This window comes from Nicotiana sylvestris, chromosome 4, assembly GCF_000393655.2.
Source record: "Nicotiana sylvestris chromosome 4, ASM39365v2, whole genome shotgun sequence".
NCBI lineage: Eukaryota > Viridiplantae > Streptophyta > Magnoliopsida > Solanales > Solanaceae > Nicotiana > Nicotiana sylvestris.
This window is the reverse complement of record NC_091060.1, coordinates 109,574,530-109,646,618: the sequence shown is the minus strand read 5'-3', so window position 1 is coordinate 109,646,618 and position 72,089 is coordinate 109,574,530. Positions and strand designations below refer to the sequence as shown.

Below are 72,089 nucleotides of genomic sequence, written 5' to 3'. Positions count from 1 at the left end.
TTTCTGTTGCGTCAAAACTAGCGAACTACGCGGGTCTGATTCTCACCGGATGTGAGATACGTAGGCAAACCTCATCGGTTCCCGCCCCAATTTTCAAAAACTCCAAAAATATTTTCCTTTACTTCTTTAGAAAATTCTTTCTTTGAGACCCCAATTTAAAAAGAAATTTAAAAATATTTTCTTTTGATTTCTTCTAAAATCCAAAAATACTTTCATTCTACTTCAAAAGTTTTTCTTTCGAAAATTGAAAAGAAAATTCAAAAATATTTTCTTTTTTCTTTAGAATTATTTCTTTCATAAATTCAAATATAAGTCAAAGAATCCAAAAAATATTTTATTTCTTCTTTAGAAGTTTTTCATTCAAAAATAAAATTTGAAATTCAAAAAAAAATCTCTTCCTTCTTTAGAGGTATTTCTTTCAAAATTCCCCAAAAAAAAATCGAAATCATACAAATATTTCCTTTCTTCTTTATAAGTCTTTCTTCCAGAAATTAAAAAAATAAAAGAAATTAGTTTATTCACTTTATTCCCGATCTTCCTGAACTATGCAAGATCTGATTCATGTTCCCACATGATACGTAGGCAACAAACATCAGGTTCGATCAACCATTGAAAAGAAAAATGAAAAAAGAAAAGAAAAGAAAAACAAAAGTGAAAAAATATTGATAATAATAAGGACCGACTGAGTCCATTCTAACGTGTGTTTTGTTTTGAATTTTGAAGAAAGTTTGAGGTGGTTGGTTTGTGGTAAGCGGCCAACACAAGATCCAGGGAAAAATGAAAACTGACGTTGAAGCTGTTACAAGTGCTCAAGAGACTCAGAGGATTCAACAAGAGTCTACTGTGGTTGAGGAAAATAGAATACTGAAACATCAAATGACCAAAATGTACCAAGCATGGGCCAATGGCCAAGGACATCCTTGTCATGAGTCACAATTTGCTACCCGGTAAGAGCAGTACCACTCTCCTGAGTACCACTCGTACCTATTTGATACTCCTGCAAACATTGAGAAGTTTGCCCGAAAGATGGCACATGAGGAAATGACCCAAAGAGTGAAAAGCTTAGAACAACGGTTGAAAAACATGCAAGGGTTGGCAGGTCAGAAGAGTACCGTCTTCAAGGATCTATGTATGTTCCCCGATGTCCACTTGTCGCCTGGTTTCAAGACTCCCAAATTTGAAAAGTATGATGGACATGGAAACCCCATATCCCACCTGAAAAGGTATTGCAATCAACTAAGAGGTGAGAGAAGAAATGAAGAATTGCTAATAGCTTATTTTGGTGAAAGCCTTACGGGTGTAGCCTCCGAATGGTTTATGGATCAAGACACATCTCGCTGGCATGTCTGGGATGACATGGCTCGGGCCTTTGTCAAACAGTTCCAATACAATATTGACATTGCCCCAGACCGCAATTCCCTTTCAAACCTGAAGAAGAAACCAATTGAAAGTTTCAGGGAATATGCCATTAAATGGAGAGAGCAAGCAGCTAGAGTTAAGCCACCCATGGATTACTACGTGCGAATCACTATCTTTCTTCAGGCTCAAGAGCTAGATTATTTTCAAAACATGATGTTTGCATTGGCAAATCCTTCTCTGAAGCAATCAAAATGGGAGAAATGGTAGATAATGGTCTTAAGACAGACAAAATTATAAGTCAAGCAGTTCTTAAAGACGCAACTCAGGCTGTCCAGGTTGAATATGATAATTTTAGTGACACAAATGAGAAAGATGGAGAAATCATGATGACAACAGGGTCGGGAATAGGTCCCAGGAGAACACCTCGAAGGTATGAGCAGCCTTATCAGGTTTCCTATGACTCCCCTGAGCATTACTATCCACCTCAGAACACACAATCCTCTGTTGCTCCACCTCAGTATGTTGGCCAGCCACCAAAACACCTCAGAAGGCGAGCACGAGCACCGCAAAATCTCCACTAGCCTCCACAAATTTTTTAAGTGCCCTATAACCCATATCCAAGCCAGGGGTATAGAAAGGAACAAAGGTTGAAAGATAATATTACACCAATAGGAGAGTTTATGCAAGCTTATTTGAGAAGTTAAAGCATTATGACATGATTGCAACCATTCCTCCAAATTATGTGGACCCACGTGCAAGAAGCTTTGACCCATCTAAAAGGTGTGAATATCATTCCAATGCCTAGGGGCACAATGTTGAAAATTGTCGGGATTTGAAAAGAGAAATAGAAAGGATGATCCAGGAAAAACTGATTGTGATCCAAGACAGTGACACCGAGAATATCACGTAGAATCCTTTACCTGCACATGATGATGCACACTTTGTGAGAATAATGCCTGGTGACATGGAGAATGAGAATCCTCTCGGAAACTTGCCGACTGAAATTGGAGAAGGCCGTAGTGATTTTGATGAGCAAATTTGTGGCTAAATGTCAAGCTTAGCAATTGAAGGGTCATTCTCTCCTCACTAGGAAGGAATCTTGGTAGCTTGTTTTGATGTTTTTTCTACTATCTGGATTATTTTAGGGTTGTCATCAAGATTTATTTGTTTTATTGAGTCAAACCCTTCTAGCCCTCCATTATGTTTGTGTGTGTCTTATCTGTCTGTTCTGTTGCTATTTTCATTATCCGGGTTATTTTAGGGTTGTAACTCGAATTTTAGGTTGTTTGTCTAGTTGTCAACCCTTTCATCATTTACTCAATAAAATACATTTTGTCCTTTTGTGTCATTCTGTTCCTAATTCTGTTCTCGCTAGTTCTAATGACATGACATGCATGCAGAAATTTTGCCCGAATCTTAAAAACTGATTTAATCTGGAATTGGATAACTGGGAAAAAACACTTTTGTGGATGAATAAAGAGTGAAATACTTTGGAATTAAGGTCGAGTAAAATTTCACCTTCAAATCATTGTAAAGATCGGGCTTGAGGATATTGATTCAATTGAAGCTTGGTTGAAAGTGTCACGACCCAAAATCCATTAAGGGTCGTGATGGCGCCAGACACCATTGTCAGGCAAGTCAACTACAATTTACTAGCAATTTCTCATTTTAATTATTTTGAAATCATTTTCTTTAAATAAATAAATAAATAATAAATAATAAACTCCACTGGATAAATGAGGATGTCTTTACAAAATTTAACCACTGAAAAATCCCGTGATCATTCCAGAACCCGGTGTCACAAAAACATGAGTAATTTCTAGGAAATAATGTAGTACAACAACCGTCCGGAATACATATTGGACAGAAAGTAAATATAGTAATTTGAAAAAGACTCTGTTGGCTGCGGGTCGTCTCGAGAAGTGCAGCTCACCTAAGTCTCTGTATCAACCATGCTGCTACGCCCACTAGGCCACTAGAGATGTGCGTGCCTGTGCGACAAAAATGCACAGCAAGTGTAGTATGAGTACGAAAACAACGTGTACCCAATGAGTATCTCGTCTAATCTCGAAGAAGTAGAGACGAGAGGTCGACTTCGACACTTACTAGTGGTCCAATGATAATATAATAAAAGTGTGAGAAATTCATGGATTTCATAAGCAAAATTAAAACCATAAAGCCGGAAAACAGGTAAATAACTTCTCAAATAATAAGGATTTCCAAAAATTTACTTTTCATTATCTTTATCAATTTATCTCTGGCCAGGAAAGGCAATTATCAACATTTAAAATTCTCAGGCAAGCGATACAAGCATGCGCATATCATGCCGAGGTCGTACGGCCTGATCCAATAGAAATGTAAAATGTGCACTACCAGAGGGTCGAATAGCGCGAACCATAGATGCATCTATTTAATCTACCGAGGCGTTCGACCCGTTCCACAATAGATAAACACATTCAAACAGTCAAATCAATAATTCATCAACGAGCAAATATTCAGGAAATGACAAGTTTCTCTTTTAAAAGTAAAGAAATGATATCTAGCCTTTTAGAAATTCATTCACATGTTCGATATGTTTTAACTATTTTTTAAAGTTCGTCAACAAGGTTGCAAGTATCACAAGTAAGCATGCTTTTGGGCCCTAAACTACCCGGACTTAAGCATAATAGTAGCTACGCACGGACTCTCGTCACCTCGTGCGTACGTAGCCCCCAGAAATAGGAGCACATAACCAATTAACTCACCTATGTGGACAATTCCCTCTTACAAGGTTAGAAAGGAGACTCACCTTGCTCCGAAGTTCCATAACTGGCATTCCATGCCCCTCCGAAGACTCAAATTGATGCACAACGTTCCAAAACTAACCAATAATTATGTAAACCCATTAATACATGCTCACTTACTCATAACAATCTAATTTATAGCAATCCCTAACCCCAATCGAAAATTTGACAAAAACGCCCTCGGGCCCATGTGCTCGGATTCCGAAAATTTTTGAAGATAAAAATTACCCACAACCTCACGAACTCAAATATATAATTGGCTCTCAATTTCATGTCCAAAATTGTGGTTAAAATCCAAGAATACAAATTTCCTAGATTTTCTTCTAAATCCCAAAATTTCTACTATTTACATGATTTTCCATGTTAAAATCTAGATATAATCCAAGTAATTAACTTGCAATAGGTGAGAATCACTTACCTTGACATGGATGATGAAAATGGAGCTCCAAAATCGCTCCTAGGTCGGCTCCCATGGAGAAAATGAGATGAAATGAGCCAAACCCATTTCTTTACACTAATACACTGCCCAGACGACTGTTCTTCGCATTCGCAAGACCCCCATCCCGTTCGCGAAGAAGAAAATTCCCCAAAACCATTTTCCAAATTCTTCTCAGACAGCCTCTAGTATAATGGCCATTACCTTTTGTACAAAACTCCAAATTCCAAATGGTTTAATGTTTTGAAAACTAGACACCAAGATCTATAAGTTTATGTTTTGGTCATTTCCCAATTCCTTATATATTTTTAGATATAAGCTTCCAAAGTCAGCCCTGTGCAACACAAATTTCTTTTCCTTCTTCCCGGACAGACTGTAGTGTACTAGCCGTAATGTTTTGTACACAAATCAAAATGCTACATGGTTTGCTTTTCTGAAAACTAGACACAAAGGGTTACGACTTTTATTTTTGGATCATCTCCAAATTCCTTATAGATTGCAAGATATGAGCCTCCGAAGTCAGACCTGTGCAACAGAGATTTCCTTATTCATGAACGCGATGATCTCTTCGCGAACGCGAAGTGTAGAGTCCCTGAAGCCAAATCCTTCTTCGCGAACGCAAGAGGAGCCTCGCGAACGCGAAGAACAATACCATACACCAGCATTAGCTATTGCAAAACAGCCCGAAATGATCCGAAACCACCCCGAAACACACCCGAGGCCCTCGGGGCCTCATCCAATCACACAAATCAGTCCCATAACATAACACGGACCTGCTTGAGGCCTCAAATCACATCAAACAACTTCGAAATCATGAATCGCACCCCATAGGTGGTCGTGCATAAATTAAGTCTAGATCCTAACATCTCTCCGGTAAGGTAGAAGAAACACCCTATTGCCGAGGTCAGAAATAAATTTGTCACTCGATTGCTTGATATCGATTCAATGCGGGAGGTAGAGTATCCTGACTGGATAGCTAATGTAGTAGTAGTTCCAAAAAAAAGAATAATAAATTTCGCATGTGCATAGATTATAAGGATCTGAATAAGGCATGCCTAAAAGACTCGTTCCCATTTCCAAACATTGCCCAAATGATTGATACGACGGCCGCACACGAGTTGATGAGTTTCCTTGATGCCTATTACGGGTACAACCAAATCAAAATGAACCCGGAGGATTAGGAAAAAACTTCGTTCATAACGAACTTTGGCATATATTGCTACAATGTGATGTCATGTGGGCTTAAGAACACTGGAGCCACTTATCAGAGACTCGTAAACAAAATGTTTGAAAAGAAAATAAGGAAAACAATGGAGGTTTATATAGATGATATGTGGTTTAAATCTTTGAACACATGTGATCATCTGAAGCACCTCCAAGAAACCTTTGACATCTTAAGGAAGCACAACATGAAGCTTAATCCCAAGAAATGTGCATTCGGCGTCAGCTTCGATAAGTTCTTAGGGTTCTTGGTGTCACAAAGAGGTATCAAAGTCAATCCCAACAAAATCAAAGCCATCTAAGACATTCACGACCAGTTGCCAAATGTGAAAGAGGTTTAGAGGTTAATAGGAAGACTGGATGCTTTAAGCAAGTTCATTTCCCGGTCTTTAGAAAAGTGCCATCACTTCTTCTCACTTCTGAAGAAGAAGAACAACTTCGAATGGACTCCGGAATGCTAGCAGGCTCTGAAATATTTGAAAAGGTATTTATCAAGCCCTCCATTATTATCAAATCCGGAGAAAGGCAAACAATTGCTGATCTACTTAGCAATCTCAGAGGTAGCAGTAAGCGCCGTTTTAGTCCGTGAAGATGAAGGTATGCAATCTCCTATTTATTATATTAGTAAAATTTTAACGGGAGTGAAAACTCGCTATCCATACCTCGAAAAATTGACCCTAGCTCTCGTAGTCACCGCTCGAAAGCTTAGGCTTTATTTCCAATGTCATCCGATAGACGTGGTGACAACCTTTCCCTTGCGGAATATCCTTCACAAACCTGAAATTCAGGTCGAATGACCAAGTGGGAAAGGGAAATAAGTGAATTTGACATAGAGTATAAACCTAGGACTGTGAGCAAGCCACAGGTTTTTGCCGACTTTCTAGCCGATATCAGTCCTGCACTGCTGCCTTTGGCCACCAAAGAAATGGTGATGGTGTCGGAATCAATCTGAACCTTGTTCATGAACAAAGCTTCCAACATGAAAGGGTCCGGGTTCGGTATAGCATTAATCACACCTTTGGGAGAAACCCTGAGGTAGGCCATAAGAACTATTCCCTTGACTAACAATGAAGCGGAGTATGAGGCCTTGCTTACAGGACTCGAGTTGGCCCGGGGACTAGATTCTGAGGTCATAGAAATCAATTATAATTCCTAACTGGTTATAATTAAGTCTACGGAATTTTCAATGCCAAAGAGGAACACATGCAACAATATGTAGTTAAGTCCAGACTCTTCTTGCACGGTTCAGGGAATAGTCAATAACCCATATTCCGATGGAGGAAAACGCAAAAGCAGATGTACTGGCCAATCTAGGCTCATCCACGGAAATGAAGGGGGTCGTGAAGCTTATGTATTCGGTATTGAACGTGGATGACTATTATGAAGTAAACGCGACCAATTTGGTCTGGGACTGGAGGAATAAGATCATTGACTATCTCGAGCACGGAAAACTACCCAAAGATCCCAACGCATCCTGGCCGCTACACACTAAAGCAGCTCGATACTACTTTAGGAGAGGTCAATTGTATTGAAAGTCTTTCCAAGGCCTGTTGTCCCGATGTTTGGGAGCCTCTGAAGCTAACTACGTCATGAGAGAAGTTCATGAAAGAATCTGTGGAAATCACTTGGGCGCATATGTCACGCCCCCTTTTTTCCCTCCGCGGAGAGAGGTCCAAGTTTCGACATTCACGGGGTGTAATAACTCATCTCCTTTTGGGAATTGGGTATTTGAAGAGTCGCCACCTAACGAGCTATGGTGCGTTAGGGCACCTAGAGTGATTAACTCTTGGATTGGTTTGCATTACTAGAGATTAGGGTAAGGGCTCAAAATGACCTCGAGGGGAAGGTGTTAGGCACCCCTCTTGATCCACAACTGTGGGTCTCAGTCGAACTTATATTTATGAATTAGTCCATTAACCAAATAAATAGTTTAATCAAATAGGTTGCAAGTAAAGCACATTGGATAACTCAAATAAAATAAAGACTTTGAACAAGTTGTATTATAAAATAAAGTTTAAACAAAAAGGAAATTTGAAAAGGAGAAGTCCTAGGTTGATTAGCCTATAGGATCACCCCACACAATGTCTAGTAAACACTCCTCAATGAGGGGCTACACGTGACATTAGCGTGTAGTCATCATATCCCATATCTACCCTTCTCATCCCCTTAGTGGTCATTCAAAGCGAGTGTTGGTCACCGATCTCTATTACGTGTTGTTACCCATCCCTTCTTAATGGTCCTGGATGGATTTAAGACCTCTACCTATAGGTGGTTCTAGACAGACCCTTAAGGTTTTAAAGGTGAAAATACTAAGGCGACAGGCAAGAAGAGTTAGGACTTCAGCAAAGAAGAACATGAAGGAGCAAATAAGAGGCTCAGTTTACCTCCACAAATAAGGCATGTAAACAACACGACTCTAACACAAATAAAAGCCTTTTTGTTAAACAGTATCCTATGGCATGATGTCTAAGTGAATATACAGAAAACAGGCAGTTTATTTTTTATAGACTTAGAAGTAATGACCGTGTCAGTTGCCTACTAATTTTTAAAAGCCTATTAAACTAGAACAGTATTAAGTCACAAAAAAATAGTTTCAGAGTTGCAAGATTGAAAAAATGTCCTATAGGTTTGTCTATACGCGGAATACTGATAACTACATTTTATAGTAAAATAGGGCAGATTTTAAAACAGACTTTTTAATCCCTATGTGCATGCTGTATAATGATAGATTAAGGAAATTTTAAAAGAACTCATTTCAAGGAAATATAAACCACTAATTAAAACGGTTTAGAAGTGAACTAAAACGTGGACTGGGTTGATTTATTTAAACTAGTTTAGATCGACAGGCAAAATTTCTGGTGGCGTTCCTTATAGGCATGATATCTAATTTTAACCCTGATTTTAGAAACTTGCAGGCATGATGACAAATGAAAAACATGTAAACACTTGTTATAACCGAAGCTGGATTGAATTATATCATATAAGCATGGCATCTACTTGTGAAACTGATTTAGGACCTATTAAACATGATTTCTATTATGGAATCAATTGAGACCTATAGGCATAATTTCTAACATAACAAGATACAAAAGTCATATAGGCATGGTTTCTATTTATAATGAGAGAGTATGTATATATAGTAGTTCGAAATTAGATGAAAAATAAGGTAAGAATCATAGTAGCATAGTAATTATGGAACTCAGAATCAATTAGATCAAAGTCAGGACAAGTACTCCTTTAAGTTAAGGGAATTAATTCAAACAGTAAGAATAAGTAACAGATAAGGAAAGAAATCAGTGTATGACTAATAAAGAAAGATTTAAAAAATTCAGTAAGCATAGGGTAAACAATTAGGGCTAAGTTCAAAAACTCTAATTAAGGAAATAGTTCAGTAAGAATAAAGTACCACAACAGACAAGGTAGGAGAATCAGTTAATTTGAACAGAAGAGGTAGAAATTGAGGGTTTAAAGGAAGGTCTTTCAATCAAACCCTAAAATAGGGAATTCAGAATCAATCAAAGAGGGAGTCATGATTCAGTATTCAGCATATAAATAGAGTAGATAAGAATAACCAGACATGGCAAACATGCATGTTAAACGGTATCGATAGAAAGAGGCAAGTCTGAACAATCAAGATGAACATAAGCACATAGAGGTGATATAAGTTAGGCTAAAAACTTACTAAGACCATAGTCGAAGCAAGATAGTCACAGAAACTCAAACAAGAAACGAGCAGTCATGCTAATACACAGAACCAAACGAAGAAGTCTAGAAAATTAGGGCTTTCAACATAGGTGAGTTGAAAAGGTAGTAAAATAATAGAAAAGGTCGAAATATGCAAGAGATGGAAGTTTAAACATAAGGAATCGGTTTAAACAAAGTTTTTTAAAAGGAGTTCCGAAAACCCTAATTTTAGAAGAAGGTGAAAACCCTTTGAAATCGATGATTCTTGTAAAAGAATCCCAAGAACAGTGTAAAATACTAAAGAAACAAACTCAAATCGTTTTAAAATTGTACATATCTAGAATATGTAGGCAGAAATTATGGTTTCAGAAGAAACCCAAATAGAGATGAAAGAACCTATCTAGAATCCTAAGGATCGTAACAAGCACACCATGATTTTGCTTGAAATCACGCTGAAGTAGCCAAGAACAAACAAATAGCAAATCCTAGATGCAAGTAGGCGTGGCCCAGGGCCTTTGAAGACCTTAGAGAAGGCAAACATAACATTAGAGGAGCTATTGGAGGCTTAGGAGTTGAGAGGAGATCACCGGAGAAGACCGGAGAAAGGGAGGTCAGTGGTTGAAGGAACTAGGGTTAGGTTGAGTGGTTGAGAGAGGAGAGGAGATGAGAGAATACAGAGGCAGCGGTCTCTAAATACTCGGCTAGGATTAGGGATCGTTTGGGATAAAAAAGGAATGAACGGACGAAGGCCGTTGATCTAAAAGATCAACGGCTAGGATTTGATGGGTCTTGGGTCGGGTAGGCGGGTTTAGGGTTTGGATCGGGTAATTTGGTTAGAAATTGGGTTGAGGTTGGGTTTAAATTGGGCTACAATTGAAATGCAAATCTAGCTATATTTTAAATAGCCAATTTTTCCTATATAATTTCTGGGAAATAATTTTGTGTACTAAAATGATTTAAAATAGATTTTCAAAATTTAAAAAATATAGAAGGTTGATTTTATGCAAATAAATATAATTATACATTAATGGGGCTAATATTACAATTATATGCAATTTAGCTTTAAAAATATAAAATGCATTATAAAAATGCATAAAAAATATTTTAACCATATTTTGGAATAAATATAGAAATTAAATGACTAAATTACCACAACACTAATTTGAGGGATAATTATTGGGGATTTTATTAATAAAAGGGAAGGAAATAAATCAATTTAAATCCTTAAAATTATGGGAAAAATTATAAAAATCTTGTGCATGCTTATATATGCATATATATATGCTATTTTGAAGGTATTTATGCATATAAAAAATATAGGGAAAAATTGGGTATCAACAACATATTCCTTGGTATTAAAGCTAATTAGGGCGGGATACTACTGGCCTCGGATGGAACAAGATGCTAAGGCTTTTGTTCAGAAATGCAATAAGTGTCAATGCCATGTATTGTTGGTGCATCAACCGGCAGAGCTATTGCATTCGGTTTTGTTGCCCTGGCCATTCATGAAATGGGAGATGGACATAGTCGGTCCGCTGCTGCTAGCTCCCGGTAAGGTAAGATTTCTTTTGATTTTAACTAACTACTATTCTAAGTGGGTTAAAGCAGATCCGTACCAAAAAATCGGTGAGCGCGGAGTAGTCGATTTTCTGTGGGAGAACATAATTTGTAGGTTTGGGATACCAAAAGAGATAACATGCGACAACAGGCCACAATTTATAGGCGCAAAGGTCACAAAATTCCTTAAGACCTAAAAATCAAAAGAATCACATCATCGACGTACCACCCAAGCACAAACAAACATGTAGAATCAACGAACAAAGTAATTATTCAAAATCTCAAAAAGAGATTAGAAGTAGCCAAAGGAAAATAGCCCGAAGAGCTACCAGAAGTGTTACGGGCATACCAAACAATAGTCAAATCAAGCACGGGGGAGACACCTTTCTCTCTCGTATACGGAGTAGAAGCTCTGATCCTAGTGGAAGTAGGAGAACCTACCATGAGACACATCCGGACGGACGAAGAAGCAAACAATGAAGCATTAATGGTCAGATTGGAGCTGCTCGATGAACGCAGGGACTTGGCGTATATAAGGATGGCGGCTCAAAAATAAAGAATGGAAAGATATTACAATCGAAGAGCCAATCTCCGTTTTTTTAAAGTGGGAGACTTGGTTTTAAGGAAAGTGACTCAAAATACCCGAGAGCTCAATGCAGGAAAGCTGGGTCCAACGTGGTAAGGACCTTATCGGGTTTCAGCTATCACTGAGAAAGGATTATATGAATTGGAAAATCAAGACGGAATAAAATTGCCAAGCAACTGGAATGTGGCTTACCTCAAAAGATACTATTGCTAATAAGCACTGCCTATACTGAAAGTATGTGCTGCACTCTTTTTTTGTTCGCCCAGTTTTTGTCCCAATTGGGTTTTTCTAGCAAGGTTTTTAACGAGGCAGTAACGGAAAGCATAGTACGGAGAAAGAAACGTCAACACAAATAAGACCTTTAAATGAAAAGGCATGGAAGCAATGAGATACTACGAGATTGTTAGATAGTCTTTTGCTCGATAGCAAAGTTCCTACCAGGAAATAAAGCTTTCTATTGGGCCAAAGGTTACCCGAACGTTCACGAGTGCAAGTCATTGGGGGGGGGGGGTTAGGTAATCTTTGGCTCTATAGCAAATTTTCTAATGGAAATGAAGCTTTCTTTCAGACTAAAGATTATCCAACCATTCACTAGTGGGATCGTCAAAGGATCAAGACTTTTAGTGTTCAAATTCGCATTCTTCGCATTCAAACACTAGGGGGAATGATATGAGAATATGGCAATATGACTGCCACATAAACCGGGACTACAAAATTCGGGAACAAAGTTGTATCATCGGGATTGGGGATTGTGCGGCCAGCCCTGTAAAAACAAGTTGTACAAATTAGCCACAAGTAATGGGAATTTCATTTTTAGCATAATGAATGCTTATATACATTTGAAAATGGAAGGAATAAATTAAATTCCTTTTATTTTTATCTTGTTTCTTGTCCGAACGATGAATGAATTTTGTCATTTGAAAGGTAATCAAGTACTTGAAATGCTAGTACCAGAATGAACAGACGTCCTCTTTAAGAGCACCGTAACAATAAGAGGGCCCTCTCTTATGAAACCCTCACGGTAAAGGGTTAGTTCCAGAAGAATTCATGCCTGGGATACAAAAACTACCGGGGAAAAAACACGCCTTAATCCTTTCATAACTCAACACAAAAAGAAAAATTTGCGCAATACTTGCACGAAAAGTACTTTTATATAACAAACGTGCCAAGCAGCACAAATAGAAAAGTATGAAGTGGAAAAAAAGGAAAGAAAGCAAAAAAGCTAAACTACTGCCAGCTCAAGATCTTGACCTTCATCACCATCCCCTTCAAGTTCCTCCTCAGTTCCCGAGAACTTGGAATGGAAACCAGAAGAGTTAGTCATATCAGGTTGGACCATGAGACCCCTTCGGGCAGTTGACTCCAGCTCACGGGCCTTGGCAATCTCAGCATCAAAGTCAATGACGCCCGCTTTGGCCTTTTCCAAGGTTTTTCTCCTCATGCTATAGATAGAATATGTTTTTTCAACAATGAGGGAAGCCACTCGACGATGAAGTTCTTCCTTAAGCTGGTCAACCTCGATCGAAAGGTTATTCCGCTCAGATCTAGCAGCCTAGAGACTGATGTCAAGGTCACAGATAGTGTTGTTATAAACTTTATTATTCTCCATGACCTTCCTATAACTCTCTTCCATCTGGGAATTCTTTTCCTCAATAGTAGTAGCCTCTTTAGCTTTAGAGTTCAAGGCTGCCTCCAAATTATTCAGTCCTTCAGTAGAGGCAGCCTCGCGATCGGCAACAACAAGAACAACATTTTGGACCTCAACCCACTTTGCCTTGGCCTCTTCAAATTGCACCTTTAACAGAGCGGCCTCTTGGCTGAGGGTCACCACTTCTTGCTCACTTTGCTGCAATCGAGCATCCAACTCAACGGCCTCGACATCTTGTGCTTCCAGTATAGGGAGGTGAGCAACAATTTGATCCCGCTCGGCCAACAGTTGATCCCGTTTGGATGTTAGGTTTTCTTTATCAAGGATCAACGTTTGAAGGCCCTCAGAAGCAAGGAAGTTAGCTTGTAAAGCAAAAGTTCAAATTAAAAATCCAATCATAGCAAAGTTAGAAGGAACATCAAAGGGAACAGATATCGTATTGCTACTGCATTGTGCATAGCGTTGTTTACCATACACTCCCCCAAGAGAGAATGTATTTTGTTCTTATCTTTCTCTGAAGCCAGAGGCTTTAGGTAATTGGCGAGTTCCACCGGCCGGGACAATAGATAGCACTCGGTAGATACCAAAAGGCAGATGCTCCTTTTCCTCTGAGGATCTGCGGATGGGGGAGAATAGTCATGGCCCAAATTCCCATGGACTAGGGATTGGGGAGGAGGAGCATCCTCCTCTCGGGTGTCTGTGGCCGGTGGAGATTATGTAGCAGTTGCTGGTTGAGAAGGCATGATTGGCGAAGAAGGAGATAAATTTGAGTGCACTGTGGGTCGAGGAACATCTGCGGCAAAAGCATTGCTAGTTATTGGTTGCTCGCCAACCAAAGATGAAAAAGACCCGGTACCCAGCCTCATGGTACCGGGAGCAGAGATTGGGGCGTGAAAGCCAGAGTTGGCATATTCTACTATATCACTCTCTCCCTAGAACGCTTGGACCTCATCCTCGGTTGGTGTAACAAGCTCAACAGATTGAGCAGTCTGTTGAACTGATGAAGGCCGTCGTCTTCTATGTAGAGAAGCCCCTTCATCATTGGCTCATCCATTATCATCACTCGCCAAAGTGTCTATGGCTGGCTCGGGTGCGACGCTCTTCACCTTTTTATTTTTACCCTCGGCCGTAGATGAGCATTGCCTTTTTTGTTGCTTATTCTCCGGCCAGGGACTCCGAGAGAAAGCACCCACACCGGAAGCAGGTCTGGCGACACCCGTTAGGGCGAAGGCCTCCTGCAACAACCTCACCACATCTGCGGGATCAGCCAAAACGTTCTCCTCGGGGATGATAACAGAGACCTGCAGAAGACCTGAATTCAATAAAAGGAAAAGTTAGCTAGTTTTTTTTATATGTAAGATAAGGAACAAGATAAGTTCGAGAATCAACTTGCCATGATTTTTGGCCTTCCACCCATATTTGAGGGCCAATTCTTTCCATCGATGGGTCTCAGGCATGGTGACATTCAAAATCTTTTGGACCCACTGGTCTAAGCCTTCAGCCCTTGGTGGTGTCCACCGAGTTGCTGAAATAATGAGAAAAGAAAGATCAGTAACAGCATGAAGCGATCTTTAATCAGAGAAAAGCCAGACGTTGAACTTACGTGTACAATTCCATGATTCGGGAAAGGAAGGAGTTATGGCCAGGATGATATCCATGGGGACAACTACAATGAACCGCTCCATTCATCCACGGTCATTGTCGTCATCCATGATGGTTAGCAAAGCATGGTGACCATGTTTGCTGAAGTTTATCATTCCCTCACAAAACATCTTGGGGGAATACAAGTTAATCAGTCGAGCCAGGGAGAGCTCTTCTCCCGTCTCCTAGCATAGCCGCCGAAGACAGGCTACCGTCCGTCACACAGAAGGGCTCACTTGTGCCAAGCAGACTTGATAACGAATCAAAACTCCAATATTAAGGATACAAGTCCCCCGCTCAACGAGAACGGACCCAAAGTGAAGGGGTACATATAAACGTACGTAAACCGTTCTTAAAGAAGGTTACCCGCTCCACTATATCGGGAGAGATGCTGTTTAAAACATGACAACCGTTGTCTTCCTTCTCAGCGGGGATGCTAGAAGGACGGATGGAAGAAGGGTACACACCAACAACCCATGTGAGGGAGTTAGCGGAAGGGAGCTTCCCTTCAAAGTCCTTGGTTGTACTAAGTTTTCTCAGGATAATGGTGCTCACTGTAGAAGGTGCGACATCATCAATGATTTTATTGTTCTTTGAAGAGCTGAAGTTCTTGGAAGAAGAGGCCATAGTTAGCAGAGGGTAACAAGAGTTTTTCTGAAAGAGAGGGTTAAAGAAAGTTGAAAGCAAAAGAGAGTTGAGTAAGAAGAGTTGCGAGAATTCGAAAAATTGTGAAGTGTAAAAGGAGAAGAATGAAGTGTATAAGTAAAGGAATATGCGGCTAAGATCGTGGCCATGATTAACTCGAGAACCAGCAAAAGTATTGCTGAATAGGATGACACCTCTTCGGGGCATTAAATGCGGAGAGACGTGCGTCTAATCAAGCGTCAGAAACGTTTCAGAGAGGGTCAGTAAATTTCCCGCCAAGAAAGGTATCTTTACCAACTTCCCGATTAGCATGGGGACTATTTGTATAGGGTAAAATTGGTTCATATTAAATGCTCGTATAATAGAGCGACACGTGAAATCAGAGACAGATGAAAAGCAAGACAGGTGGAAGTCAAGACCGGGGGCAGCAGTCTCGGTCGGCACCAGGAAATCCCCAAAGGGAATGTTGCTCATGAAGACAAATAGATGCATGTCATCCGATAGCATTCAATAAAAAATATTCTGCAGTTTTAAATACATAGTCCGTTATAGAGAATATGACATTCGTAGCCTGCCGTTACATATTCTTCAATGGTCCCATACTTGTCATTTAAGAGGGGCTTGATCCTAGGACCTTGTTCCCTAAGTGCCTCTATAAATAGGGATTTCAACAACCAATGTAAGGATACTAATTTTCTGGCAAGCTTATGCTATACATATTATACTAAGCTTAATAACACTTTATTTCTTGTTTATTGGTATTATTGTTGCCTTCGGAAGCTCTGCTCGCGGAACCAAGTTATATTCTATTTTATCTCGATTTCAATGCTAAGTCTTGCATTTTTATTTAATTTATTTGGGACCAAATCAATTCGTTTATCTATAAACCACATATAAATTCAGTTGTATTATTTTACGGGGTAAACAAAATTATATATGACTATGTGATTAAGTTAAATTTAATTAGGAAGGCTAAATAAGTTTTGTATATAGTATACGTAGGTAGAAATCCCTTAAAAATAGTTGCTCGTTGTAAATGACTCGAATAAAGTCGTAGCAAGATGGGTGGAGAGACTCAATTATTATTAATATAATATAGAAGGAAAGGAAGTAATAGAAGTTAGGTGAAATGTAATAACTTTGTGGTAGCACAACTCGTGGATGTGTCTCACATTTATTGTTCTCTCTCTTATTATTGAAGAGAAATTACATTTGTTGTTCTTGCCTACTTTTCAACAAAATGTCTAAGTATTTTCTTTTTTATAAATCTTATAATTTCGCCCAATCTTTTACTTCATATTCTGGCTAAATTTTAGGGCGATAATGAAAATTGTGTTCCTCTCGAAGAATGTCGACTTTCCTGTTAAATCTTGTAACTTCTTAAATTTGTTCTTTCTCCTTATGGACTTTCTTCTCTCTCTCTCTCTTTTTTTTTTTTTTTGATAACTTCATCCGCATTTTTTACTTTATTGAAATATATGGAGCAAATTATGTCTTATATTACAAGAAAACACAAACCCCTGGTTCTTTGCCTGTCCTTGACAGTTGACCCCTGTCTTACTGATATCTTCCTCCGGCCGTATAATCCCTAGACAACTCTTGGCTTTTATGCATGTTGACAGATTACGTGGCAGATTTTATGAATGTATCGCGTGCTCTGGTAATAGACAAAAGTCATTCACCTCAAACAATTAATCAGAATTTAGTGGTATTTTTACTTCTTCTAACTATTGAAAGTGGACTAAGTTTACCACTTAATACTTACGGGTGTAGCGTGATGGATAGTCTTTCTTTGTATTTGATCAAAGGTTCTTTAGAAATAACAAAAAAAATTGATGAGGAGCACTTTTTCTTTTAATAGATTATAAGCACGTAATGCGAATCTTGATTAGTAAAAATCCAAAATAAATATCGAACATCAAATAGGAAAACAAAACAGAAAAATAGAAGCCTAACCGTTAAAGCTCATTCTATAGTATTAGCTTTAATTCTTTTAACCAGCTTGGCACTCTCATGGTGAAATACATGTAGACTGGTTTGACTACATGTGATTTTACCATCTTTCCAAAGGTCTAGTAGTTTACATTTTCAGCAAAAGTTAAAGCATATTTAATACATGTCATAATGTTTAGGTACTTCGAGATCAATGCGTAGTATTACAAGTTGGAAAATTCTGTCTTAATATTTAAATTTTTTGTTAAACAATATTATTGATGTAAGTTTAATAATAGGCGTTGATTCTTTGACCAAACGTTAGAAAAACAAGTTAAAGCTTCCAGCTGAAATGCTCCCTTCAATCATGCAAAGGAAGAAATTAAAAAATAGATAGGTCGTTCAAAAATAGCCCAAATTCAAAAATAATCGAAATTTAGTCATTTTTTAGGTAAAGATAAATCTGAGCGAAAATACTATTCAAAACACGGAAAATACGTCAGTATATTATGCTGAAGTTCCCGCATAAGTATACTTGAACTCCAGCATATTATACTGGAGTTCCAGGATAAGTATGTTGGAACTCCAGCATAATATGATGGAGTTCCAGCATAAGTACACTAGAACTCCAGCATAATATACTGGAGTTCCAGCAAGTATACCGGTCCAGCATAATATGCTGGAGTTCATACCCAGGTGCATCGAACTCCAGTATATTATGCTGGACCGATCTCTATTGCAACAAAATAGTGACTATTTTTTATTGACTTAGTAAACGTTGATTATACCGTGCTATTTTTACTCATGCAAAAGGGACCATAAAGCATTTATTGTTTTCCAGCTTTCGCCAGCTCTGCCTTCTCAAGAAAAAGGCTTTTTTGTACCTAAGTGGTCGTTTGGTTACAACTAGGAGTGACAAACGGTTTTGTCGGTGGAATATGGTTCGGATCGAAATTGTAGGTCAGGTCGGATATGGTTCGGTTCGAAAACAAATAATGAAAAAATGGATAAATTATCCGACCCGATCCATATTTAATACAAATAAAACGGGTTAACCGACTGAGTAACCATATTATTCATGACTTCTTGCATATAATCACTTTTGAGAAAATTCCTAGTCTCCCTAACTTGAGGAACCCCCAATTTGAGGCTTTACAAATGTAAAAGTTAGACCTATTGGTTATCCATTTGCTAAATTGATAATATGGTTTTTATTCATATTTGACCCGTTTTTAAAAAATTTATTATCAAACCCAATTTTTAGTGGATAATATGGGTGGTTAACTGTTTTCTTTTAACCATTTTACCACTACTAATTACAGCCTTACAGGAAATGGGGTTATCCAAGTATAGAATTTGGGATTAACTTTATGGAGCGTTTAATTGTAGCCTTGTAGGTATAAATTTAAATTAGAATAAAACTTATAATTACATGGCATAATTTTGTCTACCCAAGATTGAACAAAACAACTCCGAAAAAGTTAAGTTTTGTCTAAGGAAAAGAAAAGAAGGCTGACATGTAGTCAAAGATACTTTTCACGGAAAATGTTCTTATGAGAACGTAAATGGAAGAGGTTAATTTGAATGAGTGATATATAATGGTCGATGAGACTAGGAACGTTCACATTGACAGTTTACGTGAAGAAGAACAAATAAAAAATGTAAATACTTTTTTTGTGCAACAATTCATAGTAAATGATCTTTTACTATGTTTTAGGAGTTGTGATTTATAACACGGGTGAAAATAGGTTTCTCCCTCCAACTTTCAACAATAGTCTTTTGTACGCATGTGGGTGGGTGAAGCATGTTATAGAGTTATAATATTACTCCCCCGTCTCATATTATTTGTCATAATTCTATTGTATATGTTCCTTAAGAAAAATTAATTAATGGGATTTGGACTACTTTACCCTTATTCATGTCTCAATATTTAACCTTTCTTCATTGTTATTTGAATAAAGTTGTCCATAATTGAGGTCTTTGTAGTCTTCAACAATAATTATTACTAAGGGTAAAAAAGAAAAAAATAATTAATTTTGTCTTGAATTTCTAAAATGACAAATAATTTGAGATAATTATTTTTAGTAACCACAACTGATACTATGAGACGGAGGGAGTATTAGCGAAGTATAGAGTGTTTGATGAAATTTATGAGTATTAAATATGTATTAGTTATGTCTAAATATTTGTTGTAAGAAGAATATCAAATAAAAGTTAAGATAGCTGTAAAGAAAATTACTTGAGCATAGAAATATGGGAAATTATTTTCCCTTTTTGATGAAAATATTTTATGGTAATCAAACATTATCGGCAATGACTAATGAAAAACACTTTCTAAAAATAATTTCCTTTCATACCGAACACACTTATATATCCATCCAAGATTTTCACAGATAAGGTCCTTCTGGCTAGACTCTCCAACTCCCTTAGGCAAGAATAACTCCGGCTAAGATTAAAGAATGAATACAGTGTCAACTTTTTTAATATTAAAAAAAAACTCCACAGGGAACACGTTAAGTTATTAGATTACAGTTGTGATTCTATTTTTGGGTTAATAATAACGGTTATTGGCGCATTTAGCTGAAACTCTTTTAGTTATTTTTTGTAATATTAAACGCAGCACTTCAAAGAGATCTCGAGCAAACAATATTCTGTTCTTTTGACATGATTTTGACTCTGAAGACTAAAACGAACGCAGGTTGTCCTTAAAATTTTGGCTTGAATCAAAGGTCCATGCATTTAGCCATTTTGCTTAAATAGAAAGGTTCTCCTTCCTCATGAATTCAAACAAATAGTCATTTATGCATTCGGGAAATTTCACTCATTTTTTTTTCTTTTCTGCATTTTGCCCCGATTTAACCAATCTGGCAGTCTTTGCGTACTCTCTGCTCTTTCTCCATTACCTATTTATCGGATCATTATTTGAACTAGTTGAATATATCATTCTGCTGCCTCAGAAACTATTTTGATGAACTCGTTTTACTTAATTTTACAGTATCTGAATCTCTACCATCACTGATAAAGTACTATCCTTCATTGTCAGAGCAACAAGTACAGCAATATAGATATATTACATACACAATAACACAGGCATACCATGACAGCTCCCGCAATGAAAATAGAAGCAAGATCTCAGGCACCTTTCTGTGGCAATGTTTCAAAGGCAGACACAGTATTCTCAAATTTTACCCGATGCAATGGTGCACCACTTTGTTTGATCGCACAAGCCTGTTTATCTTCCAATGGGCAGCGGGCTTTCAACATTGAAAATACGTGATTATTTAGCCTCCTAGCTTTCTTCATAGCTTCTAGCAAACCTTCAATTCCCTTTAGATTGAAAAGGAAGTTTGGTCAATGAAGGGCTGAAAGGATTAGATGGAAAATACATGATATTCTACATACCAAAATGAGTGTAAACAATAGTTATAAAGAGAATTGAAGAGGATACGAAATGAAAATCTATAGTACAACACTTGCAAATAAAATTAATTGTTCTCCCTTGGTTTAGCCCCCCCCCCCCCCCCCCCGGGGGTTCTCATGTCAGAAATTATAGACGGTGAATCGTAAATCAAGCCGATAGAACAAAGAACTTCTTGCTAGCTAAATCCTACGACTTCCAAATCCACACTTATCCTTTCCCTCAATTATTATTAATAGTTACTATATTGTTTTCCATAGTTTTTCATTTTCCTTTTGAAATCATCGCCACATTTTCTTCACTACTATGATTATGCATAGTGAAAGACTAACATACAAGAGTTTTTGGTGCTTTAGTTACCATTTTGTGTTAGTTTTGATCTTGTTTTTTCATTAATTTTGGCACCTTTGCTTGATTTCAACTAATACATCTTCAGTATATTCCATTATGCCATGATGCAACAACAACCACCCAGTTAAATCCCACTAATGGGGCCTGGAGAGGGTAGTAGGTATGCAGACTTTATCCCTACCCGAAGGGATAGAGAGGTTGTTTTAAAAAGACTCTCGGCTCAAGAAGACAAAAAGTCAAAAAGAGACAATATCAGTGTTATCACAGAAACCATAAGAAAATATAAGAAAAACAGGAACATAAAATCCAGAAGAAAGCTGCAAAACAAAAGCGACAACTAGTAAATAGGTCCGGCACTAAAAAAGAAATAGTAAGACACGACATTGCCACCCGTTACCTAGACAAAACCTACAAGACTACTCTAGCAACATAACGAACTAATGCAAGACACAACTATCTCCTAACCTACAACCCTTACTCGACCTCCACATCTTCTTATCAAGTGACATGTCCTCAGAAATCTGAAGCCTCGCCATGTCCTGCCTGATCACCTCTCCCCAATACTTCTTAGGCCGCCCTCTACCTCTCCTCATGCCCTCCACAACTAGCAGTTCACACCTCCTTACCGGAGCATCTGGGCTTCTCATCTGTATATGCCCGAACCATCTGAGCCTCGCTTCCCGCATCTTGTCATCAATGGGAGCCACGTACACCTTCTCCCGGATATCATCATTCCTAATCTTGTCCATCCTATTGTGCCCGCACATCCACCTCAACATCTTCATTTCAGCTACTTTCATCTTCTAGATATGCGAGTTCTTAACAGGTCAACACTCAGCCCCGTACAACATGGCCGGTCTAACTACCGCTTTATAAAACTTACCTTTGAGTATCGGTGGCACTCGCTTGTCACACAGGACTCCAGATGCTAACCTCTACTTCATTCATCCTACCCCAATATGGTGTGTGACATCCTCGTCGATCTCTCCTCCCCCCCCGGATAACCGACCCAAGGTACTTGATGCTGCATCTACTTGGGATGACCTGTGAGTCAAGCCTCACATCCACGCCCACTTTCCCCGGCTCAGCGCTGAACTTACACTCCATGTATTCTGTCTTCGTCCTGCTCAGCTTGAAACCCTTAGACTCAAGAGCATGTCTCCAAACCTCCAGCCTCTCGTTAATACGCGACTCATCAATCAGAACTATGTCATCGGCGAATAGCATGCACCATGGCACCTCCCCTTGAATATGGTGTGTTAGCGCGTCCATCACCAGGGCGAATAAGAACGGGCTGAGCGCAGAGCCTTGGTGTAACCCCATAACAATCGGAAAATGCTCAGAGTCGCCTCCTACTGTCCTTACCCGAGTCTTAGCCCTATCATACATCTCTTTAATCGCCATAATGTAGGGAACTGACACACCTTTTACCTCCAAGCATTTCCAAAGAACTTCCCTAGGAACCTTGTCATATGCTTTCTCTAAGTCAATAAACACCATGTGCAGGCCCTACTTCCTATCTTTGTACTGTTCCACCAACCGCCTAACAAGGTGTATAGCTTCTGTAGTAGAACGACCCGGCATGAACCCGAACTAGTTGTCGAATACAGATACTGACATCCTCACCCTCGCTTCAACCACCCTCTCCCACACTTTCATGGTGTGACTAAGTAATTTGATACCCCTCTATTTGTTACAACTCTGGATAACACCTTTGTTCTTATACAGTGGAACCATCGCACTCCACCTCCACTCATTTAGGATCCTCTTTACCTTAAAAATAACATTGAACAACCCAGTCAACCATTCCAAACCTGCTCTCCCCACACACTTCCAAAATTCCACCGGTATCTTGTCAGGCCCGGTCGCTCTGCCCCTAGTCATCTTGCTTATAGCTCTCACCACCTCCTCAACCTCAATGCGCCTGCAGTACCCAAAATCACAATGACTCTCGGAATGCTCCAATTCACCTAGCACAATATCCTGATCTCCTTCTTCATTTAGAAGTTTATAAAAGTAAGTTTGTCGTCTCCTCTTAATTTGGGAATCTTCCATCAATACTATACCATCGTCGTCCTTGATGCATCTTACTTGGTCTAAATCACGAGCCTTCCTCTCTCTCAACTTGGCCAGCCGGAACAACTTTTTCTCCCAGCCTTTCTCCCCTAGTTCCTCATATATATGACCATAAGCCGCAGTCTTAGCTTCCGTGACCGCCAGCTTAGCTTCCTTTCTAGCTACCTTATACCTCTCCATGCTAACTCGCCTCTCCTCCTCACCTTTGCTCCCAACTAACTTTAGGTACGCCTTCTTCTCTTCCACCTTACCTTGGACCACTTCATTCCACCACCAGTCTCCTTTGTGGCCGCCAGAGGCACCTATCGAGACCCCTAATACCTCTCTCGCAGCCTCCCTTATACAGTTTGTTGTCGTAGACCACATAGTGCTTGCATCACCACTACTCCTCCAAGCTCCCATTGCCGACAATCGCCCCTCCAACTCTTGGGCTTTATCCTTAGTTAAGGCTCCCCACCTAATTCTCAGTCTTCCTCGAGCATACCTTTTCCTCCTCTTTAACCTAATACCAATATCCATCACCAATAGTCTATGATGCATCGTGAGTATCTCACCTTGCAATCCTTGCATAACCCTCTGTCACACTTCCTGAGGAGGAGATAGTCAATTTGAGTCTTCACCACCGCATTTTGAAAAGTGACCAAATGCTCCTCCCTCTTCGGAAAGGTAGAGTTCGCAATCACCAACCCAAAAGCCTCAACGAAGTCCAATAACGAGGTACCTCCTCCGTTCATCTCCCCAAAATCGAAGCCTCCATGCACCTCCCCATAACCACCTGTGGACGACCCAATATGACCATTGAAATCCCCTCCTATTAATAGCTTCTCAGCAGGCGGAACCTGGCGCACAATCTCATCTAATCCCTCCCAGAAACGTCGTTTAGCCTCTTCATCTAAGCCCGAATACGGCGCACAGGCCCTAACAACATTTAGAGTGCACTCTCCAACCACCAACTTAATAATCATCAATCTATCATTCACTCGTCTAACCTCAACCACAGACTCTCTAAGCTCCCCATCCACCAAGATACCCACTCCATTCTTACCCCTCTCGACTCCTGAGTATCAAAGTTTATACCCGTCCGCGTCCCTCGCCCTCAACTCTACCCACCTTGTCTCTTGTACACACGCTATATTGATCCTTCTCTTCTGGAGGATCTTCGCCAACTCTATAGACTTTCCCGTCAATGTACCTACGTTCCATGACCCAATTCTCAACCAATGGACACCCTTGTACTCTTTACCTCCCTTGCCTCCCGACCTGCCCTCTAACCCCTGCCCTATCTCCCGTCCTACCCCCTGCTCCCCCCGAGGACATGACCTCACTCGACCATCCCAGACCACAGCCACTATATCTACGTCAGACTAAGGGGAATCACTAACACACACAAGGCAATAGACCAAACTAGAAGAAGACAAGTTGCAACTAGACACTAATACGATGAGTAAAATAATATGGACTAAGACAAAGTATAAATTAAAGACTAAATTAAAGTATAAACTAAAGACTCAGGATCAGCAAGATATGTAAAACTAAATATCCTAGACCCTCCGAATAGGGCAGGGAGCAAATACACAGGTCTAAACAATACTATGCCATAATGTTAATGTCTGAATTAAATTGCCCTAAGCTTTTAGAATAATAGAATAATATTAAGGGGGACTATCTCTACCAATTTCCCGGTGACACAAAGTTATACCACCGGAAAACAGGGGGACTATCTGTATAGGATAAAATATGTTCACATTTAATGATAGCATGAGAAAGCGACACGTGGAGCCGAAACAGAAGACAGTCGGGTCCGAACGCAACGATCTCGTTTGTTACAAGAGGAATGATATTCATAAAGGCGGAATAAATACCTGCCACCCGGTAGCATTCAATGAAGCATATTCTATAGCATTAAGTGCACGGTCTGTTATAGAGAATATGGTATTCACTGCCTACCGTCACACATTCTTCAATGGCCCTCATAATTGTCATTTAAGAGGGGCTTGATCCTAGGACCTTGTTCCCTAGGTGCAGCTATAAATAGTGAGCTCTACCATCATTGTAAAAAAAAAAGGAATTTTCGGACAAACAAACATTATACTTTGTTCAAAGCTCAATACGATTTTACTTTCTTGCTTATTTACATTGCTCTTACTACCTCCGGAAGATCTGCTCCCAGGACCGAGATGTCTGCTGTTTTACATTGATTTCAAGGCTAAGTCTTATATTTTTGTCTAATTTATTTATCATTTTAGGGTCAAATCGACTCACTTGTCTATAAACCACGTATAAATTCAATTGTACCGTTTTACGGGTAAACAGAGATGAGAAAGAGAAATCCTCATCTTTCTTCTTTTGTTTGAGAAAGGAGACAAAGTGAAAGTAAAAAAGAATTGAGGCCCTTATTTCATTATCTGATTTATGTTGTATGGTCAACTTCTAAGATTGGATTCCATGGTGCAAGCTATTTGCAAATGATATTGTATTAATTGATGAAACTAGTGAAGGAATCAACAAGCTTGAACTACGGAGAATCATTTTATGGAGCACGGAGATTAGAAAAAGTTTTAACACAAGACAGCATAAACATTACAAGTTTAATACCCACAAGAATAATCAAGTAAAGTGATAGTATCAAACAAGATTGGATGCTTAAATGCAGACATTTCAAATTTCTCAGAGTTTCAAGAGAAAAACATAATAGAAGAAAACAAAAATACAACATCAGAATAAGATGGCTGAACTAGATAAGTATTATAGGATTGCTATGTGATAACATACCTACCAAAGTGAATGAGAAATCTATAAAATAGTTGTGAGACCAACAGTGTTATGTTATATAAAGTGAATTTTGGCTTCTAAGACCTAACACATCACGAGATCAGAGTCGTCAAAATAGGCAATATGAATTAGTTGGGATTAGGTCATTGTTGACAGACTTACATTAGGTTGGCGATTGTCAGTAGCCTTTTTAGTTTGGTTAGAGATTTACATGTAGTGTAAAGTTAAAGAAGTTCTAATTGCAGAAAACCCCTAATTCATCTTAGAAGCCGCAACTAGGTTAGGATTGAGGCATAGTTGTCATTGTTATTGTTGTTTGATGGATCTTCCAGCTAAACAGCTTTCAGGAGCATAACTGCACCCCTTAACAAACACATGATAGCCTTCTTTAGATCTTTGATTCTGTTTAATCTCATTTGTTAGGTTTAACAGCCTTCTATAATGATTGCATAAAAAATTTCCAGATCACAACTAAGGTCCTGGGACTGTTGAGTTATATAGTGGTTTCACATGAGATGTGTAGGACTTCTAAAAGGATTTATAAAGATCTTGGCTCTAATACCAATTACCCTAAGGCTTTTGGTTGTATGGTCAGATTTTTTTCACATGATATCATAGCACATAGAGATTCTAGGTTCAAGTCTTACCACATCAATCAACATAATTATTTCTTTTGGATAATTATGTAAAGATAAGGTATTAGCAGCAAAGCATGAAGCAAAACCCTGTTTTTATAAGGCTTTCAGCATGTCACCTAAAAACACAACTCCCAGTTTGTATGTTTCACTTTCTCAGAACTATATGAAACGAGAAGTTGGTGTACCTATACTAAATCATTCAATAATCTCCTATATATATGTGTGTGTGGGGGGGGGGGGGGTGTAAGAGAGAGCAGTGGTTGGAATAATTATGCGTCAATTAAACTGTCACAACAAAATTTTAGTTGACACAGTTTCGAATAATTTTAGTTGAAAGAAACACAAGCCATCATGAAGTGGAGAACATAATTATAGTGTTAATTCTTACAGATGCAGTTCCACATGTTCAAAATAACAAAGAGCATTATTTGTTTGGTTAATTCGCAAATCATACCTGGAGGAAATTAGGATTCTTCTGGGTTGGCGATATTGCTACAGACTCCACCTCGGCAACATTGAGGACTTGATGGGAAAAATCAAACAGTTCAAAATGCAATTGTTGGCCAAGCAGGTAGATTATTGTACATCCACCCCAAGCAACTGAGTCGCCCAACATTTCGTAAGTGTTGGATTGTAGCTGAACAGATTCCTCCAAGTATTCCTACAGTTGGCAACAACGTCAAATCAACAGTTTACACCAAAGATATTTCCACTCTCTGACAATCAGAGTACTAAACAAGGTTATATCTTGGCCATGAATCACTAAGGTGCTAGGGAACAACCTTTTAGGCTTCCCATGAGGAATATTCATCTTGACGACACCCCCTCGACTCCAAAGGGATTGGACAGTTCTACTTACCTAGTGTAACTTTTAGTTCCGCTAGGATAATGAATTCCTCTTTTATTTTTTTGGAAAAGGTAATGATATTCTCTTATTGGTGTCTTCCTTTAACATATCTTGCTTTATTGTCAAATTTAAGAAAATAATAAAGAGTCCTGGCTTCTTGTATAATGACGGTATTACTTTATAGGTCCCTCTGTATTATATCTACTTTAATTGAGTTGTGCACAGTTGGAAAAATATGTCTGATGAATGTAGTTGGGTTATCCGTTATCCTGTCATATATTAAAACCAATGCTGAAACATGTTGGCCTTAGTTTTGCAGAAGAGATCATATCTTGGCTAAATAGACTAATTAACATGGACTACAAGTACTTGTAAAAAAAACTATCATGGACTACAAGTAGTAATTTTGACTAATTTAGAGAGGATAACCAATATTGGACTACCTGGAAAAGCATATTGTTTTTAGAGCTTCTGAAAAAATGCAGGGAGCGAATACATTACAAAGCAGAAGCCAGAAACTTTAGTGCACCGGCCCTTCCCCGGACCCCGCACATAGCGGGAGCTTTAGTACACCGGGCTGCCCTTTTTTCTTTTTATTTCTTTTAATCTTTGATAAGCAAGACAGATTTCATTAAACTGCACCAAGCAAGTGCGTAATTTGTACACAAAAAAGATTACAGTCTACCATAGTAACAGTAGGGAGTCAAAACTTTTGTGTTATTTAAATTGTATTAGAACTTTCCACCTAACGAAAGTGAACAACATATCCAGATAACCTGGAAAGGAGAGGGAAAAAAGTCACCATTACGTGAAAGAAGTAATTGCGGATAGATTAAGTGAAAAAAGAACATAAGGGAAGAGATAGATGAAGACTTGATGATTTGGTGAAGACAAGGCACACCTATATATAGGTGTTAACATACATGATAGTTTTTCTAAATTAGACAACATCAACTACAAGAACATAACTCCTAACACTTTAACTCTCAACATCCTCACACGTCCCCTCTAAGTCAAAGTGGGAAAACCAACTTGAATTTTTTTGTGTTGAAGACATTAAAAGTAGATATAGTCGGAATACATACTGGAAAATCGTGCCAAATCTGGCTGGAAAAGCTCTGGTCGTTGGAAAATATATTGCTGGAGCAGTATCCAGGAGATGAATCGAAAATGGTCACCAGAAAGAAGTGTGGCATTGTCAGAGAGGTACAGTGCATGGTGACGTTGGAACGGTCATAGGAAATAGAAGTAGTGATGCAGTCGGTGAAAAGAGGCACAGTAACGCTGGAACAGTCACAGGAAAGAGGCAAGGTGACACTAGAAGATTCGCTAGAAGAGGTGTGGTGCCATCGGAGAGGTAGCCAAAAGAAGGCGCTGGGGTGAGCGCGAAGAGAGTCGCTGGACGGTTGCTGAAAAGAGGAGCCGGGTGGTCAGTGAAAAGGTGTCAGGCAGTCGTCAAAAAGTGACAGCTATTTAAATAGCCGGACAGAGAGGAGTGGCGTGTGAAAAAGCTGCTTTGAATATAAGTTTTTCTGAAAAAAGGCAGAGTAGATTATTGCTGGGGGTAAGTCAGAGGAACGACCCAAAGAACCGGAGAGGGGAACTGGCTGGCAGAAGGATGAGCAGCATCGATTGCAACTGGGACAATGCAGAAAGAAATAAGGAAAACATTGGTGGGGCAGGTAGGTGTATGGCCACGTGATGGTAAGCATAAACGATTTGAATCTCAACTGCTGAAATCAATACTTCAATCAACACCACCATCATACCCAGTGTAATCCCACATAGTGGGGTCTGGACAGGGTAGTGTGTACGCAGACCTTATCCCTACCATGACTTTTTTTAACAATTAAAAAAAAAAAAGAGTCTCAACCAAGATTGTAAAGGCTGTGATGCCCTGTGAAAAGGAAAAAAAAAGGAAGAGACATATTAAAGACCTGATAATTTAATGAACACAAGGCACACCTACTTATAAGTGTTGAATAAAAACACATGATATTTTTACAGTGTGGGACAATAGCTAACATAAGAACATAACTCTTCTAACACTCTACTCCAACACTAAACACTTAACATTCTAATAGACTAAAATAGGGAATAGGTCAAACAAAAAGGAATAGAGGTAGTTCTTTTAATCAGAAAAAGGTACAGAGGTAATAAATTGCAGGGATTCTGCATAAACTATGATTCCATGACAGTCCAGCTGATAGTTGTTGATGTATTAATCAGGTAAATTTGTAACCAGAGACAAACATAATGTGTGCACAAGCACAACAAATTTGCAACATTGAAGACATCATTAGTGTTCAAAACCATTGAAATATGCAGTTAAAACTTAAAAATGCAATGAAATTTTATAAAACAAATGAAGCGAATGATGTTTTGTATCTTACAATTTGGAGTCCACTGAAAATCCGGTAGAAGTCCTTGGAAGTGGTAATATCAATAAATCCCGTCTTTGGGGCTGCACTCCATTTACTGCAGTATTTATCTAATGCGGCACTTGTAAAAGCAAGGGCATATTCCAGCACACTTCCAGTGTTAATATTGGCCTTATACAACAAATCTGAAACAAAAATGGAAAGGGGAAATGCTTATGTTACATGATACAAGAATAAAGCAAACAAGATTATCAACTTAGAACAACTCAAACAAATAACAGGATTTACTGGTTGTCACGTAACAATCATAGTAGTTATGATCATTACCGTTCTTAAAAGAAGGAATAAAAGAAAATAGAAATTGCACAAAAGCATGAAAGAGAGACGAAATTGGAGGAATCTTTATGAGTGTTTAACAAGAGGGAATCAGAAGTAACTTCCCACCTTAGCTTCCCTAGTTCATAACTACCTTCTATACATGAGCAAGGACTCAGTTCAAATGATTCATGAAAATGAGCCTAAACTGCAATTTTAATAATTTATTTATCGCTGGCGGTGAAGGGGAGCTTTGGCATAATTGGTAAAGTTGTTGTCGTGTGACCAGGAGGTTATGGTTTCGAGCCGTGGAAACAGCCTCTTGCAGAAATGCAGGGTAAAGCTGTGTATAATAGACCCTTGTTGTCCGGCCCTTTCCCGGACCCCGCGCATAGCGGGAGCTTAGTGCACCTGGCTGCCCTTTATTTATTGCTCGCGGTGGGACCGTCCAAATTCACATAAAATTTCGCCACATATACAAGCCCACATCTTTGTTACCAATCACACTAAATGTGCTGAAAAAATAAATGACAAAATATATGATACAGGGAGAGGATATCTTGCTCCTATATAGTTTACTACTCAATGATATGTGTATTTTACCTAGAGACCCTTATTAGCCACAGGAACCAGTCCAGTTTTTTCCTATCATCTTAAAAGCAAATGGCTTCATAACTAGTGAAACATGGCAACGAAAATGATACTAAAATGCTAATAAAGACAAGATATAGCAAGTTGGCAATATCTATCCCCAAGTTGCTCGGACACGGCTGCGGGTGTCCGACACGGTTATGATCTAGAGGTCGGATCCTTCGAATGTAAATTTTAAGATTCGGGGATACGAATCCTAGTACGGATACGGGTGCGGGGATCGGGCTCAAAATAATTCAAAAAAATAAATATAAAAATATCTCTAAATTATGAGAAACTTTGAGGAATACTTACGTATAGTTTGTAAAGTGTGGATTTCTTTTTCATTCTCATGTTGTAGATAAGTAAAAGATTGATTTCCTAGATACGGTAAGTTATCTTCTTCCCTAATTTTGGTTCTGATTTCGGGAATCAAATTGTATCTCGTCTCAAATTTTTCCGTCCGTCGTGATCAGAGTACACAAAATTATTTGACCAGATCCGGTATGGATCCCACACACATACTAGTGTCGTATCGACACGGGTGCGGCACGTAAACTGCCGTGTCAGAGCAACTTAGATCTTTCCTAGTCCAAATATCTAATAAGCAAGTTTGCACTGTCTTTTGGATCCCAATTGTCTGATAAGCCTTTTAAAAAGTTGCAAATATTCTGGTACCTAATATAATTATGTAATAGGGCTTTCCTGCACATAAGACTAAATTCCTCTTCTTCAAGAGGAAAAAGAGGACACTGTAAGCATGATGGTACTAAAGCATCACAGTGACACAGTCCAATGGGGAATGTGCCAGAGAGACTTGAACCATGACTGCATTCTATGATATCAGACTTTAGATGCCATAATGAGTTGTTTAACATGTCTTAAATGATTATATCGACAAGCTCATTAAAAGGCTAGATACTGTAAAGGTACATACCAGCAGCTTCTGCTTGTCTTGATATAGTATGAAATGATGTTGGATTTGTACAGTTATGGTTGGACACGGTGGCAGTAGTTGCTGATTTAAACAGAGTGACCATAGGGCTATCTCCCCCATCTTGAGAGTGCAATATTTGCCCGTCAGCACCAGGAATCAAGCCCAACCAAGGGGCAGTTTGCATAAAATGGCGGGTATCCACTTCTCTCTGTCACATGTATAATACAGTAGATATTAAAGATTCCTCTTTGTGGAATATTATCACTACCACAACAGTAAATACCATCAGTTTTCATGCAAAAATAAGGTGATAACTAAAAAGTAAAAAGAACGTGAAGATTGTTGTAATTCAATGGTCCAAGATCAATTAACTTCATAGACAGATGTAAACAAATGAAAAAGGGCATCATGTCCAAAAAATAAAAAGGGTCAACAGCCTATTAGGCATTCATTTGCTCCATTCATTTCCTTTTACAGAAATCCTACTTTATGACACATAGGATGAGATCAAATATTGGAGAACCTTCTGCCTTAGGAGATTGTAAGCACAAGCTCCGACACAACTCCATACTTTATGCAAGTAATAAACTCTTATCCAGGTGAGCAGCAGGATCAGAAATGCTGTTCAACAGTCTGCCTTCCCCAAACATAACAAAGGACAATGTAGTAAACTCTAGTTACTGAGATATTCAAACTACTTTCAGATAACAAGGATTTAGGAAAATTGCCCAGGAGATCAAACCAATGTTATAAATAGCGCTCGCTACAGCGCTAAAAGCGTGTAGCGAGCGAGGCGAGTCAGTGTCGCCATTTCTGGGCTGTTGCGTTGCGAAGAAGAAAAGCGAGCGCCTCTGCCTTTGTAGCGAGAGGCGCTGCAATGCGAGAAGCGATTTGAGGCGTCGCTATTTGAAAATAATGCAAGAAAAGGCATCGGTTTATATTAAAACAACAAAATTAGGGCTTGGGTGAAATCACTTCTTACGAGCAGCGAACCCTTCTTCTCCAGTTCTTCTTCAGCGACAAAATAGGGGTTGGGTTCACATCTTCTTCTTCTTCCATCGTCAGCCATCAGCGACCCCTTCTTCACCAGGTATGTTTCTTTCTTTTCTTTTCTTCTTCTTCTACTTTCTTCTTCTTCTGGTCGACCACCATTGCTGTTCTTCTTTTTTCTTTTTCTTCTTCTTTCTTCTTTCTTCTTTATTTCTTTGCTCTGTTTTTGGGTTCTTTGCTCTGTTTCTTCCATCATCTCTTTCAGCTCTGTTTTTTCAATTTTGTTGCACTGTTTTTCAAAATAGAGCAGAGGCAGTAGGTTTATTTTTTTTGTTGCTTGTTTTAGAGTTTAGACTATCAGACTTTAATTTATGAATCTATGAGTCTATGACTATCTATTGCGTCTTTAATTTTTGAATGATATATTTATTAATATATTATTGTTATTGAGTTTTTAGTTATATGTATATAATATTTATGTTTTTGTATAAATTGTCGCTTCACATCAAAAAGACGAGCGCTGCACGCCTCTCGCCTCAGTGAAACGGGCCCTCTTCGCTATTTGTCGCCGCACGCTATCCAAAACACTGGATCAAACGAACAGTAGGTCTATTAACCATCTTGTGAATTATGTTGGTGCAACAATAACAATAACATACCGAATAGGCGAATATATTCCCACAAGTGGGGTCTGGGGAGGGTAGCGTATACACAGACCTTACCCCTACCTTGTAGAGGTTGTTTCCTCGGGTCTTAACTTATGTTGGTGGCGATAAATATATGTCACAGAAAGAGAAGCAAAGCAGTTTTGGAGAAGCGGAAAAAAGTAGCTTCTCCCCAAAAACACTTTTGAAAAGCACTTTTGAGAAAAATACACTTAGAAGCAGTTTTTAAAAACTTGGTCAAACACTGTGCTACTCATAAGTGTTTTTCAAATTAGTCCAACACAAACTGCTTCTCACCAAAATTACTTTTGAGAAAAGCGCTTTTCAAATAAGCTGATTTTTGCAGCTTGGCCAAACGGGATATTAAACTTGTTTATTTTGAAAACACAGAAACAATATAAGCAAAAGATCCCCTGAAAATCTAGATTGAAACGCTCTAATAGCTGAAATCTTGCTGGAAAAGTAGTTTGTCAGAAAGATGGACGGATAGAGGTATAGTGCTGCAAGAACGATCACTACAAGGAGGCATGGTGTGACCTGGAATGGTAACGGAAAAGAGATTCAATGCCATGAGGACAGTCATTGAAAAGAGAGATAATACTTAACAATCGTCGAAAAGAGGCATGGTGTCGTGGGAGGCTGGAGCGGTCCTCCAAAGGTGAAGTGCCGCTAAAATGTCGCTAGAAACAGGCATGAAACAGCGAAGCCGGAATAAGAAAATAGAAGAGAAAGAAGAAAAACATTAGCAGGACATGCTGAGTCAGTCCACCCACCATTAGGCGAAAACTACTTGACTCTCTACCAAGATCCTAGAGGCTTTTAAACTGAATCGTGTGACCACCTCATCTAAAGTTTAAACTATTAAAGATAGTATATTTTATTTAACTACTAAATCTTGATGAGAGGTCTTCTTAGAGTTGGACCTACCTAATAACATCTTCACATACCACCTGTGTGTGTGTGTGGGGGGGGGGGGGGGAATTTACTGGAAATGGCAGATCACCAATTCAACATTTATCCTGCATTGACCTAACCGTATCCCTTATTTGGCTAATCAACTACCTGTTATAGTATCTGAAAGGATAATTTACTTATTGGTCATACCAGAAGCTCAGGAAACTTACCAATACAATATCAAGAAGTCCCATCCAGTACAATATGCTACCAATCTCCTTGATTCCACAAAGGACTTCAGCTTTGAGTTCAGATTTTGAATGCCAGCAGCTAAGATGCTCCTTGACAAGCCTCATACAGCCTAAGCATCGGAAAAAACAGTAAAAACACCATTAGATATCGAACAACAATAACCACTTAACAACATCGGGAAGCAGAGAATACAAAATGATATTTTATTTTTGGGATAATGTTTAATTATTTATTGATGTGATTTGGAATTGTCGCACATATGATGCATACAAAAAAGTAGACAATTCCACACAAAAGAAGATTCTCGTCTAAACAGCATACAGTCGCCAGTAGTGTTACATTCCTATTAAATAAACATTAAGTTTTGTGCATCCCCCATTATTCAATTCATTCATCCAATTATGGCCAAGGTCAAATTCTTCTTTGGTAGATTCATCACTGTCAAGAGGTCTGGGACCCTCCACCAGTGTATTAGCCTTTAAAAGATGCCGCTTCTCCTTTGTCCCGAATGCAGTTCATCCCTTGCGCAATCTGACTGTTCTGTGAGGAATTATTGAGTGAAGAGCAATGCCAAAAACTCAGAATTCAGCAATAAGGTCAAATTTAGATTGGTCTGCTTAAGACTAGCTTTCTAACTCTTTGATTGACAAATAAAATTGACTAGACTTCGGTAAAAGAATTGACGTGACTTCGGAAATGCAGACTTTTGCAATTCGAAGCTTGAAAACCAGGGTTTTGCCGCTAACCAAGTTTTAAAGGGCTGAATATAAGTGGATCGTGGCAGTAAGGCCGCTCTACCACTTAGAATACTATTAATCCAGTTTAAAAGAAAACTAAATGAAATAGCTGCTTTTCTAAGCATGGAATATCATATATGCACTAAAAGATAAATACAAACTGATTCTAACTAAGATTACGGCAAGATTCTGCCTGTATGATATACATTACAAAAGCTGCTCTAGAAAAGATTATATCCATAAATCATAACTAATTGAACGAAACCTAAGAGACTATGCTGAGCGAGCAACATATTTTACTAAATTGTGCTCAGAAACTAATTAGAAATTTTCAATTTCAAACTTGCAGCAAGATTATTGACCAAATACATTGTCTCTGCATTCCATATTCCTGATGTTGAGAGCACATTAATGACCAAAGAAGATATATATCTAGAGCCAGTTGAAAGGGAAAAATCCAAGTTTGGTTCTTTAGCAATACTTCACGTTGAGGAGCAAAGGAGAGAAATATCTAGAGCCCTTATAGTTGAAAGGGGAAAAGGCATCTAAGTTTAGGTTATTTAGCAATACTTCAAACATTTTCTTCTTTCCTAATTCAATCACCACGGCATAAAAATCATTATGAGAGGTTATTAAACTCAAAATCCGAAGACAAACTCAGCGCTAACTCTCTAGAAGGCAAACTAGATGAGAAAAAGACTAATCACTTGGCTCGCACACAATACCTAAAGTACAAGAAGCTTCCTATTGTGGACCAAATAAGCTCAAGTATTTAGTCTAACATAAACCAGAGTTACCCGAAAAGAATTTTGAAGGAGGTTTTGCTTCTCCTTCTGAAAGAAGGCAGTAGGAATATTACACATAGTAAGGCAAAACAAGAAAGGGTGCAACATGGCTACCATTTCAAAAACTAACTTACACTAACAGGAGATGTAAGAGGCCAACAATGTCGAGTTTCAAAGGACAGTGATTATTGGTTAACCAACTACTCTGGGTTAGTACACGAACAGTCTCCCACAGGATGGCACCTTCACTGAAGTTGATTTCTGCTACCAGTATAGGTGAGGCAGAAGGATACGAGTCATTCAAAAAGCTGACATTTAGATTCCTTTGGAGGTCAACTTTGCTACATAATGCAACAAACTTACCTGATATACCACCATCAAATGGAAGCAACCCTATAGATTTTGGCAAAGCTTGTTGCAATCCAGTAATCATTGGTTCAACAGTAGTTATCTGGACGAGAATTCGCAATGCGTTAGCATTTAAACCAGAGCTTTGTAATGATAATATGCCACAAATTGCAGACAGATGAAGCTAAAAATACTTTCATTTATATGAACTTAAAGTCAGCAAGATGATTATCAAATAAGGAAAAACAAATCATGATAAATCAGTGGCTCTAGTACAGTGACATGAATACTGAAATAATAATGCAGGACATTATCGGGAGAGACACTAGCAATTGTCATAGATCTGTTTACCTTGTTCGATATATGATCCAAAAGGGCTCGCATAAGCCAAGGCAGTGACCTAGATCCCACGAGCTTGACTAGAGAAAACATGTGAGGAACGCCAAAAAAACCACAGTACAATCGAGCAAAGCTCTGGTAAGCAGAATTCAAATCCTACAGCAAGAACAAAGGGAATGATTAATTATACTATATAATAATTCAAATATCATGGAAAGCAATTGTATCCAGTCTATCCAAGATACATGAAATATAATTATCTTCAAATCAAATACAACTATGACAAAAAGTTGTTTGCATCTAAGTTGCTCGGACTCTTCACTTTAGGTGCCACACCTGTGTCGACACGACATGGGTATGAGTATGGGATCCTTACCGGATCTAGTCAACCGATTTTTGTTAAAATAGCACGGTCTAGCCAGTTTTCGGACGGGTCATTCAAAAATAGTCAGCGTTTGCCAAGTCATTGAAAAATAGCCACTATTTTGCTGCAACAGAGACCGGTCCAGCATAATATATTGGAGTTCGGTGCACCTGTGTATGAACTTCCAGCATATTATGCTGGACCGGTATACTTTGCTGGCTCCAGTATAATATACTGGAGACTGGAGCACCGGTGCTCCAAACTCCAGTATATTATGCTGGAGTATTTTTCCGGATTTTGAACAGTGTTTTCGTTCAGATTTATTTTAACATGAAAAGTGGCTAAATTTCGATTACTTTTGAAACTGTGGCTATTTTTGAATGACCATTTGTAAATCTGGCTATTTTTGAATTTCTCCCACCGATTTTGGATACTTTGACCAAAATCGACAGAGAAATTCGGGACAGATATAGTGATTTTTGAAATCAAAACAAAAGTTAAGGTGAAATTGAATACCTTGTATATAGAAATTTCTATGTCAGTCCTTTTTCTTTTATCTCCTTCTCGAAGGACTGAGGCTAAGGGGAATTAAGGGTACGGAGTAAGGGGATTTTTGGGTGTACCGTACCAGTACCACTACCGGTCCTAGGGGGAGAATACTTAAGGGGGGCGGTACTTAGAATATTTTTAAATTAAAATTTTAAAAATTTGTTGTATTAAATATACACAAACTTAGAGGTTAAAAACATAATTAAGGGGGTAGAGGGGGTTCTAAGGGTACTTTTTCCGGTACCCTCCCACTCCCTGTTCCCTTTGCCTAAATCCCCTACCCCTACCGCCCAACCGGACTGGGACAGAGCAGTACTGGTACTGATCGGACCAGTTCAGGGTAATCCCCTCCCCTTAGCTTTGGAAGTACTGATGAGGACAGGGTTTCAATCTCTCACATTCTATATGCTGATGATACTCTATTGTTTTGTGAGCCAGAGAAAGAACAGATGCTTTACCTCAAAGGAGTTCTTTTAACTTTAGAAGCAGTCACTGGTTTGAGGACTAATTTGGCAAAAAGTAGTATATTCAGTATAAATGCTGATGATATTATTGATGAATTGGCTGATATTTTGGATTGTAAAGTGGAGAAGTTTCCAACAAGTTACTTAGGGCTTCCTTTGGGGGCAAAGAAAAATGATCCTAATATATGGAAAGGGGTTTTGGACAGATGTGCAAGTAAGCGAATTCCTTGGAAAAAACAGTACCTATCCTTTGGGGGTAGGCTCACTCTAATTAATAGTGTGTTGGATGGTATGCCAACATATTTGATGTCTTTATTCTCAATGCCTGCTTTAGTAGAAAAAAAGATGAATTCTTTGAGAAACCAATTTCTATGGGAAGGGAATGCTACTAAAAGAGATCACATTTGATAAAATGGCAGATAGTATTGAATGATAAAAAAGGAGGTGGTCTGGGAGTAAGGAATTTGAAATTGCATAATAAGAGCCTACTTTTCAAATGGCTTTGGAAATACATTCTGGAAGACAATAAAGTTTGGAAGAATTTGATTAATGCCATTTATGGTAAAAGAAAGGCTGGAGACCTCCTGCTTTACACATGAAGGCAAGAGGTGGTTTATGGAAGTGCATTAGCGGACAATGGGAAGAATTTTTGGATTATACTAAATTGGTAGTTGGAAATGGACAAAGAATCAAATTTTGGACAGATGTATGGATAGGGGATGCATGTCTAAAATCTAGATTCCCTAATTTGTACAATTATTCTGTTAACAAGGATGGTACCATCTCTGATTTCTACTCAGATACAGGTTGGCAGATAGTTCTCAGAAGGAATTTGGATGACTGGGAAATTGAGGATTATTGCCAATTGCAGCAGTTAGTAGGACAAGTTGCTATTGATCACAACAAGGTGGATTCTTTGATTTGGACTGTCGGCAAGGATAGAACTTTCTCTGTGAAAAGCTGTTACGACAGGTTGATAGAACAGTCAAATCACAGACATAACAACTGGCCTTGGAAGATTATTTGGAAAACCAAAGCTCCAGTCAAGGTAGCTTGCTTTGGGTGGATAGCAGCCTGGGGAGCCTGTTTAACTCAGGACAATTTGCAGAGAAGAGGTTTAAGCCTGTGCAATAGGTGTTACCTATGTGAAGAAGAGCAAGAATCAGTGAGCCATCTACTTCTGCATTGCAGAGTATCTAGGCAATGCTGGGATCTATTTTTTAGCATATGTGGTATTTCATGGGTGATGCCTCAAACTGTGAGGGGCTTATTTGAAACTTGGCAATCCCAAAGAGTACCTAGAAGGCTGAAACAGATGTGGAGAACCATTCCATTGTGCATTCTATGGACCTTATGGCTGGAAAGAAACAAGGCTTGCTTTGAAGGACATAGAAATAACATCATTAGAATTAAGAATATATGTCTTCATAATCTGTATTTTTGGTGTAGATGTAGCCAGTTAGGAAATTTGAATCAATTTATGGAGTTTCTGGAGGTGTTGGGAGGGGGAGAATAGTTTGCGGATGTTGTAATTTGGGATGTTTTTCTGTAACTTTATTGTACCATCTTGGTACCTTATTAATAAAAGTTTTACCTTATCAAAAAAAGACAGCCCTACTTGTGTGTAAAATCTCAATAGATATTTGAATTATTTTTAGCCGAATCCCCGCACCTATATCCGTACCCCCAAATCTTAAAATTTAGATCATGAAAGATCCGACCTCTAGATACGCACCCGTATCGGACACCCGCACCCGAGTCCGAGCAACTTAGGTTTGCATAGCCATTTGGCAATAAATTTAAAGAGGAGAAAGTGGAGGTTGAGGTGGTTGAATGAAAGACAACACCACCAGATCTTTCAAAGAATCCCCAATATTCATAGAAGATAAAAGATATAATGTCATCGAAAAATAATATACAGATAGCCATGAACTTTAAGAAAAATTAATCAGAGGGAGTGACAGCAAATTACAAACTCTCAAAAACTTATGTACTTTAAATTTCACATTTATCTCTACACTGGCATACAAGTCTCATTGAATATTTACTGGCATACACGTCTCTAGTTATCAGAAACAGTCTCTCTACCCCTTCCAGGATAGGGGTAAGGCTACATACATCCTACCCTCCCCAGACCCCGCTTGTGAGATTACACTGGATTGTTGTTGTTGTATACACATCTCTAATTGGACTAAAAAGACTCCTTGTAAAAACAGAACCGAATGCAAGTGTAATTACAATAACTAAACCTTAGTCCAACTAGTTGGTAACTTTTATATAGATCATTTGCTGCAATTGTGTATTCTGTCTTTAGTAGTTCAATTGATTCTGAGAGATTTTAGGTCTTCTGAAACAACCTCATAAGATATACCTCATCTCCCTTAGCATTCAATCATCACAATGTCGCACCTATACAAGGGCATGTGGAGATCTACCTAGGAAGCGGGGAAACTATCACTTCGACCTTTTCGTTTCCTCTATGTGCTCTACTTGCACTGTTAATTGCTCATTTTATCAAATTGCATTAGTAAGATTCAGATATCATTTCTTCAGCTCAGAGAGTAACATTCATAATATACGACTGAAAATACACTGAACAACTGCTGAAAAAAGTTGCAACTGAAGAAACTTAATAGACATACAGAAGCCTCAATATGGTAACAGCAGAAAACATCATTTAAAGAGTAATAGAACATTCAGGAAATGTGCCAAGGAGGTAGTTTCTTACAGGAGTACCACAATAGAAGTTTGGCTTTGCATAAGGAACCGAAGGCTTTTGGACAGGAACAGGGGGTACTCGTGATGATCGGACAAAGCGCTGAGTTGTATTGCAAAGGATGAAATTTGGCAAGAAGTCATTTTGCATTTCTGTCCAAATCTAGAGCACATCAAGAGCATAATTAGTATCCTTATTACATTAGTGAGTTGTTCCGGTATTGACAACTGTCTTAGTAAGACTCTTAATTAGAAATGTTAACAGGAAAACAATTCGGCCCGGGAGATGTATAAAATTCAGGAAGAAAAATTAGCACATATCGCAAAACGATATTTGAAAACATAGATTGGCCAGTTATCCATGTAAGCAGGTTGATCGTTCAAGTACTCCACACAAATGAAGACAATCAAGGTTAATCTACTGTACTGATGATAAAACTAGCACCGTACTAAAGCACAGCACATTTATTTTGGTCTACAGACCCTTTTTCTTCACTTGATCGATAAACTAAGCTGCAGCACTTCCTTTCCAAAAAAAATACAGACCTTGCAGTAACCAAAATGACGGGCTATATTTTCTGTTTATGTGTGCCCGCGTAGGCATTGTTGTTTTTCCCTAGTTACATATGAAACCTACTGCAAATCAGTGCCTTGTTATTTACTCTTGTCTCTTCTTTTTCATTTTCCTCCCTTTTCTCTTTTCTTTGGAAGGGGGGAGGGGTGGGGACTATTTTAAGTTTTTAGTTTTGAACTCTTAGCTTAGCATTTGGTAGTTCTCTGTTGTCCAACTATTGACTGTAACTGTACTCGTCACTTGCTTGAATTGAATGAGAACCCATTTGTCATGTAGCCCAGAATGAGAACCAATTTGTCATGTACCCAGCACCACTCCATCACCCCACTCCTATGCCCACCCACAGACACAGTGTGCCAACCATCTTTCCCTCCATTCCCACGTACCTCTTCCCTTATCATAATTACCAACAGTCCCCAAGGAGAAAGCAAATTTAGAATCTTGCAATCATATCGTTTCCTTTTCTTCAAAAGAAAAAAATAAAAAAGCAAAAGCCAACAAGTCAGAGGAATATTTTTTAACATTTTGCAGAAATTAGAATAGGGTTGAAGACCAGAAAGAACTTACAAAAGAAAATAAAACTGGGAAAGTATATTGCACCAGAACATCATAAAGGTGAAGACATGGAATCAAAATTAGGTCCAACAATTAACTTTTCAAATCATAACTACTGCGAACATGTCGCCCTTTTCATTGGTTGCATATGCAGTACATATTAAGAAATCAACGAAGTTCATAACTATGTGATATACATATATATTCACAACTGACTAGAATTGCGGAGCTTATAAAATCGTAATTAAAGCCACAACTCACCAGAATCAAGAAGATAAGTTAAGGTGGAGCAGGAGATAAAACAGAGATAGATAAATATGAGTATCTGTCATACTACGTTTCACACAGGATTGAAAAAGATACTGACAAACCTGAGAAGCAAGTCGACTAGAATAAGAAACAAGGGATACATTCTCCTGCATCTCGTTCAACATAAGATTGAAAGAATCTATTATAAGGTCTTTTGAGAGCAATTCATGAGTAAGTTGCAAAATGTCCAGCAACATTTCCAGTTCCTGATATATTTAGAGAGAGAGAGAATAAGTGTTAAAATTTTCAATTAAGAGCCAAGGAAGGTTCAGATTTTGGGTTAATTCAGAAGATATGTGAGAGTTTGTACCACAATGGCACATAAATCCTGTGATTCAAAGCGATCAAACAGGAATTCAAGATTATCTCTGAACATTTTGTTCATCCTATCAGCAATCAAACTTCTCAAGTTGATGGTCCTTCCTAGAAGCTGCATGTTACAAAAATTCTAGTTAGAAATTAATAACTAAAGGAGTGAACGTAATGTAGGTAAACCAAGATTCTCATATACAACTCCAAAATTAGAACATAAATAAGTAAAGTAAAAAGTGTACTCTCTCTAACAGCTTAAGCTTTCCGTTGAGATGGTCACACATTTCAACATAAGTAAAAAACAACTGGTCAACATGGATGCATCTCCTCTAAAATGAATGGTGCCTCGAGGATATGTTTAACTTTTGTAGACTAATGCGGCATCTATTCTTTTAAGAGGTCATTGTATCCATGTAACTGGTTTTCATAAGTAGGTTTGTGGAACCTTTGACAGATACAATATAATATCTTCTCTTTGCAGATACAGTATTATATTTTTTTTTTCTTTTTATAGAAATTAACAGTTAAATAATTATATCAATAGCATATTTTCCATCTCCTTATTTTTCCACTCTTTTTTCTTTTGTAAAAAAGGTTGATGTCAGACAAGTCACTTGTATTGTACCACGTCTGTTAAATAAAACATATCCAAACTTCTCAGCGCACACCAATCAGGAATTTTATTTCTCAATCTTTGAAAATGGAAGCAAATGCAAATTTGGGAAATTCCATATATTGAAGAAAACGAGGTAACTTGATTACTAGTTGAACCAACTGTCACTGGACATAACAAAATAAAAATAAAAACAAATAAGTTCATTACCAGATACAGAATCTATATTTATACTTACCTTCACTCTAGTCGTCTTTAAAAGTGCTATGAATCTCATTGGCTGGACCGCAAACTTTTCGCCAATATCTATGGCAAAGAGGAATGATGGATCAAGTAGCTCCCTGCAGAATAGGAGATCGTCAACTTCTGATAGACCATCTCATTTAGTAAAAGTTACACGTAAAAAGTAAAGAAGAGAAATACCTGGCTGCCCAACTTTTGTAGTATGTAAAAATAGTCTCACACAACTTCAAGACAAATATATCAAAACAATTGTCCACCTAGAGAATATGGAAAACAAAAGGTGCTGTAAATGCCTTTTAATTCACAAAGGGAAGATAGTGCTTCCGATTGAATCTGCTAAACTAGATTTCCTAAAAGCATAATCGATATTACGATATCTTAAACAAATTGCACTTTAAATATCACATGAGCATATGCTACAAGGTGAGAATAATGCTTGAAATTCAAAATAATAGAGTTCCTTTAGCTCATAAGATAGAATTAAGAATACAATTCAACAGCATCAAAATCTGCTGAATATAGAGATTGCATGTACATATGTGAAGTTAGGAAGATGGAGAGAAGATGACCAAAAGGTTTTCCCCGGGATCAACAATGTTAATATGCGAATTTAACGGTTTATTACCTCAGCTTCGATTTCATCATATAGAAAGCGTTGCTTGAGGATCACTAATGCTTGCTGAGCAGCATCATTATAGATGTCAAATGGCATCAAGGCACTCTCCAGAAGGCCAATGATTGGAGATTCGATCACATGATCCACCAACATCCATGGAAGGGAGCATTCAATGGGGAACTGCAAATAGATATGAATAAAGTTCCTTGAAATAGCCATTAAAGATTAAGAAGAACTAGGCAAAGCCTTTTCCGTACATTTTTTAAATTTGTTTGGGAGTAAGTAAACTACAGAAAGCACAACTTTTAAGATATTAAGAAGATTCAGGGCGCCTCCTACTTCCAACTCACAAGAAAGGAATATCAGGATGTTGATATGTATTAAGAAAGGAACCTCTTTAGCTGTGAAGTTGAAATCCATAGATATACCACCAGCATGGAACACCAAAACTTCTAGCAAATAGGAATTTAACTATGCAAAAAAGGGATCATCAAGCAAGTTGGCACTTATATACCTGTATAACACGAGAAGACTCCAAATAGAATTCTCTAAACCATAAGAAACCAAGATCTGTCAAAGTTCCTAGAGTAGCTGCAAGGAGTGCATTGAAATGGATTATGCTAAGGAAGATATATTACAGAATAAACAACTTCCATATGCTCAAAATAGTGTTAGAGGAGTCTGATGCAAAAACATAAAGCAATGGCATATGAAGGCCAGAAAAATGACACAGAAGAACTAACCACACTCTTATACGTGCAAATAGCTATGACTAAATAAGTACAGTATCACTAACAATTATACACCCTAACTTGCACATTAATATAAAAGATCATGAATTTTAATGAGCCTTACAGGATATGAATAACACAGTATAGATAGATACCTGTGTAGTCTAATACATGCAAGAAAAAGCCAAGCTTGTAGAAGAATGTCTCCAGTTGTTTCAAGTCATTGATAGGTATTTCAGAACCACTATTTCCAAAAATGCCACCAGGCTTCCGCATGTTGCCACCAGAAACCACCTCATATATGAGGAACTGCAAGCAATGGACCTGGCGAAAGGGAGAAACATTGATATGAGTAATATATAGTTTACCCAATATCCAAGGTAGACGCTTCTAATGTATTCTCTTTTAGATATAATCACTTTCATCATTATTTGGTTTGCTAGTTGCTACCAATTTTGCACTAACTTACAGAGGAAGAAAAGCACTACTCCGCGAGATATAAAGTCATAAGTATGACTTCTGACTTCTAATTTGGGAAAACTTGACTAATATAGTACTTCAGGAAAAGATGTTTTAGATGTGCCATGGATGTGCAACTATAAATGCTTTAATCAAAGAATACTGAAATTTTTTATATTCAGATCCAGAAAAATTAAACATCTTGTGCCTAGGGGTGGCAAACGGGCGGGGTGGGGCGGATATGGACGGGTCGAAAATGGGTGATACAAAAGAACGGGTAAATTATCCAACCCAACCCATATTTAATACGGATAAAAAAGGGTTACCCCGCGGATAATATGAATATCCATATTATCCATGGATTCTTGAATATGATCACTTTTGGGAGAATTCCATGTCTCCCAAACTTGAGAAACCCCCAATTTGAGGCTTTACAAATGTAAAAGTTAAACCCATTAGTTATCCATTGGTTATCCATTTTCTAAGTGGATAATATGGTTCTTATCCATATTTGACCCGTTTTAAAGTTCATTATCCAACCCATTTTTTAATGGATAATATGGGTTGATAACTCTTTTCTTTTAAGCATTTTACCACCACTACTTGTGCCTAACAGAATAAAGATATTAGATAAGTAACAGAATATAACCCATCTGCCACTACTTGGATCACGACAATGCATGTATAAGGACAATGAAGCTTATAAAGAAAGTAGTAAATTTTCACTCTGGCCATGTAAGCCTCCTTTGTGAGGTGTCACAAGTATTCAAATGAGATAAGAGACCACAAACTATTAAAGAAGCAGTTCTACCCAGAGCAATACCTTGAGTTAATAAGAATATCATTTATGATTGTCATGCGTTTTAACAATAATCAGAATTTGTACTTGAAGTGTACTACAACATTGAATACCAAATCAGAAAATATAAGGAAACCTGAGCAGATGTTGGTGCCACTGGCCTTGGAAAAAAGAAGGTCCCTCTGCTTTCTTCACCACTATGCTGATATGACTGCATTTCAGTCTCTGGCTTACTAGTATTTGCCATCCAATCTGCTGAAAGTGTCCTCATATCAGAAAGAATTCTGAAAACATTGCAAAAACGCAGAGCAATTAGAGACTAGAAGGATCATCAATTGGACCAAAATCCAAGTTATCCAAATCAGTTATGTATGACAACAAGGTACTCCAACTTGAAAGACCTATTGCGTATGCGGGGTTTGATACTCCAGAGCCAATCTGTATGGATTCATATAGAAAGTTAAATTTTCCTCAAATGCGTTAGCATTTGCATATCCTGAAGCATGGAATACCCAACACAAACAAAATATACAAAGACCAAAAAGGACCAAGGACATAATTTCTTATCCCAAAAACCCCCATAATCTTCTTACCCATTAGTGACCAAAATCACTTGTAAAACATAATCTTAGCCACCCTACAAGGTATAATTTCATTTTTTTTCTTTTGTCTGTTTTTTCAATAATCCCTAGCGTCAAATTTGCTCAGTTCTCGCACCACTCTGGTTTCCCTTTTGCTTACTTGTAAATTTCAGCTTTCAACTATTGTGTATAGCTCCCTTGCTTTCACATCATTTTCCCCAATACACTCCCAAAACTATGCAAAAGCTTTAACTTGCTGCTTTCTGAATCTCACAAGTCACAGTTGATGTTTTCTCACTTATTTGTATATCAACACTTCAAAGTAGAATTGTATGCCTCTCCACCTTCAGCAAAAAGTACTCAATTCCAAATTGTGTTCCCAAAGAAAAGGTGTTTCATCTTTTTCATAATAAACATCATAATCAGAATGTTATTCTCTACCGAGTTTCATCACTCATAAATTGTCTCTCCTCTTTCGAGAACAGCCTTTGTCATGATTAAGTGGAGTTTTATAAAATGTTCCAATTTATCACTTGATTCATTTATCGGGGACAACTTTATCCTTTCTTTAATTTCTCATCAATGGAATCTTTTACGTTCAGCCCAAAATAAGTTTTTAAGAAAATAGCTTTACACTTTAACTTAGGTAATAATGTTTTGCTTTAAAGATATGTTAATCACCAAAAGAAATCTGTATCCTACTCCAGTCAAAACATGCATTCAAACTATTACGACTCATTCATTCGTTGAACCTTGGGGATCACTATTACGATGATGAATATACTTGAGCTTTCATTGACTTAATAAAAGAAAAGAGAATAGTAAGAACTGCCCGAAACAAAAAAGAAAGAAAAAAAAAAGAGGAAGTGGTTTCCACCTAGAAAGGTCTTTCTTCTTTCGAAATGTTGTCCGCAACATTGTCGCCACTGTATTTTGAACAAAATCTTGCACCTCTGCATGGATTGTCTCCCACAAGGCGTCGGTCACTGAGGTGTCAACCTTCTGCATCATCGATCCAATACTCTTGATGTAGCTCACAAGTTCAACCAGAGCCTTCCTTTCTTCAGCACTATAATTGTACCGTACTACCTTCATTTCAATTTAAGAATAGTAAATTTGCAGGTATCATGTCAGATGCATATTTTTTTTTAAAACAAAACAAAAAAAAAAGCAGCTCTTCTCAATCATTTAGGGAGCAGTTCCGTTTTCTTTTCTTCCTTATTTTATGGCAGTTCCATTTTCTTTTCTTCTTTCCTTTTTTTTTTTTGGTGAGTGTTGTGTGTGTGTCTTGGGGGGGGGGGGGGGAGGCAAAAGAGATTGAGGATTTCACTGAGATGCACCATTATATGTAAGAGGGCAACTAGTACATAAGAATCAAATTAAATGAAACCTTTTCATAGTCAGAAAAAGATGCAGGCATCTCTTGTGACTCTATTGGAACGGGATCCTTGCATGGGCGAGAAAATTTCCAAGCACATTGCTCCCAAACTCGTGCAGTCCATCTGCTTAAAAGTTGAAAACCTTCAACAACCATGTCATAAATATTTCCTTTGACTTCCTTAACCCACTCAACATCCACACCATCTATTGACTTTAGCAAGACAAGCTGCAAAGAAAGCCGAGATATAATATGATCAGAACCATTCACTAATGAGGATTCATATGCAACATAGTCTGGGTATTCGCGAAAAAAGGGTTTAGTGAATCTTGGGTGTTCATTTCTTATTAAAAAAAAGAACTTGAAAAGGGAGATTAGTTTAGTTTTCTGGTTAAGTTTTTATGCAATTTTTTCTGAGGGCCAACGGACACAGTTCGAAATTGGCGTATAATGGCCCTGCCCGTCTACCTTTCTCCATTTAAATACTAGGCTTTTGCCTGCGGCGCGGTCCGAGCCCGTGATGTGTGCCTAACCCAGACATCATGTGCTATGCTCTTGCCACTAGACCAAAGCATTGGGGGCCAAAATTTCTTTTTCAGTTACAATTCATTGGAAACTAAAATTCTCCCCCAAAACTATGTAAATTTACCACTTGTGTTTGATGCAGCTTCCTATCCCATTCTCACGCTCTGCCTATTCCCCTACCCCAACACCGTAATAAAAGAACAAAAAGAAGAATGATTACAGCCAGAACACTGTTCCACACATTCTAAAAGAAACAAAAGAAAAGAAAAAGGAAAAGTGTGGACAGTTGGTTCCCATGCCGATGCTCAAGAACCAAATACTTTTCTACCTTTCCATTTCTTTTCTTTCATTTTCCTCCATATGTTAAATCACAAATAAACCCATCCATCTGACATTCAATAACTTCCATATCTCCCAATCTCTCTTTATAAATTAGTTTTAACTTGAAATTCCTAGCTTTCTATTGTCCCTGCAGTACATTTAAGTATTCATATTAATTTGAAAGGAAATTCATATTTGAAGTACAGGACTGATCATATCGGGAGAAAAAATTAAATCTTATTTACAGGTTCCGTATATTCTGAAATTAACATTTCCATCATACATCTCTAAGCAAAAGAGCTATGTTACATTGGAAATTCATTTGTCTTGATGTACTCGTGGCGGATGAATGGGTGTGACATGAGTACGGGTGCTCCATGCAAATTTCTTAAATTACAACCAAAGATGGTAAAAAGTGTGTATCCATAACAGATATTCACGGACCCCTGTTGATTCATAGCTATAAACGAGTCTATATTAACATTGCTAAAAATATTGGAAGATCCAACCTCCACCTCAAACGAGTCTCCCCATAGGCCCGTACATGTTGAGTTTCTGGAGCCAGGTTCATATATATTATCGGGCTCAATTCAAATGGAAGATCCAACCTCCACCTAAAACATTGCTAATCAGAATATGTGATACTTGATCTGTTATCACATCGGCCACCTAAAACATTGCTAATCTGAATCTGTGAACTCGACTTGCCATCAACTCTACGAGCTGTATTATTTACAAGTCGTAGAACACATTGAAAAAAAAAAGAGAAGAAGAAGTCAAGAGAGAGAGAGAGAGAGAGAAGCACCTGACTCATGGCTGAAGCAAAACGAACAGTGAAGTCATCATGCTCAGCACGGATCGCCCCAATATGGTTGACAATCAGATATTGCCGCTGATATGTAAATGTTCGTTAAGAAGTTACTTAAAGTAAACCCTTGAAGATCTTCCAGTGGATAGTGGAGGAAGTTTATTAGACAAAATAGAGGAAACAAATGGAAAGTATAGAGAAATTACTTATAAGTTAAAATACAAATAAACTCCCATAGATGACACGTACTATAAAAGAACTAAAGCATTTAAACTTTCTATCATTAAATATGAACTGCCTGATATTTTATAATATTTTAGAATACTTGCTCCAGTAGTAAAAAACATTTTAAAAGCCGTTTACTGAATTTTAATACCAAGAAAAAATAACACCTCCATTAGAAGGCCAAATAAGTTTTATGGATTCAAACTTACTGCTCTTGTGAAGGAGGGGGGGGGGGGGAGAGCTGCAAAAAATGTGTACAATATTAAACCACTTCAAATTAGGACAATATTATGCTTGGTCGCGACTCTTCAAAGTAATAATGTTCGTGGAGAAAAGTAATAATTTGGGACTGCTGGTGAAGAGAGGGAAGTGTTAAAAGAAAAAGAAAAAAACAGATATTGTAAGCTTTCTCTAACTATTTCCTTCAAAAAACAGTAGATTTTCTGTTACTTAAGTAATCAATTGGAATAGGGAAAGGAAAAGCACCGCGCTAAAATTCTATTCTGTTTCAACAGAATCTGTTCTCAAGTTATCAGCAGTAATGAAAAGTAAGTTTCAGGAAAACCGATTCTGACTCACATGGACCCAAAATTGAACAGCATCAAAAGCAACAAAGAAGATTAAAGGTCAGAAACACTGAGAAAGGATATTCTTGTGCCTCACGCGGTTGCAGCTCATGAGGTGCTGGAAGAGTGAGAGCCCGAGTTTGTGCAGAAAATTTAGGGAAGTATGTTGATAACTCTTTTAAAATTGCAGCAGGAGACAGGTGAAGATCTGGGAAAGCAGGTATCACAGGATCATTCTGCATATAGAGAAAGGTAACAAAGGACAATTTTCCAAGGGGTAGAGAGTATGAAGTAGTAAACTTTATATCATAATAAGAGCAAAATGAACATACCTTAAATATGTTAATAAGTCTGTTGATTTTCACCCTTTTGTACAATGATTCGCTATCTTTCTCTGATGATGATGCTAAGACAACAAGGACAGGCAAAACACGAAGAAGTGTGTGCCTCTCCGGAAACAGAAGTGCAAAATTCAACTCCAACGACTCGACTATGAAGACAATGAGAATTTGAAGAATGTCTTCAACACTATAAAGAGTCAAGGAGCTCAGGAAAAGTAGAGCACAGGAAATGAGTAGACAATTTCATGCCATACATGATAGAAATTACGACCAAATCAAATGATATTTAGATACAAAAAATCGCAAAGTGCAGACATTAGTGGTCAGATATCTTGAAAGCGATGGACATGTGCTGGCTTCATCAGAAGTGCCCTTCTCCATGATTTGTGCTATACTCAATCAAAGTGACTTATATAAAAGGTACTTCAGATTCTCAGAATGCAAAGCTGAACGAATTGACCTCTGATATCGAGGTTGGAAGATTGATTACCTTTCTAATATAAGATCCTCCCAGACAGATTCCATTCTGTCCCAATGGTTAATCCAATCCAGCAGGAAATACCAAGTTGGCTATGTCAAGCACTGGTTATTTCAGATCTTACCTTTCTAAGGCCATCAGCAGAGGGTAGTATATGCCAATGCTCTCTCTTACCATTCTCAGGCGATAATGTCTCTCTTAGGATTTTCTATGCATTCTTCCTCTTTATCTTCTTTTTCCTTTCAGGACGGATTTTGTTTAATACGTAAATAATTTGAAAAAAATTAGGAACATTCATTCAGGGGGAACTAAAAGTATATAAAAGAAATGAAGTAAAAATTCTGAACTTCAAGACAGGATGTGCACAAGTTCCTTTTGCAAAATTCATGGTTATGTTTATAGTGACTCTTGTAGAAGTCAGATTTGAATATTTTCCTCCAAATCAAACTTCTGGCTCCTTTCAGGAATTCTGTCAAAAGAGTAGGTCTGAAAAAGTTAAGTTTAGTTAAGTCGAAACTGAACACTTTTTTATTAAACTTGAAAAGCTGTTTCTCTTTTACTTCCAAAATCGGATAAGTTAAATATCTCAGTTATGAAGAAACCTCAAGATTTACAAGGATGAAAATGAAAATTCCTTCAGACTAAATGTTTTATCACCTATGTAGTTATGAACTTTCAGATATCTAAGATGATTAGCTTCCAATAAATAAGACCTATCATAACAGATCTTGAAGGCCATGAGACACAGTAAATACACATACATACAAACATATACATAGACAAAATTCACTCAGTGCTGCAGCATCATTTTACCATTCCTCTGGGTAGAGAAAGATTATTGGAAGGATACTTGTTCACCCGGAACATCTCAACATGCAAGTTTAACAAAATAGCCCACCTCGTGCTCAAGAAGATCTGAAAATATGTGCAATTCATGTTCAGCACACACAAATACGTGCAAGTTCACATGATGCAAAAACTTAACGTAGACAAGAATTAGATATGCACCTGCAAATCATCCAACTCCTCCCTCATTGAATCTGTATCTTGCCACTGTACACTGACTTGTGTGAATGTTCTGACATATTGGATAAGACAAACAAATGAAACACTTTCACTCAAATAGGAAGTTCTATTAAATGGAAGATGAACTGAAATTCCTGATGTTGGGAGAAGTACAAAAAAGAGGGGAAAAGAGAACAACCATGTAACAAATTTCTTAAGCCGCTTCATTCAATCGATCAACTAAGCTCAATTCCTAACTAGTCTGGCTGACTATATGAATCCTCTGTTTTTTATTGCACTCTATTCAGGCTCATTTTGTTCCAAATTTAGGCTACCTCATTATAAACATAAGAATTTGTTGACTAATACTTCATGAGATACTAAATATATATTTTTTCTGATGCAAGCACCCAGCACAAACAAACAATTAAATAAATTTTTGTGGGACCTTTGGTTTTTTCCATTTCTTCTTTCTTAGTCATTGTTCTCTCTTTTGGACTGTGAAAGGAACACCAAGATTTGGCCCCTTCACCAGGCAGACTGGCAGTTCAGAGCTCAAAGTTGTTCCTCGAGGATCCTGCCTTTTCCACGCCCTTTTGCGCCCCAGGGAGAGGATGTTGGAATTGCCTCTAATTTTCTAGTGCCTAGTGGTTACACAATTTTGTAGGTGGCATAACAGATCTATGTTTTCAAGAATGCTTTCAAATTAAAATCAGAACAGAAGTCTGGGAGCAAAAGCGACCACACTCGGTATACACTGAACAAGAACAAGCAACACTTTAGAAGATATCACTGCTGAAATATAGTTTGCTACTAAGAGAGTTTCAATAAAATATGCAGATAAAAAGTATTGATTGCAATCAACAAGGAAGATCTGCTCATAAATAAACACCAAACATGACGGTAGTCATGAAAAATTTCAGAACTTTTACCATCAGTTACAGTGTTTTTCTTTTAAACGATCACTTACAGTGTTCATATAATTCCCTCGTGGTTTGATTGACAAGCATTATTATTGTTAAGTAGTCAATTTATAACATGTTAAGCCTTTGTGCAACCAATTGTCGTAAACGGCAGGGATTGAAAAGTTGAGCACTCATGAAGAACAAACAATTAACATGCACATCTTTACCTTTTGTACCAAGAAAAGTCATTAGGTATACTAGCTTTTGCATTTTTAAGATGATCAAGCTGGATCAGAACATCAAGTAACTTCAGCATGGACCTGCAACAAAATATTTGAATATTTATGCCTTATTGCTCATTGCAAAGTCAGAGATTCAGGGGCATTTGAGCAAAACAAGTAAATTCATCAATCATAAGCTTAAGAAAACAGAACTGACAAACTAAATGTACTAGTAAAGTTGCAAGCTCATTATCACAATATCAGGTCATGATAGAAAAACTTGAGCTGTTCAACTGTATACTTTTTGATCTTTTCTTTGGGCTAATAATCATGTAGTAATGAGAAATCAGGTGGTACAGCAGACATGAAAGAAGGATTCATTGAATGTTTTGGATCTGTGCAAATAACTGGCGTCTTAATTTCTTCACAAAGATTAATCCAACAATACTGCACCGATAAAACATTGTCTCCTAAACAATGAGACAATATTATACACTATACACACATTTTGCCATAAAATCCAGAACTGCATAACCAAGTTTTTGGAACTCATTCTTCCGATACCCTTTTCCCCAATCACCAAGTTATATGAGACACAAGAAATAGATACCTTGGCATGACATGCTAATAAGTTCTGGAATTTTTGTTTCTTTTCCTATTTTCCCTCCAAAAGAGAAAAAACATACTGGTTTTTTCAGGTTAAATCTATGTCAAGAGGAATTTGACTGCCTCGCCTAATTTTAATTGGTCTAAAGTAATAAGCTATGCGTTGTCATATCAAATTTTCAGTAGTCAGACCAAGTACTGAACATTTCGCAAATCTGGACTATTGAAATTTGGCTTTGATGCCTATGTAAATTTTTCTGATACACACTGCTAGCTAAGTAAAGCTGCTTTCAATTGTGCATTTTAATGCAAAGAAGAGACCTCTAACAGAAAACTGACACGCTTGCGAAGATCTTTTTTTAAATTTGGTAAACCTCACCCCCCCCCCCAAAAAAAAAAAAATTAAAAAAATAGCCCTATGCAGGAGCCAAAGAGTGGTTTTTTCCACTTTGGTTCCTTGGCGACTCAAACCCCTAAGACTGGAGGTGGAGCGCCCTTTACGCTAGGCTTTCCCTTCCCTCGTAACATTTCCGAAGATTATACAAACCATAAAAGAAGCAATTACCATCTAGGATGTGAATATGAAATAGTGGCAAGTAATTTAACCAATTAATGTAAATAATTACAATTCAGAAAAAAGGTAATAGACTAATCTTTTTTATAAATATAAAGAGAATAGACTAATGAAAAGATAAGACACATGTACAGACCATAGATGAGTTACTGTGGGACCATTAATGCGACGCTCCGGTCTGGAAAAACGTTGCATGTCAGCTGCCAGCTGTGTTGAAATGGATCGAGCAGAAAAGCTTGTGTGAGAAAAAATTTATATCTTTAGCAAAGATTTTAGATAAATAGAATCACGGGTTCAAACCTTAGATGCAGCTGATGCTTGCCATCTCTGGATTTCACGCAGACGGCTCATTTCCAAATCCAAAACTTGATAAGTTTCGAGATACAGGTCAGCCTGGCTTTGCTTCATAGAATCTGGAAGCTGCAATACTAAGTCTATAACTATTACAAGTTTATTAAAGGAAAAAGAAAAAGTCGGAAGGTGGAAAAAAGAAGGTGAAGACATCAAAAAAATATGTACAAGAAAGAAAGATTAACAACTTCAATCTGCCATAAATTTGCCTCAATTATTGAGAGGAACTTTATCTCTCAGAAAAATCAGCTTTCAGCACTTGTTTTCTTGCTAGGGCTTCGTAAACACATTTAACTACACAATAAACATCCAAACAAAGTTAAAGGAAATACAAATCTAGATAACATACTTAATATCCCAACAGCAATATACTGCAGTATTTTTAAAATGAAAAGCGCAAAAAATGACAAGGATCATGAGGCTAAAAGCAAAAAGCTTGAAGTGAAACGGACACTGTCAAGTGAAGTGCACTATTTAGAGAAAATTAAATTATACCAACATACAATTTCTATTAAATTGCAATTAAAATAACTAATTTCAGCATTCAAAATACAATAATGTTGATATTAATCTAACTCTTTAAAGTTGAGATTCAAAGAACTGGTTGATTCTCATTAGGATCTTTTTGTGAATCCTGTTTGATGCGTACACTTCTCTAAAGTGCATGGCTTCACCCATGAAGCGATACTCCCTCCCTTCACTTCATCGCTTTAAGCGACGACATAATAACATTGATATAGCTTGTTATCACATTGAAAAGGTGGTTACATATCAATGTAGACTTGAATCAATTTAACAAACCCTGATGCATTCGAGAATCGTTATATGAAACTTTAATGAATTTGAAAGGAATAGTATAATTTATAAGGAAGCCGTAGAAACATCCTCTTGCAGAAATGCAGGGTAAGGCTGCGTATAATAGACCCTTGTGGTCTGGCCCTTCCCCGGACCCTGCGCATAGCGGGATCTTAGTGCACCGGGCTGCCCTTTTTAGTATAATTTATAAGGAACATTGCTCAAGTACTTCCCCTTTCTCCCATTTTAGTTAAAGTCTGAAGTCATCAAAGATGAAAACAGCTACAACTGGAGTCTATTAAATGGCTAGCATTTCTACTACCAAGGCATACCTACCTAGATCTCCTTAGACCTGGACCCAAGGTGGCATGACGGGTATACTTTGGTTTAAAACGAAGCTACCTTTATGAGCTTTAATGCTACTACATGTGCTGGTTAATAACAAATTTTGCACTCCTTCCACATTTGATTTAGTTTAGTGACCTTGGGCGAAGTTATCAGGAAATTTTACAAGCCAGTTGCTTAAAAAGGTTTTGCTCTTCTTCCTGCTAAAAGTTAAGTATGAATTGAAATTGCTCATTGTTTGTGCTCTCACAAAACTGCCACAGATGTATAGATTTTTTAACTAATAACTGCTACATATATGTAGATATACAACAATATTCTGAAATAAACTACAAACAAACACCACATATTATTATCATTTTCACGTACCAGACAAAAAACAAAAAGCTTAGCAGCAAAGTAGAAGATCCTAATAATAATGCCTTATCTCATATTCAGAAATCAAAAGCTTTTTTGTTAGAAGCCGAAGTCCTTTACCAACCTGAGGAAGCGCTTTAACGCAACTTCTATATGTGTAGAGCACGGAACCCATTTCCTTCCCCTCTTGTATAAGTGTGTTCTGCAAACAACTTCAGCATTACATCAAGGAAAAGAAGTGCAATTTCAGCAGCAGAAAACTGGTACAATTTCTTAACATATACCAGCTGGTTAATAGCTTTAGTGTCTTCCGATAATGACAGCCTATATGCAGCCACATCACTGTACTCTGCCAAAAACATTTTGAAACATTAAAAAAGGTAAAAGAAAATACCAAAAATTGTGACAGTCACCAAATAATAAATAAGACAATAAAGCAACAATAAAAGGAACACCAGAATTTATGAGGTTCGGCCAATTTTGCCTACTTCCTCGGACACAACTAATATTTTATTCCACTTCAAAAATACAAGTAAAATAATACTAAAGAGAGAAGATACAAACGTCTTAAGAAGATAAGAAGGTAAATGAGAGGTGTCTTTAAATCCTAAACATTTGGCCTTCTTTTATAGGGTGAAGTACCAACCAAAATTGGTACTTCACCGATGTGGGAGTTCTGCCACTCAACAAATCTCCACCTTGGCAAAATTCCGCATCTTCAATTTTCTCTCAATAACAAATTTTGGTTGTGTCTTCATCTTCAATCTTCAGTGTTCAACAATGTTGATCAAATCCAAACAATGTTAAAACTTGACCGCAGTCACCACTTTTGTCAGCATATCAGTAGGATTCTCTGTAGTATGAATTTTCTTCACCGTGACTCCACCTTCTTCTATGATTTCTCGTACGAAATGATACCAAACATCAATGTGCTTCGTCCTTGCATGATAAACTTGGTTCTTTGCTAATTGAATAGCACTTTGACTATCACAAAAAATTGTGATACTTTTTTTTCAATACCAAGCTCTTTTAGCAATCCCTGAAGCCAAATCGCCTCCTTCATAGCCTCTGTAATAGCCATGTACTCTGCCTCTGTTGTAGACAAAGCAATTGTTGACTGCAAAGTAGACTTCCATCTAACTGGTGCCTTTGCAAAAGTAAACACATAACCAGTAGTTGATCTTCGTTTGTCCAGATCACCCGCAAAATCCGAGTCACAATATCCAACTACAGACTGATTGCCTTCCTGCTCAAAAACTAACCCAACATCTACAGTATTATGAATATACCGTAAAATCCACTTCACAGCTTGCCAATGCTCCCTTCCTAGATTACGCATATATCTGCTAATAACTCCAACAGCTTGTGAAATGTCAGGTCTCGTACAGACCATTGCATACATCAAGCTACCAACAGCATTTGCGAATGGTACCTTTGACATATACTCTTGTTCAGCTTAGCGACATAGTAGTACTTAGCTTAAAATGGGGAGCAAGTGGAGTACTAACTGGCTTAGTCTTCTCATCTATGCCAAAACGTTGTAGTACTCTTTTCAAATATTCTTTCTGAGATAAACAGAGTTTCTTTGAACGTTTATCTCTTATTATTTCCATGCCAAGAATTTTCTTTGCCTCACCCACATCCTTCATCTCGAACTCCTTCTTCAGTTGAATCTTCAATTTATCAATTTCTTCCGAATTCTTGGAAGCTATCAACATATCATCAACATATAGGAGAAGATATACAAAGAAACCATCTTTAAGCTTGCGCAAATACACACAATGATCGTATTTGCTTCTCTTGTACCCTTGCCGCAACATAAACTCGTCAAATCGTTTGTACCATTGTCTAGAAGATTGTTTCAATCCGTACAACGATTTTTCAAGTTTGCACACCATATTTTCTTTTCCAGCAACTTTGAATCCTTCTGGCTGAGTCATGTAGATTTCCTCCTCTTAAGTTTCCATGTAAAACACAGTTTTTACATCCATCTGAACTAGTTCCCAATCCAACTGTGCTACCAAAGCCAACATAATTCTAATGGAGAAATGTTTTACAACCGGATAAAACACTTCACTGTAATCAATTCCCTCTTTTTGAGCATATCCTTTGGCCACCAATCTTGCTTTGTAGCGAACATCTTCTTGGTTAGGAAATCCTTCTTTCTTTGTAAATACCCATTTGCACCCAATTGCTTTCTTTCCCTTCGGAAGATTGGCCAATCTCCATGTATGATTCTGATGAAGAGACTGTATTTCATCATTCATGGCAATCGTCCACTTATCTTCTTCTGAACTTTGGACTGCGTCTTTATAAGTGGTAGGAACATCATCAGCTACAATTGAGGCGGCACAAGCAACCGTCTCTATAAGACGAACAGGTTTTGTTATTGTCCTTTTTGGTCTGCTGGTTGCTATTGATTCGAGGTATTGTTGAGGTTCCTGAGTTGGAATCTCCCTCTCTACTGGCTCTTCTTCCAGAGGATAATCTTCATTTGTTTCCTCCTCTACTTCTTGTGTAGGAAAAATAAATTTTCCCTCGAACTCCACCTGCTTAGAAACACCCTCATTTTGTTTGGTATCTTCTGCTACCTTATTTACCATAGCAGATTCATCAAAGGTAACATCTCCGCTGAATATTACTTTCTTTGTCATAGGACACCATAAGCGATATTCTTTGACTCCAGAAGTAATCCCCATAAAAATAGTCTTCTTTGCCCTTGGATCCAATTTTAACTCTGTCACATGATAATATGCAGTTGAGCCAAACACGTGCAAAGAGTCATAATCTATAGCAGACTTTCCATACCATTTTTCAAATGGTGTCTTGCCATCAATAGCAGCAGATGGTAGATGATTAATGAGGTGGCATGCATATGTAATTGCCTCAGCCCAAAATTCTTTGCCCAAGCCAGCATTGGACAACGTACACCGTACCTTCTCCAGCAAGGTCTGGTTCATACGCTCTGCCACTCCATTCTGTTGTGGTGTATGTCTGACAGTGAAGTGTCGGACAATGCCATTATTTTCACAGACCTTATTAAAATGATCATTTTTGTATTCATCTCCATTGTCTGTGTGAATACACTTGATCCTCTTGCCTGTTTGATTCTCCACCATCATTTTCCATTTGAGAAAAATTCCCAACACTTCATCTTTGCTCTTCATTGTATACACCCACAGTCTTCGGGAAAAATCATCAACAAAGGTTACAAAATAGTGCTTCCCACCCAATGAAGGTGTTTTGAAAGGACCCCAAACATCAGAGTGTACATAATCTGAAATGCCTTTAGTATTATGGATTGTTGTACCAAATTTAACCCTTGTTTGTTTCCCTTTGACACAATGCTCGCAAAACTCCAAGTTGCAAACTTTTACTCCTTTTAACAATCCTTGATCTGATAGAGTTTTCAAGGATTTTCCTCCAACATGTCCCAAGCGCATGTGCCATAGCCTAGTTGCTTCTGCCTCTTTTTCGTCACTGGATGTCACTGTCGTTGTCCCAATAATTGTACTACCGTGATAACGGTACATGTTATTGTTTTTCCGATTGGCCTTCATTACCACTAGTGCACCGGAACATACTCTCATCACTCCATTTTCTGCAATGATTTTGAACCCTTTTGATTCTAGGGCTCCCATAGAGATGAGATTCTTCTTCAAATCCGGTACATATCGAACATCTGTTAATGTTCTGATCATTCCATCATAGTTCCTTAATCGTATTGAACCAATTCCATATGAGGTAAGAGGGTTGTTGTCCGCTGTGTGGATGACTCCATATTCTCCTTCTTGAAAATCCACGAACCAATCCCTGTTAGGACACATATGATAGCTACAAGCCTAGTCCATCAACCATATGTTTGATGATGTTGATGGCTCTGTTGTAACTAATGAGAAGTCTGAATCATCACAATCAGCTACATTTGAATCCATAATGGTCTTTCCATTCTTATGTTTGGCCTTATTCTTCAACTTCGGACAGTCTTTCTTCCAGTGCCCCTTTTCTCGACAAAAGGCACATTCATCTTTGCTGGGTCTAGATCTTGACTTGGATCTTCCCTTCCTTGTCCTCGTTTGATTTTGAGGACGACCCCTCACAACTAGTGTTTCTCCTTCTCCGCCCTTCTGTTTTCCTCCCTTTCTTTGTTTATAGCTGTACAAAGCCGAACAAACTTCTCTAAGAGAAATTTCGTCGTTCCCATGGAGTAGAGTAGTTTCAAGGTGCCCGTACTCATCAGGAAGTGACCCCAACAACATCAAGGCCAAGTCACCATCATCAAAAGTTGCATCCATATTTTGCAAATTTGTGACCAACTTATTGTAACTGGTGATATGTTCATTCATCGTGGTACCAGGAACATAGGTGAAGCGAAACAGTCTCTTCTTCATGTACAATTTATTTTGACTGTTTTTCTTCAAAAATTTATCCTCCAGTGTTTTCCGTAATTTACTTGCAGAAGTTTCTTTTGTGTATGGATATTTCTGCTCTCTAGCAAGGTAGGATCGAATGGTACCGCAAGCAACACGGTTAATAATTCTCCAATCTTCCTCTCCAATAACATTTGGTCTCTTTTCTTCAATAGCAAGATCTAGCCCTTGTTGAAAAAGGACATCTAGAACCTCGCCTTGCCACATCCCAAAATGTCCTGACCCGTCAAAAATTTCTACCACAAATTTCGCATTTGACACAATTCTTGTCATAAGGGAAGATGCCAATGATGACGTATTATTGACACTTGATGTAGATTCTTTTGTTTATTGTCTCCCATTTTTGACACAAATATTATTTAATAGCTGACGACACAAATCAAGATTATTTCCTTTCTGGTGTGAAAGATCAGACTAAGCTGCAACCATAGAGCATACTCAGACAGAACCTTAACTCAGTTAACCAAGATAAATCTTTTCTGATGTGGAAGAACAGCTATGCTACAACCACAGAGCATACTTAGACAATACCTTGGCTCTAATACCAATTGTTGCGGAAGCCAAATGTATATAGTGTGAATGAGTCACAACTACTATACCAAAAATTGTGACAGCCACCAAATAATAAATAAGACAATAAAGCAACAATAAAAGGAACACCAGAATTTATGAGGTTCGGCCAATTTTGCCTACTTACTCGGACACAACTAATATTTTATTCCACTCCAAAAATACAAGTAAAATAATACTAAAGAGAGAAGATACAAATGCTTTAACAAGATAAGAAGGCAATGAGACGTGTCTTTAAATCCCAAACATTTGGCTTTCTTTTATAGGGTGAAAAATTGGTACTTCACCGATGTGGGAGTTCTGCCACTTAACATCATCAAGAGTTTCAAACCTCGCGGCACTGGTCCTCAAGCAACAACAAAAACAAACCCAGTTTGATCCCAACTGGTCCTCAAGGATTTCTCGATTACCAAAAAAAATGAGAAAAAAGACAGCACATCTAAACAATATTGAAGGCAATTTTATTTAACAAAACAAAATATTGAAGGCAAAGTAATTTATAATTACAGAAAGGAAGACCTCAAAAGGGAACATCCTTAATGAAAACATTCAGGAAAAATGTAAATGATAATAATCATAATAATAACATTACCAACAACAAAAATAAATAAGAAAAAAAAAACTTCTGAATCAGTACTGAAGACCTAAAAGAAAAATATGTGTTACCAATTGGACTAATAGTTGCACCTCCTTCAGCTGAAACCCAAAACCCTGGACCTTGTACCTCTGCTTGATCATCCTAATATTATAATTTTAACGAGAAAATCATCAATGAAAAAAACAAACTTATATATAAAGTTCATTTCCTGAGTATGAATCTAATTTTCATAATAATTACGTTAAAAAAACTAACCTCTAAAGAAAATGTGGATAGTGCAGCTATAGCTTCTTCAATCGGAACAGCCATTTGATCTGAGAGACAAAATGTGGTAAATATCTTTCAGAATTAGCAGAAAGTTATTGCATTGAAGGAGCGAAACTCTTGAACTGTGGGGCTCTGCTCTTATGTTTTTGTTGAAGGAGCGAAACTCTTGAACTAACGCTGTGTTTGCGTATTTGGTCTTGTTAGATCTGGAGAAGGTACAGCAATTTAAGGAGGAGGTGCAATTCTCCTACAGCTCCACTTTGTATTTACTCCTAGGAATTATAAACAATTCAGAGACCAGTGTTAGTTCTAGCACTCAGAAACGATAGTGTAAAAATACTCACTTTTGAAAATAGTAAACCCGTTTGTCCAAAAAAAAAAAAAAAAAATTCTCGAAATTTTTTTTTTAAATATAAAATTTTGCAAGTTTTTAAAAATTTTCCGAAAATGAATTTTCAAAAACCAAAAAAAAGTTTTTATCGCTTTTTTAAAATTTTTAGAAATACATTTTTCCTCACTCACAAAACTGCAATATTTCAAATAAAATATATCTTCAAACATAATTTCAAATACCATTTTTCAACTAATCTTAAAATACTACTACTAATTTTCAAAAATTATAATTTTTATGTCCAAACGTCTACCAAAAGTTGGAACTCATTTAAACTCTTACATGTAAAATTTTTGTTTAATAAAAATATTAAACTTATTTAAATTGTACAATTTACACTTTATATATTACATTAAAAATAACAGTTACTCTTACAAGATATTTTAAAAATAAACTACCGAAAATTAACCTAATCATACAAATATTAAAAAAATTGAGACAGATCAAAAAGTTTAATTTTACCTTTGCACAATAGGATAATCAAGAAAATAAGGTTTAATTTCAAAATAATCTGTCAAATCAAATTATTGATATTTGATACCCAAAGGTACGATATGAAAACTTTTGCTGCGATAAAACGGTGTGCAAAGTTAATTTATATAATATTTACTTTTTTTAAGAGAAGAAAATAACAGATACAATTTAGATTTGAAAACGTACCATAAAAACCTTATGGTAAGTGAACAATTGATGGGGAAAAAAACATAAAATATGAGGTACAAATACTTAAATACAACTTAAAATTTTAGTAGTTACGAATCTTATGATTTATATATATATATATATATATATATATAAAAATTAGTAAGTTCATGACTACTTCATACATTGTGTGGGGAAGTCATAATAAAAAAAATTATTTTAATCAAAGTGGAGGAGCAGCACGTTGTCTTCCCTTTGAAGACTAACTCCATTGAGATTTCTTTTCCCCGAAGAGAACGCCAATATTTTCTTTGTCTTTCCCTTATACTGTACTTTTTTTTATCTATTTTTCTTTTCAGATTTTTGTGTTTTTCAGACAATTACTTCAATTACCAATCTTCCGTAACCACTCAAGCAAAACTCAAGAATCAAGATGTTAAACGAAACTCAACAAGATACGGATCATGATACTTTAAAAGTTATAAGAAAACTTAACCAAATAATTAATTGAGGAGTCAAACTGGTTATGTTACTAATTTTTTTTATTAAAAGTAATCTCTCCGCACATGCATTGCACGTGTATGTTATTTTGTGGTACACAATGTAGTAAAATAATATTAATATTATTAACTTAAAGTTTTAAGTAAGTAATTATGCATGAAAAATAAAGTGTAAGTGTTTGTGGATGATTAATATGGATAGTTGGTGACTTAATTTTCGAGGTTAAATATTAAATATTATCTGAATCTACGAAAATGACAAATCAAAGTTTAATTTGGCAAGAAAGAGGTATTTCTTTATTGTAAATGTTCTTTTAAAAAATAATGTAATATATACGAATATATTATATGTATATGTATATCTTATTTTATTTTACTTTTTAGACAAAATTGACCTCACCTTAATGGTCTTTGACTTTGTAGTGCTATCGACGTTCTTTATCAAATATATCTTATTTTGGAATTGATTTTCGTTTGTTTCTAGTCAAATTTATTATGTTTGTACTTGTGGCAAAAGCATAATTTTATGGATAATAAATAATTTTGGTAGCTTTACTTGTTTTTCAATGTACATGTTTGTCATAATTTTTCATGTTCAATTTCTTTTCTTCCGTCTATCAGATGAGGTGTACAATTATTTTTGTCCTATACATATAAAATTAACGGGATCAATTAAAATAAAATTGCCGGTGTTCAAGAGGACAGTGATACTATTTGTATCTTTTGTATTTAAATCGAAAGATATCGTGCTTCATATTGTAGACTACTAAAATAAATACTAGTTGATATATAAAGTTATAAAATTAGTAACGCATAAATAGATAATAACATAGAATTAACTTATACATATGGTAATATTTCGTTGACATCTTTTTTGATTAGCTAATTATCTTGATCTATAAATATAAGTATTACGACAGGGGTATATTTAGACTCAAAGTATAACGAATGGTATATTTAAATCTTTTAGCATAGTACAACGATATATTTGGCCTTTTGCCATTTAATAAAATCGGGACCTAGACCATTATCTCTCATTTTCATTTCCCTTGGCCGAATTTGGAGTTTCTTGGAGAGAGGTTTTCACCTGTATATCGAAGGTAAGTGATTTTTATACAATGTAAGTTAAATACATAGATTATGTGTAGATTTTAACATATAAAAATATGAAAATTTTAGGAGTTTGTTGAAAAACCTAGGATTTGATAAAAAATAGATTTGACCATGAAAAAGATTATGGGGTTGGGTAGAAACCATATATTTGTGTTCGTGAGGCTATGGGTAACGATTATTTTAAAAAAAAAATCGAAATTCGGCCAAATGAACCCAGGGTAAATTTTAGGAACCTTCTAAATTGGGTTGAGTAATTACTCTAATAGTTAAATTATGAACTTCTGGGCAATTATTGATTAGTTTGTACAACTTTTGACTAGTTTTTGGATTATTCGGCACTGTCACGACCCTAAAATCGACTCGGTCGTGATGGCGCCTATCGTGAAACTAGGCCATCCGACACAGCTCCCGAATTAACCATTTATCAATAAAAATTATTTTTTAAGCCTTTAATTAATCAAATATCTCATAATGTAATTCTAAATGAACAGTGCTGAATAAATACACAAGCCCGACATCGGGGTGTCACAAGTCACGAGCATTTACTAAAGTCGGAATACAACGAAGAGTCTAAAAATATACTAAATACAGCCTAAGGAAGACAAGAGAGAGAAAGGCAGTGCTGCGAACGTCGGCAGCTACCTTGCTAACTCTGATGATTCTGACACTGAGCAATCAACACCCGCTACCGGGTTCAGAAATACCTGAATCTGCACACAAGGTGCAGGGAGTAATGTGAGTACACCAACTCAGTAAGTAATAAAAGTAAATGAAAGCTGAGCAGTAAGAAAACACGTAAACCATGTCAAAATGCTACAACAAATGCAGGACATTTCCAACACAGTACAGAAATCATTTACTTTGTAAAAATCATGATCAGTTTCGGTAAAACCTTTTAAAACAATTTTCAATAGTTTCAAACGAGTGATAAAACAGTGAGTAAACATGATAGAAACGTAAACAGCCCCTCGGGCATAATATCAACAGAATCAGCCCCTCGAGCAAGACATGGATCAAGAACAGCCCATCGGGCAACAATATGAAACAGCAACATCCCTTCGGGCTACATTATATCACTCACACTGGGTACCCACGCTCACTGAGGGTGTACAGACTCCGGGGGGGCTCCTTACAGCCCAAGCGCAATAACAAGCCATCTCATGGCATAATCAAACAGGCTCTCGGCCTCATATCAAGCCACCTCGTGGATTAACAAATCAGGCCCCCAACCTCATAATCATGAATCAGTACACCACTGCTGCAGCGCGCAGCCCGATCCCATAGTATCCTCACAACACAGGCCCTCGGCCTCGCTCAGTCAGAAATCTCTCAAGTCACTCGGGCAACAGTAAAACATGATACTCAGCCCAAAATATTATTTAAAATATCAAAAACAGAGTAAATATTGTTGAGTTATGAAAACAGTAGAATATAGCATGACTAAGTACAAATATGAAGTCAAAACAGTAAGGAATAGTAGTAAAAATCCCCTAAGGGTCCAAAACTGTTGGCACGAGGCCCAAACATGGCATTCAACCCAAAACATGATAATATTTTCCAAAACACAATGATAGCAAACAGTTTTCAATCAAATACGCAGTTTAATAGTCATACGGGACGGACTAAGTCACAATCTCCAACGGTGCACGACCCCACACTCGTCACCTAGCGTGTGCGTCACCTCAAGTTAGCACAACGATGTAAAATCTGGGATTTCATACCCTCAGGACAACCATTTACAATCATTACTTACCTTAATCCGGTCCAAACTCTAGCCCGCGATGCCCTTGCCTCTCGACTCGAACTCCAAATGCTCCAAATCTAACCAAATACAGATTTATACCATCAAAATATGCTAAGGGAACAAGGCTCACTCGAAAATAACCAATTTACATAAGAAATCCAAAAATTGGCCAAACCCGACCCCCCGGGCCCACGTCTTGGAATCCGATAAAAATTACATCAATAAAATCCTTATCCTCTCACGAGTCTATACATACCAAAATCATCAAAATCCGACATCAAATGCCCATTCAAATCCCTAAAAGAATTCTCAAAGTTTTCTTCCATTTCCCCCCAATTTCCACTCTAATTTCTCAAATTAAATGATGAAATTCAAGACTAAATCATAGAATTAAACCAAATATGAGAGAAGAATACTTATCCCAATAGCTCCACTGAAAATCTCCTCAAATTTCACCTTCTCCCGAGCTCTCTAATGGTTTTTGTGATATTGGACTTAAACCCTCGATTTCCAAATAAAATCTGACTGCCTAGACATTTTCTTCATCGTGAACACGGCAGCACCCTTGCGTTCGCGGAGCACAAAGCTTCACTGACCAAAATTCTCTCCTTCACGAACGGGAGGGCCCACCCGCGAACGCATGACCACACAGCTCGACCCTACGCGAACGCGGAACACCAATCGCGAACGAGTAGGCTTAATTGCCTGAACTCCACATGACCGTAGACTCTACGCGAACGTGAGACCCAGGTCGGGAACGCGTAGCCTTAAACTCATACCTTCGCGAACGCGGACCTACATCGCGAACGTGAAGAACAACTTGACTGCTCTTCTCATTAACCCTTCGCGAATGCGAGGCCCTCTCGCAAACGCGTAGAACAAAACTCTACAACAGAACAGAAGAAAAATCTGCAACTCTCAAAAATCAAAAATCGGTCTGTTAACCACCCGAAACTCACCCGTGGACCTCAGAACCTCAACCAAACATGCTAACATATCTCATAACATCATTGAAACTTGTTCCAACCTTTGGGACACTCAAACAACATCAAAACATCAAATCTTCATCGGATTCAAGCCTATGAATTCCAAAAACTTCCAAATTCCGAATTCGATCAAAACGTCTATCAAACCTCGTACGAATGACCTGAAATTTTGCACACACCTCATAAATGACACAACGGACCTACTTTAATTTCCGTAATTCCATTCCGACCTCTATATCAAAATCTCACCTATCAACCAGAAACTACCAAAATTCTAATTTCGCCAATTCAAGCCTAAATCTATTCCGGACCTCTAAAACACATTCCGATCATGATCCTAAGTCCCAAATCACCTAACGGAGCTAACCAAATCATAAAAATTCAAATCCGAGATCATATACTAACAAGTCAAAACTTGGTCAAACCTTTCAAATTTTAAGCTTCAAACGGAGGACTCTCCTTCCAAATCTATTCTAATTACCCTGAAAACCTAAACCGACGATTTGCATAAGTCATAATACATCACACGGGGCTAGTCATGCCCGAGAACTAGCGAGTGAAGTGCAAAAGCTCAAAACGACCGATCGGGTCGTTACATCCTCCCCCACTTAAACATACGTTCGTCTTCGAACGTGCCCAGAGTTGTTCTGAAGACCATCAAATCGCTGTGTAACCTTACCATGCACATACCTGGGGGTGATCCCACGTCACTCTATCTCATATAGGTCTGATAAACCAATGTAACTGAAATTTCGCAATCCAACTTAGCCCATAAACCTCAGAATGACATTTCCACTTCTGAAATCATCTACAAGATTAAAATTTCACATTTATACTCTGAATAAGCCCGAACAAGATGTAACAAACCATACCTTCAACTTCAGATGCAATTACATGATATACCACATAACTCAAATACTCGTAGCGATAACTTCTAATCACATCGGTTGCTCAAAACAACAGAATATCGATAATAAGCCTCTTAAGTGTTATCCAATAAAGCCACATTCCAACAGTTCCGTATACTGCCAATGATAAATGAAACACGTAGAAAGTCATAACCATTCCTCAGATCAACCATTCGTGAAGTTACTTCTCTTTTGGCAAGGATCATAGCAATTTCTAAGCCGAACATCGATATTATCCTTCCAACATGCTGAAACTGAATTCGTTTGTATTTATTATAGATCTCAACGATCTCATATAATCCAACACAACTACTCTGGTGACATGACACATCGATACAGTCTAGAACCAAAACATATTATCTTAACCACGGCTAAGCAATTGACATAACATTACACAAACCCGAAAGGACACAATCGATACGCCATCCGCCGAGCAATACCCAATACTCTTCCCGCTCAAATTCCACTAAGAGGCCCCAATAAAATCGCACCACATGTGCCTATAACCAACAAATCCTAGCACCTCGCAACACGGAAATGTAACTCATAGATCTCCCCATATCACTAATATGCTCAATAACAATCGAATCAACACATCCCTCAACAATACAACTCGGAGTCAACCAAGCCGACTCAAGTTAGAACACACATCCATATGGGCCTACCAATGAACCCCTTATCAAGGAGTTCCTTGAAGTTTCTCCTTCAACTCCTTTAACTCTGCTGGTGCCATATGATACGGTGCCCGACACCAAATCAATATCGAAATCAACAACCCTATCTAGCGACATGCCCGGCAGCAGGAAACACATCCAAAAAATCCCTCACCACCGGAACTGAATCAATGGTAGAAGTCGTTGCACTGACATCCATCACGAAGGCCAAATAAGAAAGACAACCCTTCCCAACCATCCACTGGTTCTTCAAAAATGAAATCACTCTACTGGGAACATAATCCGTCGAACCTCGCCACTCAATCCATGGCATCCCCGACATAGCCAACGCTGCCTTAACGCAATAGTCTAGAATAACACAACATAGAGACAACCACTCCATACCCAATATCACACCAAAATCTAGTATACTAAGCAATAAGGATCCACTCGGGTCTCTAAACCTCCAATATTTACCACTCAAGACCGATATACGCGGTCCACAACCACGTCCTAACCTGTTTATGAGAACTCCGATCTCCAAATCCATACAGCACGTGGATCACTATATCCGATCCCAACTTTACCGTCCAAATATACAACACACCTCTAATACCCAATCATCCCATGAGAGGTACTCCTATAATTCTTCTGTGCCACCAAGCAAACTTGAATATCAGTAGTCGATCCAACAAGAGAGTGTCGCAATACTAATGAAGTATCATCAACTCAATCGCATTGCCCTTTCTTGAAACGTATACCTTCATCAAGCCACACCAATTAGTAATATCATTTCCCTAATCATCTGAAGCTGCCCGTGCTGCCTAAGAATTTTATGACCTTCCTTTCAGAACTGAACCGTGACCTTACACATGCAAATCTCAATCCTACACAACATACCGCATATACCATATCATCCTAGGATAAACATAAGAACTTCATATCCCTTCCGAGCTACAAGCAACTACGTACTCAACTAGCCAAGAACTTTCCATTGATCCGATCTAGAAGAAAATCGCTATACATCCCATGCTCCTCACGCTCGTAGAAAATATACATCTCTAACCGTAGTAGAAACCATCAAGAACTCTCCGAATTCCATTTGCACAAAACTAAACCATCAGGACTGAATCCTTTTAACTCAACCAAGCTATGTAGACCACCAAAACCCAAGAGCATTGCCCCGAAACACCTGCAGAAACTCATTACCTCATAAGCATCCAAAGAACTAATCATATCCTTACCATGCCAATTCGGCCTACTACCAAGCTATCCCATCTATCCAAGCTCCTTTTGATTTACCTTCAACTTGATACTTCTTCTCGCTATAACACCACAATTCCTCAACCCAAACTCACCGCACGAGACCCAAGCATAAAACCACACCGTCTAAGGCTCATAAGCCGCTGAATAGTCTCTTAAATATTCCCAAAAGCACCACATTCAAAATACCTACCCTGAAGTGACTCCCTGCGAACCCAAAGCCATTACCTTCACCTTCCTGATACTTATATATAGAATCCCATAATGATATAGAAATACCACGAGTCTTGACACCCTCAAATGCAAACCTCAGTTTCTAGCCAAATATACAACTTGAAAATCTCCAATTATTACATGTAAAATCTTGAACCCATTAGAACCATTCTCGAGAGTCATCCACTCTACTCAAACTACAATTAGACCGATCAAACGGACCGGACGACCTGTGCTCCAATAGCACTCCAGCATCGCAGAATGTAACCTTACCTTAATGCAACCAAGCAACTTCCTGTTTTATGCACCGTACATCCTTTACCAATAAAAACTCAAGTCATGCCGTGATTCTCATACACTCATAAATCATAACATAACCTTTATTGAAATTTCCTTTACTCGAGCCATCCTCGGTCTCAACCTCTATAAGCAATAACTGATTCACCAGTACGCCTCAAACTGGAACCAACATAGCACATAACCGTGCAATCAACTAATCAATAGCAGGCTCCCCCACTTGGCTCAAAGCCATAGATCAAAACACATAATAACTCATAATGCATATACTCTATTACTGCCATAATATCATAGTGAGATTAAACTCAATCCTTCATAAGCTCGTGCAACACAGACATATAGTACTTCAAATCTTTTGCAAATCTTGCATTCACCCTCGTAACAGTCAAGACCACTCTCTTAAGTGATCCAAATTCAAATTGCAACACATCTATTCCAATAGTAAAAGAGATCTTCCAACAAACAACATAAGGATCACACAAACTTCAGAACACTCCACAGGAGATAACCCACATGCTTCGCCTCAAACTAACTTCTCTTTATACCCTCCCACCGTCATAAAAATTATGCAGTAACTTAATCTTCCTGAGTTTGAACTCATATCACAACGTAAAATCTACTTCGCTTCCCAACTAGGCAACATAAAAAGATCCTTCAACAGACCCACAACTTGGGGCTATACATCAAATCACGATGGAAATCAAGCACCAGATAGTTCTTACTACCCCCAAGCAGACCCTTCTCATCTCATTCAAATCATATGAGCATATCTCGCAGTCACATCATGCTCATCACATTGCTATCCAGTCATCACTCCCCCTGATAGGGACACTATCGAACATATAAATCCAGAAACACGCGCTCGCACAATCAACAGCTCAGAGCTCAAGCTACAGGCAAGGCCCGACCTCAATTCCTCCAGACTGGCCCAACATCAACACACAGAGATCACATCTCGCCCA

The 72,089-nt window shown here is 37.8% G+C and overlaps 1 protein-coding gene across 2 annotated transcripts; it reads right to left on the bottom strand.

Annotated features, from left to right (window-relative positions):
* Nucleotides 1-20,413: 20,413 nt before the first annotated feature.
* On the bottom strand, nucleotides 20,414-62,690 carry LOC104209966 (protein PIR). Of its 2 annotated transcripts, XM_009758742.2 has the most exons (31): nucleotides 62,406-62,690; nucleotides 62,219-62,291; nucleotides 56,837-56,901; nucleotides 56,677-56,754; nucleotides 55,005-55,124; nucleotides 54,841-54,911; nucleotides 53,531-53,623; nucleotides 52,402-52,471; nucleotides 52,244-52,308; nucleotides 50,907-51,102; nucleotides 50,659-50,810; nucleotides 49,781-49,874; nucleotides 48,142-48,357; nucleotides 47,629-47,840; nucleotides 46,307-46,454; nucleotides 45,068-45,236; nucleotides 44,696-44,772; nucleotides 44,191-44,361; nucleotides 43,746-43,822; nucleotides 43,561-43,663; nucleotides 42,708-42,827; nucleotides 42,460-42,603; nucleotides 40,973-41,122; nucleotides 36,880-37,023; nucleotides 36,544-36,631; nucleotides 34,637-34,767; nucleotides 32,840-33,136; nucleotides 31,858-32,065; nucleotides 29,988-30,160; nucleotides 27,202-27,408; nucleotides 20,414-20,819 (listed from the first exon to the last, which is right to left on the bottom strand). In XM_009758742.2, the coding sequence occupies exons 1-31, from the start codon at nucleotides 62,457-62,459 to the stop codon at nucleotides 20,625-20,627; spliced, it is 4,161 nt and encodes a 1,386-aa protein (XP_009757044.1). In that variant the 5' UTR covers nucleotides 62,460-62,690; the 3' UTR covers nucleotides 20,414-20,624. The 2 variants fall into 2 exon arrangements, with proteins under 2 accessions (XP_009757044.1, XP_009757057.1); XM_009758755.2 differs by lacking the exon at nucleotides 32,840-33,136 and having other exon boundaries at nucleotides 62,406-62,687.
* Nucleotides 62,691-72,089: the final 9,399 nt, after the last annotated feature.

Coding starts and splice junctions, on each gene's coding strand:
- LOC104209966 (XM_009758742.2), bottom strand. CDS start 62,459: ATGGCTGTTCCGATTGAAGAAGCTATAGCTGCACTATCCACATTTTCT. Junction 52,472..53,530: donor GACTTTTCTTGGTACAAAAG/GTAAAGATGTGC, acceptor CCAATATGTCAG/AACATTCACACAAGTCAGTG. Junction 37,024..40,972: donor ACTTCTATTGTGGTACTCCT/GTAAGAAACTAC, acceptor TTCTTGCTGTAG/GATTTGAATTCTGCTTACCA.